This window comes from Curcuma longa, chromosome 21 (assembly GCF_044706935.1).
Source record: "Curcuma longa cultivar G26 ecotype Majalengka, Jawa Barat chromosome 21, ITB_CL_G26_1.1, whole genome shotgun sequence".
In the NCBI taxonomy this organism is placed as follows: Eukaryota; Viridiplantae; Streptophyta; class Magnoliopsida; order Zingiberales; family Zingiberaceae; genus Curcuma; species Curcuma longa.
The window spans coordinates 11,503,370-11,566,548 of NC_133881.1; the positions used below are offsets into that span (position 1 = coordinate 11,503,370).

The window sequence follows — 63,179 nt, forward strand, 5'->3', positions numbered from 1 at the left end:
TAGTTTTAATGTTTACCATTACCATTCATCTGCACCACCAACCTGCAAAGATGATCTAAATTTTATGTTCATTACTTAGCAGCTTCGTGTGCTATACTCAGTTTCTACATGGAAAGCAATAAGCATTTAGTTTTGCTTCTTTCTTTCAATCACAATCTGTTTATGGATTTGTTTTCCGCAAGTCTATACGGTCAGTTTCAAATTCAGTATCCTCTGTTGGTTTTATTTTGGATATCCAAATATTGCCAACTATGTTTTGACCTATGCTGTCTGGAAACTTGGAGACAAGAAACGGGAAATACGGAAACGGAAACGAGAAACGGCAATAGTTAAAGTTTTCAGATTTTGGAAACGTCGAAAACCTCATCAAATACTGTGAACGAGCCGTATTGGAAGGTATAAAAAGATTTTTTAATCCAAATAAATAATAAAATATGAAAAATTTTAAATTCGGATTTAAGGATAGATCTATAAAATTTTATTCATATCCATTATTAAATTATAATATATATATATATATATAATTATAATTAATAGAATATTTAGATATTATATGAATATTATTTGGTTATCGATCAAGGTCATCCTGTCCGTCCGATCCGTGAGCACTTATTTTAAAGGTTCCGTCGAGAAGCTTCAAGATTACGCAACGGTATTCGGCTTTTGCTTTACCCCGTTCTCCGGTGCGCTTTCGATCGGCCATGGCGAGCGTCTCCCTTGAAGCCTTGCTCCTTTGGATCGTTATTTTCGCCGGGTTCGCCCTCACCCGTCTACCATACGAGGAGCTTCCGGGAGGGGGAGGCGGCCAGGTCCCATCGGTGCTCTTCCGGGGCCAACCCGCTACCTTCTACACATTAGTGCTCGCGCTCGTCCTCTCCGCCTCCGGGCCGTCATGCACCGCCGCAACTTCACCGGTTACACTGGACCAGCCGTTTCTGATAAATTTCCACGGATGGAAATATTTCCCAGCATTTTGAAAATGAAGACGGACATGCACTAACCGTTTCCAGACAGCGTAGGTCTTGACTTACTTAAGCTGCTCTTATCTCTGTTCTCTGCCATTAAAATCCAAGACATTTTAATTCATCTGGAATTGAGAGAACCTTAAAGCTGCTAGAAAACTGCACTATCATTTCATTTTCTGTCTGTTTCCTACTGTTTCGAATTGATTGACAAAACATGAACTGCCTTTCTTTTCAGCTCCTCTATTCAAGAGCCTTATCCTGGATGGACTCCAGATCTAAAACTTCCCACGCACTAAATTCTAGTGCAGAAAACAACAAAGAAAACATGAGCTGCAGTGAGAGACAAGTCAAATGCCGTTGCAGTGGAAAGTCTCGAATTCAGATTGGTCATTAATTACATGCCTTTTTGGAAATCTCAACTTCATCAATTTAATATCCGCACATTGTTGATTCGATTTTGTAAAGCGAAAAAACTTTTAACCCAAATTTGAGATTGTAAAATGCTAAAGATTGATGGGTAGTGTTAACAATGTGAGACTTGATGCCTAAAAGGAAAAAGAAAAAAGAAAAAGAAAATAAATGGCACTTTAGAAGCTGTATATGTAGAATTTAGCCCCATACAATGTGAATTTAGTTGTAGTTGGGCGACTAAAAACATAGTATGTACACAGACGATTGGATGCTCCTTTCATTGTGATTAACTGCAGCAAAAAGTAAAATTCATCATCTCAACAGTTCTACATGATCGATCTCACGATCATATGTGAAGAGGTATATCCCATGCTTTATGCAATGGGTGAAAGAAAACAGTAATAGCTGTTTCCTCTCCCTCCCAAACACTAACCGTGAAACAGTGAAGACTCGAGTAGGTCCCTGCCACATAGAAATGGGAAATAGATTAAGCAAGGCTTCAATGGACCTTTACGTCTCTTGGATGATCAACCATCTAGAAATGATGAGTCCATGGAGTCCACTATTTCTTCCTCTTTTGAGTTTTATGGATTCAGAAGAGTCATAGCATTACACAATTCAATTATATGATTCAAGCAGAAGTCTGTAGTAGGGACAGGGACGACTCATAAAGCTTGAACAAAACTGTATGCATTCAACGGGATCAACAAAATCAGTAGTCAAAGCAATATATGATATGAACATTCAAGTCTAACACAGAAGCCACTTGACAATTGTCGAACCTTGCACAGGAATAAGACAAACCTGAAGAAGAATCAAAAAGTAACTAAGCGATTAAGTAATTGCCTTGAAAGAACGCTGAGATACAGGACGAGCACATGTTCCAGATCAAAGATAGATGCACCGATGGCAATTATTAGGTATCCTTGGGGACGTCGAGCAACCCGGTTTCTAGATTCTTGAATGAACTTAGACAGTTGAAGCCGTCGTTACAGGTTCTGTGTTCTGTGCATCATGCAAAGCATCCTGTAAACTCTTTGTGGCACTATCGTAGTGCATAAACCCCATGAACCAAAATTCATGGTTGTCGACCGACACGACCTGGATATACTTTTCTGCAGGTTTCTTTTTGCTTGTTGATGAATTAACAGATTTGAGCTGATGTAGAGGAATAGCAACCTGCTCAGGATCCGGGAAGCAAATTTGTAAATATCATGTTAGGACATTCAATTCAAAATAGCAAACTATAAAGAGCTACAAAAAGAAACTAAAATATAGTCGCTGTAGAAACAAATGTAGTTCAAAAAGAAAATAATTAAAGAAGTTCTATACGTTTTGCCTATTGATAAGTGTAATAACTGGATCTTATTGGAATTTTTTATTAATGAAAATCGCATGTGGAATTAGTAAACTGTGTTTATGAGTTGTCTATGAATACTTAAATTACACATTAAGGGGATAGAATTATTGATAAATTTTGTAAAGACTCACTGAATATGCATACAAAGTTTACTACATAACAATTGACAGATATGGAACTATATGATCTGACTGCATACTACCTATATACAATTTCTAAACCTTGCTGTGAAAGGTCATATCAGTAGTAATGTAAGCTAACATTTTTCATCTTGTCATCAAATTGATCCCTAGAGATTAAATTAGAATGAACAAATAAATTAGATTGGTATAAATGAGCTAGTTAAAAAATAACACCATATGAGACTGTAGAATGTATTGTAAATATGGATAGATTGGATTTGGATATTAGATTTGATTATTTATTTGATTTGATTGTATTTCATTCCATAAATAAGTAGGGAAGAAGTGTATAAACAAGCTATGATCCTCATGTATAGATTTAATATTAAGAATTGAAAATTCTTCATTCCAATTATTTCTTTTCTTCGTGGCAGAATTCTTCAAGTTCTTTCTCTTTCTCTCGACAGATTTCTTCATGGTATCAGAGCATTAATCTACCATTAAATCTATTCTGTCACAGAGGCTATTTCCGGCACAGTAAACCATTAGTCGTCTCTTTCTTCAAAGTGCAACAAACTCTCGACGATCACATCCTTGTTCTCATCCATTAGCTGCAACAAAAAACTAAAAGTCATGTCAACCCCTAATGCTCCTGGTGAAGTCAAAGGCTCATATATCACTGACCACAAACTCAACAGTCAGAATTATCTCCAATGGTCACAGTTCGTAAGGATGTATATCTGCGGCAAAGGAAAAGATGATTTCCTCACCAACGCCCATCTGGAGTCCACTGGTTACTCAACCCACAATGAAGGTATTTTCCCTAATACTTTAACTATAAACAAGCCTCTTGGATGATGGATTATTGACTTGAGTACATCGATCATATGACGGGCAATATATCCCTCATTCATAATTATATTCCATGCCAAGACAATTCCATTATACATGTTGCAAATGGGTCTGTCACAAAAATCGTTGGCATTGGTTCCGTAATGATAACGCTAAATATATACTTGAAAATAGTTCTTCATGTTACTACATTGGACTGGAGTTTATTATTTATAGGAAAGTTGACTCATAATTTAAAATGTCTTGCTAAATTTTCTTTTAAACTGTGAATTTTAGGATACAAAAATGAGGAAGACGATTGGCAATGTTGAATCGTGTTCCGAACTCTACATTATTCATGGAACTTCGCCTCATTGCGAAAACTTAACTAGCTACCACTCTACCTCTTCCAACAATAAGTATGCTGAAATCATGTTATGCACTATTTCCAAATTTTACATATCTTGCAAACTTATTTCTTAATGAAGCTTTCAGTGTGAGTTCTATCAACTTGCTAAACATATATGAGTCCTTCCCAAGCTTAAGTTAGAAATCATCAAAACCCTTTTCACTCATTCATAGTGACGTTTGGGGACCGTCCCGTATTAAAAATCTTACAAGAAATCATTGGTTCGTTTCATTTGTTGATGATCATACTCGCCGTCTCCATACTATGATTCTAATGAAAGATAAATTTGCAGTGAGTCATATATTTGAACAGTTCTATACTATCATTCAAATCCAGTTTTAAACATCTATTCAGACACTTAAAACCGACAATGCCCAGGAATACTTTGCCTCGAATGTTGACACTTTTCTATCCTCAAAAGGCATTATCCACCTCAATTCCTACTGTGACACTTCTCGATAAAATGGGATTGCCGAACGTAAAAACAGACATCTTCTCGAGCTAGCTCGCTCGCTCACTCATGTTTTCTTCTAATGTATCAAAAAAAATTTGGGATGATACCGTCTCCATAACCACCTTATCTTATCAATCGAATACCCTCTCAAGTTCTCAATTTCCATAGTCCAGTTCAACTTCTCCTCAAACCATACCTCCACACCAAGGTAATCTCTCAAAATATTCCTGTAAAAATATTTGGTTGTACATCATTTGTTCACATCCACCATCACAATTGTAGTAAACTTGATCCAAGATCCACCAGATGCATTTTCCTCAGCTACTCACCATTCTAAAAAGGTTACAAATGCTACTCTCCTATCACTAAGAAAACCTATAACACTATGGATGTCACATTCTTTGAACAACAACCATACTACTCCAGTTCTGATATTCGAGGGGGGGGGGGGGGGGGGGGGATCTGAGTGAATATCATCATCCATTACACTATTCCGGACCAAACCCCGACATCATTCATCCTCTATCCAATCCAATCCCCTTGTGCCACATCCCTTTCCTACATCTCCTCCTCTCGTAGTGAAGCAGTTTCATGTATACACAAGACAAAAGACACATTCAACACCAATTCAAGAGTCAGAACTAGATCCAACTTCCACAGACATTCACTTAGGTACGATTCTCAATCATGAATCTAGTTCAACTGTGGATGATAACCTTGACATTCCAATTGCTTTAAGGAAGGGAGTTAAATCATGCATGATGCATCCCATCTCCAACTTTATTTCTTATAAAGGGTTGTCATCAAATTATCGAGCGTGTGTTGATGAAGAAGTAAAAGTCCTACAAAAAGAATGGTACACGGTCTGTTTGTGAACTGCCAAAGGGAAAGAAAGCAATTGGGTGCAAATGATTTTTTAAAGCCAAACACAATGCTAATGGTACAGTTGAAAGACTAAAGGCACCTCTTGTAGCCAAGGGATTCTCACAATCCTATGACATCGATTACTAAGAAACATTTGCTCCAATGGGCAAGCTCAACACTATCAGAATCTTATTCTCTCTGGCTGCTAACAAGGACTGACATTTACACCAACTGGACATCAAAAATGTCTTTCTAAATGGCGACTTGGAAGAAGAAATCTATATGGAAATTCCTCCTGCCTTGGCACCCATAACAACAAGGTATGCAAGCTTCACAAGTCATTATATGGTTTTAAGCAATCTCCAAGGGCATGGTACGACAAGCTTGCTACTTCTGTGACAAAACATGGATACACTCAATGTCAAGCAGATCACACCTTATTTATGAAAATCTCTCCTCAAAGGCAGATCACCATTCTTATTGTCTATGTCGATGATATCATTATCACCGGTGAAAGCAATTGGGTGTAAATGGATTTTTAAAGACAAACACAAAGCTAATGGTACAATTGAAAGACTAAAGGCATGTCTTGTAGCCAAGGGATTCTCACAATCCTATGGCATCGATTACCATGAAACATTTGCTTCAGTGGCCAAGCTCAACACTAATCCTATTACTGGTGAAGAAAAGAAAGGAAAGGAAAGGCTGGTTTTTAATTATAAGACCTTAAATGACAACACTCATAAAGACCAATATTCACTGCCTGGGATTAATCTTATCCTAAAGAAGATCGGAAACAGTAAAGATATTCTCTGAAATTTGACCTGCGGTTTCTTATTTCACCAGGTCATGATGCATCCGGATTCTGTTCCCTGGACGGCTTTTCTTGTCCCACAAGGGTTATTTGAATGGCTAGTCATGCCATTTGGTTTGAAGAATGCTCCCGCGGTTTTCCAAAAAGAAGATTGGATAATTGTTTCCAAGGATGTCAGGACTTTCTAGTTGTATATATTGATGATATTCTGGTATTCTCACCTAATGAAGAATTGCATTGTCAGCATTTAGAAAGAATGTTGGATATCTGCCAAAGGGAAGGATTGGTTCTTTCACCCATAAAAATGAAGTTGGCTCAAATAGAAATGGAATTCTTGGGAGTAATCATTGGAAACAGAAGAATCAAGTTGCAGCCCCATATTATCAAAAAAATTATTGACTTTGATGAAGAAACCCTAACCACTTTAAAAGGATTAAGGTCCTTTTTGGGTATTCTAAACTATACTCGGTCTCATATTCCTAACTTGAGCAGATTATTGGGGCCCTTATATTCTAAGACTTCACCGCATGGAGATAGAAGGTTTAAACCTTCTGATTGGGAGATTATTAAAAAAGATCAAGGTTCTGGTTAAAGATTTACCAGACCTAGAGCTTCCCCCTGAAAACTCTTATATAATAATCGAGACGGATGGCTGTATGGAGGGATGGGGTGGAGTATGCAAATGGAAGAAGTCAAAATTTGACTCAAAAGGACGGGAGAAAATCTGTGCTTATGCAAGCGGTAAATTTCCTGTTCTTAAATCTACTATTGATGCGGAAATTTATGCCTGCATGGAAGCCTTAACATCCATGAAAATCCATTACTTAGACCAGAAAGAAATAACTCTAAGAACTGATTGTTATGCTATAATAAAGTTCTTTAACAAAACAGTCAGTAATAAACCATCTCGTGTGAGGTGGATTTCTTTTGTGGACTATATTACAGGAACAGGTGTGGAAATAAAATTTGAACACATCGAAGGCACCAATAATGCATTAGCTGATGCGCTGTCACGGCTAGTGCACCATGTGATAATTAAAGACGGTGTGATGGAGAAAAGCATGATGGACAAGGAATATCAGCTACTGCAGCAAGTGGAGGACTCAATGGTTGAAGTTCAAGATGCTCCCGTGATGGTAAAGAAAGCTTTGGGAAGGACGATTCTCGCACTATACGCATCCCTGACAACTCTGTAGATAATGCATGACAACTCTGTGAATAATGTACGAAAAAGAACTGAGCCCCGGGGAGCCGTTCTTTTTCATAAGTGGTATTGTAAAACTAGGTTCGGCTAATGGTTTTGGCCGGCCAGGCTTTAATAATTGAGGGTAGTGGACAAATGCATGATAGGAAAGGAAGATGCGATGGGGCCCTTTGTGTACCCCGGTCTTGCTTATCCTCATCACCATACTGTCCTATAAAAAGCCCTAGCGTGCTCTTAGCAGAACACACAGAAAAACTCTGGAGTTCTACTAAGAATTGTAAAAGAGCTTGAGTGTGACTAAGAGTGTATGTAAGAAAGTTTGTAAGTTGCTTTTCTTGAGTTCAAGTGCTTTGATCGCCTATACTCAAGCGATCCTTTCATCGTTTTATCTTGGTATCAGAGCGTGGTTCTTGCAACTATGATGTTTTTTGGCTAAGTTCTTATAAGGTATTCAGGTGAAGCAGTCCAAAAGGTATGAATGCATCTTAGATCATGATGTGAAGTTTATTAATAAATGAATTATTTTAGCGTCTGAACCCTATATGGAGCTGTGAAAGGCTTTAGTAAGGTCAAAAGGCAGGAGGCTGAAGAGGACCTGAAACTTGATTTCATGGTGAGCTTGAAGGGTAAGGAACTAAACTTAATTCATTTAGTAATAAATCATGTCGGAAAGATTTGAAAAATCTGTTAAAGATTGGTATCATAACTCGAGGACTGTGGATCTAGAATACCTTAATCTTGAAGCAAAAGTTTCCCTTGAAGGCATTTCCAACAATATTGGGGTCATTTATGATAGACTTTTATTACATTCTAAAGTATCAATCTCTGAGTACAAGAGTTTGCTTGAAGTTCTAAAGCAAAATCATTTAGAAACTGCTCAAGCTTTGCAGGAGTCTTTAAAGCAGCAGAGGGAATTGCAACAAGCTGTTCTACAGCTACAGAAGGAAATCCTATTTAGTAAACCTCTTACTGCAGGAGACGTAAGGAATCTGGTGTTAGAAATTTCCCAACAACCGAAGAGAATAGAAGAACAAGCTACCAAGTTGATTCTTGAAGTTAAAAATCAAATCAGGCGAATTGAGGAGGTAATGAATGAAGTAAAAAGAAGAGTTTCATGAATAACCCTCCCTCCTCTTGCACTGAAGATTACCTTAACGCCTTGGAGGTAACACAAGCAATTAGTTCACCAGCTGTTGGCTTTAGAACAGTTGAAAAGGCTACAAGTAGTGATATAAACAGGCAAAACAATACAATTATTGAGCTATTGTTAACTCTTAACAAAAAGCTAGATCTCTTGCTAGCAAAGCCTGTTGTTTCTGAATCTTCTAAACAGGTGGAAGTCTTAGCAAAACAGCTTGAAGGGCTTAATCTGTCATCTATCACAAAGAAGAAAGAACCGTTTTACGTCTACAAGGATCCTCTGAAAATTTATAAGGAGGAAAAAGAGAAATTAAATGGCAGCAAGGAGTAGACCAACCATCACTGAAGGTAGAAGCAGAACGGAAGTCACTGAACCAGTAACATCTTCTCAAGAAGACCAAATAAGGAGCTATCGAAGAATGGCAAGGTTACGTTACGAAGCTCAAAGAAGGCTACAAGGGGCTAGAAACGGAACAAGGACTCTGGAGAGTCAACTTAATCCTGAAGCAGAATTGTAAAAGAGCTTGAGTGTGACTAAGAGTGTCTGTAAGAAAGTTTGTAAGTTGCTTTTCTTGAGTTCAAGTGCTTTGATCGCCTATACTCAAGCGATCCTTTCATCGTTTTATCTTGTTGTTTTGCCGGTTTATATCACTACTTGTAGCCTTTTCAACTGTTATAAAGCCAACAGCTGGTGAACTAATTGCTTGTGTTACCTCCAAGGCGTTAAGGTAATCTTCAGTGCAAGAGGAGGGAGGGTTATTCATGAAACTTTTCTTTTTACTTCATTCATTACCTCCTCAATTCGCCTGATTTGATTTTTAACTTCAAGAATCAACTTGGTAGCTTGTTCTTCTATTCTCTTCGGTTGCTGGGAAATTTCTAACACCAGATTCCTTACGTCTCCTGCAGTAAGAGGTTTACTAAATAGGATTTCCTTCTGTAGCTGTAGAACAGCTTGTTGCAATTCCCTCTGCTGCTTTAAAGACTCCTGCAAAGCTTGAGCAGTTTCTAAATGATTTTGCTTTAGAACTTCAAGCAAACTCTTGTACTCAGAGATTGATACTTTAGAATGTAATAAAAGTCTATCATAAATGACCCCAATATTGTTGGAAATGCCTTCAAGGGAAACTTTTGCTTCAAGATTAAGGTATTCTAGATCCACAGTCCTCGAGTTATGATACCAATCTTTAACAGATTTTTCAAATCTTTCCGACATGATTTATTACTAAATGAATTAAGTTTAGTTCCTTACCCTTCAAGCTCACCATGAAATCAAGTTTCAGATCCTCTTCGGCCTCCTGCCTTTTGACCTTACTAAAGTCTTTCACAGCTCCATATAGGGTTCAGACGCTAAAATAATTCATTTATTAATAAACTTCATATCATGATCTAAGATGCATTCATACCTTTTGGACTGCTTCACCTGAATACCTTATAAGAACTTAGCCAAAAAACATCATAGTTGCAAGAATCACGCTCTGATACCAAGATAAAACGATGAAAGGATCGCTTGAGTATAGGCGATCAAAGCACTTGAACTCAAGAAAAGCAACTTACAAACTTTCTTACAGACACTCTTAGTCACACTCAAGCTCTTTTACAATTCTTAGTAGAACTCCAGAGTTTTTCTGTGTGTTCTGCTAAGAGCACGCTAGGGCTTTTTATAGGACAGTATGGTGATGAGGATAAGCAAGACCGGGTACACAAAGGGCCCCATCGCATCTTCCTTTCCTATCATGCATTTGTCCACTACCCTCAATTATTAAAGCCTGGCCGGCCAAAACCATTAGCCGAACCTAGTTTTACAATACCACTTATGAAAAAGAACGTCTCCCCGGGGCTCAGTTCTTTTTCGTACATTATTCACAGAGTTGTCATGCATTATCTACAGAGTTGTCAGGGATGCGTATAGTGCGAGAATCGTCCTTCCCAAAGCTTTCTTTACCATCACGGGAGCATCTTGAACTTCAACCATTGAGTCCTCCACTTGCTGCAGTAGCTGATATTCCTTATCCATCATGCTTTTCTCCATCACACCGTCTTTAATTATCACATGGTGCACTAGCCGTGACAGCGCATCAACTAATGCATTATTGGTGCCTTCGATGTGTTCAAATTTTATTTCCACACCTATTCCTGTAATATAGTCCACAAAAGAAATCCACCTCACACGAGATGGTTTATTACTGACTGTTTTGTTAAAGAACTTTATTATAGCATAACAATCAGTTCTTAGAGTTATTTCTTTCTGGTCTAAGTAATGGATTTTCATGGATGTTAAGGCTTCCATGCAGGCATAAATTTCCGCATCAATAGTAGATTTAAGAACAGGAAATTTACCGCTTGCATAAGCACAGATTTTCTCCGTGCCTTTTAAGTCAAATTTTGACTTCTTCCATTTGCATACTCCACCTCATCCCTCCATACAGCCATCCGTCTCGATTATTATATAAGAGTTTTCAGGGGGAAGCTCTAGGTCTGGTAAATCTTTAACCAGAACCTTGATCTTTTTAATAATCTCCCAATCAAAAGGTTTAAACCTTCTATCTCCATGCGGTGAAGTCTTAGAATATAAGGGCCCCAATAATCTGCTCAAGTTAGGAATATGAGACCGAGCATAGTTTAGAATACCCAAAAAGGACCTTAATCCTTTTAAAGTGGTTAGGGTTTCTTCATCAAAGTCAATAATTTTTTTGATAATATGGGGCTGCAACTTGATTCTTCTGTTTCCAATGATTACTCCCAAGAATTCCATTTCTATTTGAGCCAACTTCATTTTTGTGGGTGAAAGAACCAATCCTTCCCTTTGGCAGATATCCAACATTCTTTCTAAATGCTGACAATGCAATTCTTCATTAGGTGAGAATACCAGAATATCATCAATATATACAACTAGAAAGTCCTGACATCCTTGGAAACAATTATCCATCTTTCTTTGGAAAACCGCGGGAGCATTCTTCAAACCAAATGGCATGACTAGCCATTCAAATAACCCTTGTGGGACAAGAAAAGCTGTCCAGGGAACAGAATCCGGATGCATCATGACCTGGTGAAATCCAGACCGCAAGTCAAATTTAGAGAATATCTTACTGTTTCCGATCTTCTTTAGGATAAGATTAATCCCAGGCAGTGAATATTGGTCTTTATGAGTGTTGTCATTTAAGGTCTTATAATTAAAAACCAGCCTTTCCTTTCCTTTCTTTTCTTCACCAGTAATAGGATCCACTGTTGTTCCTGATTGAACTATGACTAATGAAACTCTCAAACACCCTAAATGGAGAAAAGTTGTCGGTGAGGAAGTAAAAACCCTACAAAAGAATGTTACACAGTCTGTTTGTGTACTGCCATAGGGAAAGAAAGCAATTGGGTACAAATGAATTTTTAAAGCCAAACACAAAGCTAATGGTACAGTTGAAGACTAGGCATGTCTTGTACCTAAGGGATTCTCACAATCATATGACATTGATTACCAAGAAACATTTGCTCTGGTGACCAAGCTCAACACTATCAGAATCTTATTCTCTCTGGCTACTAACAAGGCATGACATTTACACCAACTGGACATCAAAAATGCCTTTCTAAATGGCGACTTGGAAGAAGAAATCTACATGAAAATTCCTCCCACCTTGGCACCCATAACAACAAGGTATGCAAGCTTCACAAGTCATTATATGGTTTTAGCAATCTCCAAGGGCATGGTACGACAAGCTTGCTACTTCTGTGACAAAACATGGATACACTCAGTGTCAAGCAAATCACACCTTATTTGTGAAAATCTCTCCTCAAAGGCAGATCACCATTCTTATTGTCTATGTCGATGATATCATTATCACCGGTGAAAGCAATTGGGTGTAAATGGATTTTTAAAGCCAAACACAAAGCTAATGGTACAATTGAAAGACTAAAGGCATATCTTGTAGCCAAGGGATTCTCACAATCCTATGGCATCGATTACCATGAAACATTTGCTTCAATGGCCAAGCTCAACACTACAACGACTAACATTTACACAACAAAAAATGCCTTTCTAAATGACAAAAATCTACATGGAAATTCCCCCGACCTTGGTACCCATAACAACAAGGTATGCAAGCTTCACAAGTCATTATATGGTCTTAAGCAATCTCCAAGGACATAGTTTGACAAACATGCTACTTCTGTGACAAAGCATGGGTACACTCAATGTCAAGCAGATTACACCTTATTTGTGAAAATCTCTCTTGAAAGACAGATCACCATTCTTATTGTCTATGCCAATGATATCATTATCACTGGTGAAAGCAATTGGGTGCAAATGGATTTTTAAAATCAAACACAAAGCTAATAGTACAGTTGAAAGACTAAAGGCACATCTTGTAGCCAAGGGATTCTCACAATCCTATAACATTGATTACCAAGAAATATTTGCTCCAGTGGCCAAGCTCAACACTATTAGAATCTTATTCTCTTTGGCTGCTAACAAGGACTGACATTTAGACCACCTGGACGCCAAAAATATCTTTCTAAATGCGACTTGGAAGAAGAAATCTACATGGAAATTCCACCCACCTTGGCACCCATTACAACAAGGTATGTCAAGCTTCACAAGTCATTATATGGTCTTAAACAATCTCCAAGGGCATGGTTCGACAAGCTTGCTACTTCTGTGACAAAGCATAGATACACTCAGTATCAAGCAGATCACACCTTATTTGTGAAAATCTCTCATGAAAAGCATATCACCATTCTTATTGTGTATGTCGACGATATTATCATCACTGGTGATAATGAGAAAAAAATCACAAATCTAAAAGGGCTCCTTAGGAATTTGATATAAAAGATCTTGAGAATCCAAAATTCATCCTTGACATGGAATTGGCTTGATCTAAACGCGGAATATTCTTATCACAGCAGAAATACACGCTAAACCTACTAAAAGAAACAGGCATGGTTAGGTGCAAGCCTGTGGATACTCCGATGGATGCTTCCAATAAAATTGACTCTGAAAAGGACTATACACTAGTAGACAAGGGGAGATATCAATGACTTGTAAGACGCCTCATCTATCTATCCCACACACGACCCGATATCAAGTTTCTCATCAGTGTGGTAAGTCAATTTATGAATAATTTTATAGAAGAAGCACATGAACGTTATGTACAAAATCTTGAGATATCTCAAGAGTACCCAAGGCAAAGGGTTACTAATTTGAAAGAACAAAGATCGATGTATACATGCGTACTCAGATGCAGACTGGGTTGGGGATATTACAGATAGACAATCAACCTCGGGCTACTATATGTATGTCTAGGGTAATCTGGTAACATGGAGAAGCAAGAAGCAGTTTGTGATTGCAAGAAGCAATGCTGAAGCGGAATTTAGAGCTCTTGCATTTGGAAGTTGTGAAGATATATGAATTCATAGAATCCTAAAAGAACTCAGAATAATCACAAATAAAGCTATCAATCTACAATGTGACAATTTAGCAACCATCAGTATTACAAAGAATCCTATTCACCATAACAAAACGAAACACATAGAAATTGACAAACATTTCATATCAGAAAACGTGACGAAAGGATCTGTGGAACTCTCGTATATTCCTTCATGACATCAAATCACAGACATACTTACAAAAGCAGATATACTTACAAAGGCTCTCCTAAGAATCAACTTCGAAGAACTATGTGACAAGTTGGGTATGTACAATATGTACAACCCAACTTGAGAGGGAGTGTAGAATATATTGTAAATATCGATAGATTTGATTTGCTTTCATTTGGATTAGATTTGATTGTATTTCATTCTATAAATAAGTATGGAAGAAGTGTATAAATAAGCTATGATCCTCATGTACAGATTTAATATTAAGAATTGAAAAATTCTTCATTCTAGTTCTTTTTTTCCTTTCGGTAGAATTCTTCAAGTTCTTTCTCTTTCTCTCGGCAGATTTTTCAGAGATTACATAGGCATATTTGGGATACGTGATGTGAAATATTTTATATGCATGTAGACACATATGACCACTTGGAATTCATTCTACATTATTCTTTGAGAATTTATTGATCATTATGTTGACGATTTTCTTCAGATATATAGAGATGTACATGAGATGTCTAGTTTAGAAGAATTTAGGGACCCATTTTGTTATATGCAATATTGACAGCATTTATATTACTTGTCCTCAATTGGGTTGGCTAAATCAAGCTAATTTGTTAGTTCACAACAACTTGAAATATTTAGGCAAAAAAAGTGGACAAGAAGAAGATGAACATTCTTGGTTATGTTTACTTTAATCAAAATATATAGAAATAATGAAATGAATCAAATAAATATTAGAAACATAAATAGTAGTTGTATCTTCCTAATCATCATATGGTAATTGTACTTCTATAGTTCTATGAATTTATTAGTTTGATTAAGATCATAATTAGTATTTAATTAATAATTGTACAACTACAATCAACATAATAAATTATTTGGAGAAGCAACCATATAAGCTTATGGAATGAGAGAATGTTACATTCATTAATGGTCGCATAAGGATTATAGGAGTTAAACAAATCTCCAGATCATAAAGCAAAGTGATGTCATTTGATTAAACTTATTTTAGCCAAATAAAGCAACCGTATAAGCTTATGATATGAGAGAATGTTACACAGGATTATAGGAGTTAAACAAATATCTAGATCATAAAGCAAAGTGATGTCATTTGATTAAACTTATTTTAGCCAGATAAACAAACAAGAGCCATGCACCAGACTCTATTGATTGCTTAAGTCAGCATATAAATTTTCTTTAATGGGATTGTAGGTCAATTAATATGGGTTGTTTAATTCATGTGTTTTATGTTGTATGAATTTCTTAAGGTCATCCCTAAGCTAGTGTACATGCTATGCCAGCGATATGTTTGCCCCAATTTGTGTGAGTTCTTTTCTCTTTTCACCTAAGCTATACATAAAAACCAAGTACATATTAAGTAGAAGCAACTAATTTTCACTCTGGTGAAACAAAACATCTATTGCTTAATTAGCTGAGTCTATTTGTATTGTGAAAATTTATTACTTGGATCATAGTAAGAGTATCCAGTACGGGTGTCCATCTGTGTCCAACATGGTGTGTTTTTGCAAACTTTTACATGCTATCAAATTAAGAATTTCAAGTTTAGACTGGAAGTGCAGATGTTGACAGGTGTAGAGGATGCATATGAAAGCCAAAGAGTCAGAAAGGAGAATATGTAATGAAAAAAAACTGTATTGTCCACTTATCATTAAAACCCACATTTCATCAAGAGCACAAACAAATACTTATGAACTTTAGATGCAGGCATATAGTGAAATATACTGTCCTAATTCCATTTGCGGAAACAAAATTTTCAGTATAGATTTTGGCAGAAGTTAGAATGTAAAATTTGCTATTATTTATCTCCTCATAAAATTTTTGATAGGATATAAATAATTTAACCCTGAAAAACACAAAAAGTTAATCTAGGCTGTACAGATGAGTTACTTGACTTCATGTGCATGCATTATCCAGATAATATTGTGGCAATCAACTTCATGATATGTTTGGAAGAATAAAATATTCTAAATGCACATATATTAAAAAATGTTGCAAACACCATTACTAGTTTTCTACATATATAATGTGAAATTTTCTAGGACTCAGTTTTTACATCTAATTAGATGTAGTGACAGAGAAATAAACTCATACTTTCTCTTTAACTGTGTACCAGTGCCTGAGTGTAGCAACACACTCATGCTGGTAATAGCACACAAAGTTACCTATATAACATTTTGTCTGCAAATGGTTTAAGGCAATTTCAACATTTATTATAGAGACTAATCACCTACAATTATAAACAATGGTCTTGCCATCATGTAACCACAACCAAGCCAAGATATGATTTCCAACTATTTGGGGTTGGCTTCCTAGATCTTGTCTCGCAATTGTAACTCTATATTGAGTTGAACATCTTAGCAAACAAAAAGCACTTTTCAGTTGTTCTGTAAATGGTGATAAAAAACAGTCGTGCATTGTTTAGCAAAGGATAGTTGTTTATAATCATTGCATATGACAGTGTTTTGTGCCACTCCATATGTATGCTCCTCTAGTGGTGACCATGCCTGATACAATATGATGATGGGCTTCGCAAAACATAACTCCTCAAACTAAGAATTTACTTTTGAATGCTTAATCCTATCTGCTAAATTTAATGAATGAAGCATTTTGCTAATATACTTGAATATTTTGAGCCTCTAAACTGCTGCTTTCTAGACAGTTAAATATATTTGGGAGGAAATTTATGTATGAAGGTAGTATTTCATAATTCTATATAGCATGAATTACACTCGATAGACATATCCTTCTCCACAGAAGAAAGTTGAGTTAGCAGAAAAAAAACTTTTTTTGTTGTTGCTCGGGAAACATTAAATTGACATGCTAGAGAACTTCAACATAAGTACCTTATAATAACTCCATTCAGTTTTGTCTTCAACCTTATAGGAAAGAGGATTGTCACTACAAAATGCAAGTTTTGCAGTAGAGAGGTATAGAACTCCCATGACAGGACCAGCAGATGTTGATAAATAACAGGCATAGGATTTTTTTAGCTGTTCTTCAGGAAGGGTATCAAAAGTTTGTCGAAATATCTTATCGTAGCCACCTTCGGCAATCACTTTTGTTCCTTGAGCAATTCTTCCCATGGTAGCTTCAACAAAACTTGGTCCTGTGTTCACTGGAGTAGAGAGATTATTAGAAGTGAAATTCAGAATAAGAAAAATGCAAAATTGCAATATCAAGAATTCATAAGAGAAGGAAACGTTGAGGCAAAGAATAAAGAAAAATTGAGCAGAATATAGTAAGTAAAAATAAAGTAATTCAGTTATATTAACAACAGCAAAACCAATAATTTGCAGGATACAATTAAATTCATCATCAGATACAAAAGTTGAATAATTAGTCTGTATTCATTACCCACTTCATTAATTTCACTTACTAACTTCAACCCGTACCATGAGTTTAGTATCAACACAAGTAATAAACTTTCATAAACCAAAGATCGAATAAATCCCTAACTTGTACTAGACATAGGAGAAGCAATAGGAAGGTAAAAATCATTCTTGGTTTTGAAACTCCCTATTACTACAAAAAAAACGATATTGCCCAAAAAAAAAGGAAGAAGAAGAAACCATGTTTCTGCTCTGCTGTTGTTCTATGATCACAAAACCTAGTCTTAATCAAAATATAATGTGATTGGAAAAAAAATAGAGTCACTATAACAGAACTCCATTGGATATTTGCAGAGCTAATATGAACGAGGTATAAACTCAGGTAAAGCATTGCTCACGATGCTGCCATGTATTTTTAGACAAGTCCTCAGCTTTCTTCGCCGACTCCCCGAGTTTTTTCCCCCATCTCTTAAGCACGCTCTTCACAGTCTCCGCGGTACCTAACCATTCGAAAACCTCGCAATCAGAAGCTAACTTAAAAGAAGAAACCCTCGTTCCCAAAGAAATTTAAGATGGGGGAAAAGCTAATACTTTTCGTTGAGGAAGAGCTAGCCGCGGGTGAGCGAGCGATGTAAGGGTTCGACTCAGGCGGTGCTGCATCAGCGGAGGCGGGGGCATGCAGCGCCTCCTTTGGCAGATCAGTAGGATGAGAGTCAGGATTGGGCTGCTGCAGAGTACGAAGATCTTCGGAATTCGGAAGAGCCGCCTGTGGCGGCGGAGCGGCGTCCTCGGACTGGAGATTCGCCTGCGAGGCAGCTTCCGGAGCATGAGATCCGTCAGACACGGGCTTGGCGGCGTGTGTGACGGTCGAATCCATGTCGACGGAGCAGGGATGTAGCTTGGGCCTCGGCAGTTCGCTCCCTTCCTTGCGGCGGAGGTCTTCGAAACTCCGAGACCACCCCAGACTGCGTTCTCGAGCACATGGACCTGATTAATGATTCCGACATACCTAAATAACGGCACAATAATCCGGAAAAAAACAAAATGCTGCCTACGTCACTCTCAAATCACGTGAAAGGTGCTTTTCCACCGTTGGATTTGTTGAAATTAATCATAATCGCAAGATATTTCATGGCTGAGATTAAATTTCATCCATCCAAAGGAAACGAATCCCTTTTCGCGTAGCATTGCTCAAGCGCCGCTGCATGGAAGGCGCGCCTAAGCGTACGCGTAAAAAAAAACAAAAGATATTTTGAAATTTCGGCCGTTACGAATAAACATCGCTCGATATATTGACGATACGTTGGTAAATTTTGAAGTAACAGTCAACTCCGGTTTGACTCATCCGTCCAAAGTAGCAACAAATTATAGCCGCATGAGGCTCAATTTTTGCCTTTTTATCGATTGGTCCGATATTTAAAATTAAAAGTACGCTTGAATAATGCTTAAATCCTAATTGAGGTGTACAAAAATTTAATTAAATCAAATAAATCGATTAAAATAATCAAATTTAAAATTTTGATTCGATTATTTTAAAATTTTAATTATTTTTAAAAAAATTTTGATTAATTCGGTTCAGTTTCGATTTTAAAATTTCTTATTTGATTAAACTGAATAAATCAAATAAACTAAATTAATCAAAATAAAAAAAAATAATTTTTAAAATTTTAAATTAGTAAACTTATAAATATTTAACTAATTGATAAAATTTTTATAATATTTAAAAATTTTAATTATTTTAATTAATTTGATCAAAAATTGAATTAATCGGTTATTTTATCAGTTCCGTTTATTTGATTTTTATTTAAAAATTTGATCACGATTAATTTTAAAAAATTTAATTTAATTTAATTTTAATTAATTCAGTTTGATTCGTTTCAGAAAAATGGATCTTACCATAAAACACTCTTTATCGATATAATTACAAAGCATGCAGAAGCAGAAGCTACCAGACTAAGACTGTGTGTGAGAATATAGAGGACGGTGGTTGATGGCCGAGGAGAGCCCAACACGAGGATAACTTTGAAAATTATGTATGCAATATTGAAATTGAACAGGCTAAATTTGAATCCCAGTATTAGGCATCGAACTCATATCAAACTCAACTGGATAAATGTATGTCAATAATTTCTGAATAAAAAAACAAACAAATAAAGAATCGATGTGAATATAATAAAGGCTCAATAAATAATATTGATTCGGTCATATATTAAGGAATAAGCCGAACTCCCGTTTGATGGTCCTTGTTGACTTTTGTCGAATCAGTTGCTATGGATCCATCTCTTCAAATGAGTCGGCCTCTAATAGATCGGATCTACGTCTGGTAAGTTGGCGTTGAGCAGACGGAATCCCAATGAACCAACTGACTTATCTCTACCTTGCCAAAAGAGACCAACACAAGATCAGAAAGGAGCCAAAACGCACCTTGGTGTGGCCCCTCTGATGCTTAAATTAGACTTGAAGAGAAGAATGGAGAATAGCAGGAGAATTGTAGTGTCATAGTATATTGTATATACATTCTATATTGGAATCACTACCTTATATCGAGAAGGAGAAGAAGAAACGTTGAATCAATAAAGAGCCTTCTCTTTGGAATGGTTGCGTCCTTCCCCTTTATTTGTAGTCATCATTCTGGGCGGTTGCATAATTCTGAGAGGTTGCATAACTCCAGCGTTTGTAATCAATATAACTTTCCTGCGTTTGTAACTGATGCACCTTTCCCACCAATACTCATTACTGTTGTTAAGATAACTGACATGCCTATTCATCTCATGGCTTTTCCACAACTGATTCGTCCCTTGCTTTGTCATACTCGAACCCTATTGGGAATTAAGTTTTCTTAAACCACATTAATTATAGAACATGAATGAACTCGTATAAAGGAAAATGAAATAACAAGGATCTAGTTACGTCAATATCTATCACAGAAATTAAATGCAAAGGGAGACAATGAATCTGATTGCAACGGAAAGTCATCATCTCTATGTGTCGTCCATGAATTCAGAAATCCTACGGAAAAAGAGGTAGAGCAAGGGGGTTGATCTTCCGGAGGAGTTAGGCTGATAGCATCGTAATCTCTTCGTCGATAGGGAGCAAAGAGATTTATCAGAATGTCTAATCTAATGGGAATCATGCCTTATATATATGGAGCACATATGCTATCCGCCTATTAATGATAACGATATAGGTTAACAGGGCTCTACATATGAACCTTACATTTAATAACTCAAACCCTTAATAGACATAAGTTAGATCACTTAACGGGTTTGGTTCTCTTAATGATACATATTCGTATGTCACAAATAACATTTAAGCCCACCAAAAAAAGATAAAATCTAACAATCTCCCACTTAGGCTATATTTTATTTGTATACGACATACAATTAAACCTTAGTTGACATCAATACATAATGCCAAACTTTATAGATATAAAATATCTCTGAAAATAATTTGGTCCATTAACTCCATTGATATAGAACTAACAAGGTCATAGTTACTAGAATATGACTACAACAAGCCTACAATGATCACAATACCAATGTCATTATGACATATATCAAAATGTGGATGTGTAGCTTAGAAATTACATGAAATGTGATATGTACATGTCAATTTTCAATTGGTCCTCCTAATGATTCAAAAGAGTCCTAATCATATTTGAAAATATTTTATGCTAAATTGCAGCATCAAATCATGATCTAAACTCATAATTCTAAGAAGAATCTGTTAGTATTAGTCCTAAAGTCAATTATGAGATGATTGACAATAAAACTTTTGTATCATATTTCATGAATAAAAGAGAAAGTTTATAGTTATTATATTTACTTCAGATCTGTGTCAGATGAATAAGTATAATAATGTCATAAGATAGTAGGTTCTAGTCTACAACATATCAATTGGTTGAATTGATAGTAGGAGACTGTAGACATATATATAGAACACTACTCTTAACTATTCTTAGTAAATCTTTAATATACAAGAGCAATATTAATATATTAAAACTAGCATGTAGGTCAACTGATAACTTAATCTCACAATTCATGGATATGAGATATCAAGTTGACACATAAGTATATATTATAGATATGTACTGAATTGACCCACCATGAAAATATTTCATGGATCGTTATATGAGTGTCATAAATATTCTCATAGTAACTATTAGTATAACTAGTCCTTAGACCTGAAGTCGTTATGGTTCTCTATATTAAGGAGTTGTGTACTTTCGTCTACAAACATCACCTATAACAAGGTGAACTATAAAGTCGATCACTCGGTATGCAATAAATTATGTGAAGGGATGTGAGTGATGTAGATAGGATCTATCTCTTCCATATAACAGAAGTGATATCTGTGGATCCTTGATTAAGTAGGATTACTAAAATACATGGTCATACTCAAATAAATCAATATGAGATATTGAAATCATTTGGTTAAGTGAGTCTACTTTGTTGGGATCGTCCCGGTGCATTGCGCGTGTTTACATGTTTCGTAAATGTGCGTAGTGGAAATAAACTAATAATTACACCTAATTATTACGACACACACAAACAAATACATGATATAACAGATACATGGCATAGTTGAAAATTTAAAATTTTATAGAATAATAAATTATTCTACGCGTACCTAGTAGATAACATTTAGTGAGGTTGGCATCAATTGAGAAATCCTTATCGAAGTTCCGTCTCTACTGCTAATCCATGCCAAGCTCTCGTCTAGATGACTTCCGAAGCCACGAGTAGCATCACTGTCTTCAGTACTAGCCGACGATCAACAACGATCGATATAAGAGAAAACCCTAATTTTGAAAAACATGCAATAACATTTGTCATGATCATTTTTCGAGGCTTTCTAACTATCATCGATAATCGTATTTCTGATATAATTTTTGGTGGTCAATCTTTGATCACCGATTTAGAGCAAATGGTCAGAATATTCCAACATTGATGGAACATTATCCTAAAGCTTCGCAAGCTTCCGAGAAGATGGTGGGTGGTCATCGAACAATCGAGGATTGATTGACCACGACTGGACAACTCTTCACAAGAACTTTCATCTGTGTTTCCTTTCTGGCAACATTTGTCCTCGATGAATAATTCACCGGAGGCCGACGACAACCCTTCACGAGTGCTTCGGCGGTAGGACAGTGAGGTTCGATCGGGAGCTACAGTAGCTCCGATCGTGGAAGCAAGCTCCGAGAAGAAAAACAAAAGGAGCAGTCCTTTCCTCTCCGGCAACTGCTATTTACAAGGACAGACAATCTATCCAAACAACTTTCTCTAGTGGTAATTCCGACAGCAACTCCGACTATAGTAGGCAGCAACTCTGGCGACAAATCATCCGACAGACCAGAGGAGTCCAACGGTAAACCCACAATCCGGCGGCGATCTTCTCGGTCAGCCACCACCGCTCAAGAGAGGAGGTGTGTGAGTTCTGCCATCAACCACCGCTATCCGGCCACCGCCGCCCGCGATTGGGAGAAACAGAGCAATCGGGAGAGGTGGCAACCCTAGATTTGCTATGTAATGTGTCACGAGTAGGGTTGCGAATTAAAATTTATAAATTTATCGAAAACCCATAATAAATTCAAATAAATGAAGTATAGGGGTCTCGAGTCGTGTTTTTCCAAGGGCTAGTAGAAAATTGCTTAACTTGAGCTTAGGGTGTCATGTTTTTGGGGTTTTCTATGAAAATGGGATTTTTGGAATTTTAAAATGAAATGCAGATTAAAATTGGCAAGTAATGAAAGAGTGCACTTCACTACTCTAAAAATGAAACTATTGAACCAAGGTATCAAACAAACCCTAGGATGCAATTCAAATCAATTTCAAGAAGTTAAACCGATGATAGGGATTTAGGAATCGAAACCAATGATCACGAAACCCTAATGCAAAACTCTACTCGAAATTATTGAAATAAAAAGCTGAAACCTAAAATGCAATTAGAGAACAAAAACAAACAACAACTAGGCTAAAGTATCCGATTGCAATTCTAACTTGTAGAACAATTGTGCTATGTAACTATCCACTTAAACTTAGTTAGCAACAAAATCCACACTCAAACTAGCCTACCCTAGCAAACCGGCACGGAACAGTGCCAAAATGGCACGGAACAGTAAAAACTGAGTTATCAGAAACCATATCAAGCACAGAAATGCACTCTAATGGAACTAGCTTAAATCCAAAGGAAAAACAACAACAAACTTAGCATTAGAACTTAACAAACTCAAACAATTAGCAGTGATAGCCTAAAATACAGTAAAAAGGAACAGGTAATCGAATGTTCAGAAAAACAGAAAATGCATCTAGCCATTCTTCTTCTGATTGCTTCTCTTTATCTTGGTGTCAAACAAGCTATTGAATCCAATTGGAGTCTTCCACGCGGTCTTCGGGTGGTTTGCTAGCTGCTTGAATCCAGAAAAACCCCGAAGAAACCCTCTACGATGCAAAATGAGCTCGGCAGTAGCTCCGTGAAGCTGCAAAAACTGGATTTCCTATCTTGCACGTGCTCCGGTCGAATTGATGATGATATAGGGAGGCTCCACGATCCTAGGAGAATCCCTCGAAGGAATCACGGCGTCGGATGGTGCTGCGGATGGCTAAAACGTGCGAAAACAGGGATTTGGCCGCCGGTGAAACCCTCGCCGTCGCGCCAAATCCAGCTGCCTGAATACACCCAATCGACCGGCTTCAGACTCCTCGTGGATCAAGGATTGCAATGGAAGAGATTTGGGAAAAAGGGGACGCCTATGTTGTTACGTCGCTGAGCAGGGGACGCTGCGTCGGGGACGATGAACAGTGGCGGAGCCACTGTTCATCCCGAAAACTATAGCTTTTATACCTTTGATTAACCCATTAATCTGGACCGTCCGTTCTTGATCCAGCGGGGGAGGCTTGATCTGAGGTTTAAGGGAAGCCTAGGGTTTGGAAAATTTTGTGGATCTTGATCAGGCTTGAGTTAGGTCATGTCCTCCATGTGGCTTGATCAATTAGGATGAATTTGACTCGGTTTGATCGCGATTGAGCTCAATCTTGGTCCAATTCGAGCCCTACAATTAATTAACATCAATTAATCCAAAATTCACCATTAAATCATGAAAATTATAATTAAGCCTTAGATTATGCAATATATCACAAACATGATCAAATCGATTCATTTAATAATTTATTTTCATGCAAAAACCCAAAAATGAATCGATTAAAAATACATAAATCCTAGCTTATCAAATTCCTCCACACTTAACCTTGAGCGTCCCGCTCAAGTCAACAAAACAAAACTAGGGTTTTTATTTTAATTGATTCAATTTTGGGCTTCTACATGAAAATAAATTATAAATTAAATAAATTGATTTGATCGTATTTGTCCTATATTGCATGATTTGAGGCTTGATATAATTTTTATGATTTAATGGTGAATTTTTGTATTAATTGGGTTTGAATTGATTTTAGGGCTCAAATCGGACCCAACTCGAGCTCAACCACGGTCAAATCGAGCCAAATTTGCCAAATTGATCAAGCTCACATAGAGGACATGACCTAATTCAAGTCTGATCAAGATCCACAAATTTTTCCAAGCCCTAGGTTGCCCAAAAACCCTAGATCAAGTCTGCACCACAGGATTAAGATTGGACGGCTGAGATTCATTGATTAATCAACCTATTTAAAGTTGAAACTTAGCAAATGAACAGTGGCCGCCCGACACTGTTCATCGTCTTCCCGCGACGCATCCTCTGCTGCGCAACGTACCAAACGGCGAGCCCACTTCCACCCAAACCAAATCCATTGCATTGCTTGATCCTAGAGGAGTCTTTAGTCGATTGATTGAGTGAATTCCAGCAGCTGGACAAGGCGCAAAAGAGAGGGTTTCCCCGACAACGGCGCCAAAATTTGACAACCCTAGATTGCTATGTGTCACGAATAGGGTTGCAAATTGATTTAAATTTATCGAAAACCCACGATAAATACAAGCAAGCAAGTATAGGGGTCTCGAGTCGTATTTTTCCAAGGACTAGTAGAAAATCGTTTAATTCGAGCTTACGTGTGTCGCTCTTTTTGGGGTTTTCTAATGTAAATGGGTTTTAGGATTTTAAAGTGAAAAATGAAATGTAAATTCAAGGAAACTAATGCAGGAATGAATTAATGAAACATGCAATTGAACCCATCTTATCCCTAATCTAGCAATGCAACACAACTCAAAGTATCAACATATGCATCTAACCGTGAAATATACCATCCCTAATTATAAAATGCAAATTCAAATCAAGTTTAAAGAACAAATTAAAAACAGCTCCAATGGGCAGACAATTCAAATCAAAAGACTAAGTATTCAAACTAAGCAATAAATCAACCACATGAATTGCAATGTAAGGAATTTGAGTAAACTGATCTCAATCTCAAAACACAATTAACTAATCAAAGGCAATTGACTACAACTCCCATTGATGCAAGAACTAAGATAGGACTCAGCCGACTAACAATCTGAAACTCAAATAAGAAATGATACCGAACAGTAACTTGCAATGGCATGAAATAGTAAATTGGCACGAAACATGTGATTTCAGAAGGATCAAGCATTCAGAAGGCTAAAGGTTAACTACTCAAACTCTAAAACTGATCCAATCCCAACAAAAACTAAGCATTAATCACAAAACCAAATTTCTAAGGTTGCTAAGAAAAGAAATTAACAGAAACTTCAATTACAGATACTGTAAACCGAAATCAGAAACAAAACGCATCCACCCTTCCCTTTTCCCTTGAATTTGTCACAACTTGGTGTCAATCAAGCCGTTGAATCTCGAAATGTGGCTTCAATAATCCTTTCGAAGCTTCAACTGGGTCGTCGTGTGGTTTTCTCGTTGCCAACACCCGGAACAACCCAGAAAAACCCTTTCTGAGCCAGAACAGACGCTGCGCGAGCCACGTTGAGTTGCAAAAACTGGATTCCGTGCTTCAGCTTTGCTCCGATTAGTTTTGTAAGATACCAAAAAATTTTGCTATGAATACGAAAAGATGCGACTCGCGAAGACGAACCAAACAAAACTTGTTTGGACTAAAACGGAGATCGTTTGGTCACTGAACCAAGTGAACCAAAAATAAACCGGTTCACTAATGATTGGTTCAGTTTGGGTCCGGTTCGATGGGGGTTTGACCGGTTCAGTGGTGTGGTTTCCGGTTTAATTGGGTTCGGGGCTAGGTTATAAACAGTGAAACTCCTTCGCCAACTCCTCCTTCGTGCGATCCGTCTCTGCCGCCCACCTTCGCCCCTCCTCTTAGCGCGAGCGTGCGCAGCCGCCACCGACCGTTCGCCCTCATCCCGATTTCGTGCCTTCCTCAGCCACCGCCGACCTGCCAAACCTTCAGCCAGATCGCCGCCGCTCTGACCCCTCCGCTGCCTTCGCCGTCGGAGAAGACATCCTGCTCAGCGCCGCCGCCCTCTGCCCGACGCCGACGCTGTCTCCTCCTCTCCCCCTGTTCTCGCGCCGCCTTCCTCACCAGCCGAAGCCACCGCAGTCGACGCCGATCTCCGCCTTCCGCGTGAAGACCAACTCGTCGCCGACCTCCCTTGTCCTTTTTCTTTCCGAGAAGGCTGGAATCCTAGCTGCCGCCATTGCCTTCTTCGTCGGTAAGCGAAAGGTTAATTTGATTAAGATGGGTTTTGATTTCTATTGGGGTTCACGGTTGGGCTGAGTTGAGGGGAGTTTTTGATTTGGATTTGAGTCCTTGAGTTGTATGCTTTGGATTGGGTGTTTAGGATCTTAATAATCCAAAATCAGTTCTGATTTGGATTCCGTTGTAATTTGTTTGTGAGCAGGAAGGAGAAGAAGGGCTTGGATTGGCGATTTGGGGGCTTAATTGGGATTGATCTTGGAGGTAAATTTCTTGTTGATTTTAGATTAAATATTGAGTAATGTGGTGGATGGTATTTGGTGGAGGGATCTAAATGGATAACTTGGTTGTGTTTAATTGATTAATCATGTTGGATTTGAGGTTAATCGTGGTTACTGTTGGAAGTTAGTTAGGGTACATGAGGTTGAAATTAGTAGTGTTATTGGTCCTTGATAGAGATAGATTTAAGTTGATACCTGTCTATTTGGTTAGATTAAATGTTGAGTTGATTATTAACCTATGGTTGGGATTAGTTGGATGGTTTGGATTAAACCATGAATTTAATTACTGTCATTTGATACGTTATGGCTGTAGTAAGTGTTGTATTATCGTGTTGCAGGACCTTGATCTTTATTAGTCCTATTATACGGAGCGAGCTTGTTTTCTAGGGATTATGTTGATCCATTAATGAGTTGATTTGTTGAATTCCGTATAAACCAGGGGATGGTAAGGTTGGGTAGTTAATCGAGACAATTAACTTACGATAGGTTGGTTGGTTAATTTAGTATGAATCTATTAGTGTATTGAGTATTGTATTTGTTTGATCGTTGTATTTAGGAATAATGTTAGTTATCCTTATTGCAAGACTTTGATTTGAGTTGATTGGTTGCGGACATTATCAGACTCGGATTCTTTGCGATTACGCGCAACCAATCTGAAGGCGGGTATCTTGTCTCTGACTTATCTATTAGTAGATATGCCTTGTTTAGACATGTATATATATAGTTTTGGCTACCAGTGATATTATGTTTTTAGTTTATATAAATTTTATTTGATACCTATGATCTGGTTATTTATCGGTTAGGCATTTGACTGTATATTATTTGACACCATCAACATGCTACTGGTTGAGTACTATACATCATTTTTCTGATGCACATGTTAGACCTAAGACCTCTGTACCATTCTAGTACTAGTGTAGCGTGCATTATGGTTCGGATGTGTTATCTGTACTAGGGTTAGATACCATGTTTATATAGTGACATGCTGGCCAGCATACTGTCCATTCGGTCACGCATTAGCGATGACGTCAGAGTGCACAGCGGTTATACCCTACCCATACGACCTCACATACCAGTGTTGGATCTGACGGGTATATTTAGTTCCCACGCGACCACACCTAGCGGTGATGGATCTGACGGGCACATTCAGTTCCCACGCGACCTCACCTATCGGTGATGGATCTGACGGGCATATCCAGTTCCCACGCGACCTCACCTAGCGGTGATGGATCTGACGGGCATATTCAGTTCCCACGCGACCTCACCCTATCGGACATATTTAGTTGACCTCGCCTGTCGGTGATGGATCTGACGGGCATATTCAGTTCCCACGCGACCTCACCATTCGAGTGTGATGGATCTGACGGGCATAGTTCCCACGCGACCTCACATCTCGGTGATGGATCTGACGGGCATTTAGCATTGAGGACCCACGCGACCTCACTTGGGTATGTAAGGATCAGATGGGTAGCAGGGGTGACCAGGATATATTCTTGTACTTGTGCATGATATAGGGATTCTTTGGTGATATTGTTGCATTCAGGTTATCTGCATATGTTGGATAGGTATATACAGGGATCGTATGGAATTGTTAGGGATCATGTTACCTATGATTATATCGTTAGCATGTTCTGGTGAGTATATACACACATTGAGTTTAGGTTTCATTCCTGTCATTTATCTACTCATATTTCCATTACTATCTGCTAGCTATTTGATACATGTCTACTTGATATCCGCTGAGTTCGTTTGAACTCACTCCGTTTACTTGTATGTTTATTTCAGGTTAAGGCCGTCTGGAGAGCTGCCCTGCTAGTCCTAAGAGATCGGTCGAGTCTGTTTGTTTTCATGCCATCTGTATATCGGACTTAGTCGGATTTCCTTTATTGTTTTTTTATTCGAGTACCTGCAGTTTGACGATTCGACATTCTGGTTTTATTGAGACTTAGATATTCTTATGGATGTGAACCTTGTTTTTCATGCACTGTTATACTTGGTTAGTTTATGTGATGATGACCATGACCGTGTGGGTCAATTTGGGTGCATGTGGATGTATAGAACCATGGGGGGGGGGGGTCATTTTGTTTATTTTATCTGTCATTACATATCCATAGCCTGTTATGGAGTTATTATATCACGTATGTATTCCAGGGAAGTCAATTGTTACAGGGGAGATGCTGTCGAAATTTCTCGGAAAGCTGTCTCCCGGGGCGTAACAAGTTTGATGATGATATACGAGTGCTCACGAACCTCAGAGAACCCCTCCAATGGATCGCGGCGTCGGATTTCGTTGTGGATTGCCGGAACAAGCAAAAACAGGGTCGCTGCCCGCCGGAGAAACCCTCTCCTTTGCGCCTCGTCCAGCTGCTGGAATTCACCCAATCAACCAGCTAAAGACTCCTCTAGGATCAAGCAATGCAATGGATTTGGTTTGGGTGGAAGTGGGCTCGTCGTTTGGTACGTCACGAGTAGAGGATGCGTCGCGGGAAGACGATGAACAGTGTCGGGCGGCCACTGTTCATTTGCTAAGTTTTGGCTTTAAATAGGTTGATTAATCAATGAATCTCAGCCGTCCAATCTTGATCCTGTGGTGCAGACTTGGTCTAGGGTTTTTGGGCAACCTAGGGCTTGGAAAAATTTGTGGATCTTGATCAGACTTGAGTTAGGTCATGTCCTCCATGTGAGCTTGATCAATTTGGCAAATTTAGCTCGATTTAACCGCGATTGAGTTCGAGTTGGGTCCGATTTGAGCCCTAAAATCAATTAAAACTCAATTAATACAAAAATTCACTATTAAATCATAAAAATTATATCAAGCCTCAAATCATGCAATATAGGACAAATACGATCAAATCGATTTATTTTATAATTTATTTTCATGTAGAAGCCCAAAATTGAATCAATTAAAATTATAAAAACCCTAAGTCATCAAGAGGCTCTGATCGGTGGCGTTCGCACGGAGGAGAGGCTCAGGCTGGCGGCTATCGCATGGAGGAGAAGCTCGGCTGGCGATGCCCGTGCTCGGGAGAAGAAGTGGCGGCATCGCGGCCGCCGTGCAATCGGGAAGAAGGAGGAGGGTCGGCGGCGCTAGAGCTAGGGTTCCACCTCAACCTGCCACCTCAGTCGGAGAACCTTAAATCCCGATTGCCGTGATTTTTCCGCAGGTGGACGTGGGATCGCACGATGAAAATTGTGAGTCTCTCCGACAGACGTGGGCTCACATGGCGTGCGTGAGAAGTGGGTGTCGCGGGTGTGCGACATCGGGCGGAGAAGGAAGAAAACTAGAAGAAAAACCTAAATCGGGTTTAAGTTTTAGGGTTTACTACAACGAACCGATTCGATTACTGTAGCAAATTGGATTGGACACCATAGTAAATCGAATTCAAAACTAAATCACTTGGTTCAATAATCAAACGATCTCTGATTTGATCCAAATCAGTTTTGTTCATTTCATCTTCATAAGACAAAGTCCATTATTGCTTCCATTTTTTCAAAATATCTTCTATCATGAACCAAACCAAGTTGGTTCAATTTGGTTTAAAAACGAATTATTTGGTTCAATAACCAAACCACCTCTGATTTGAACCAAACCAATTTTGTTTATTTCATCTTCATAAGATGAAGCCCATCATTTTACTTTTGTCTGGTCCAACCAAACTTTATTTCTCTCAATCTGAGAATCTAATTTTTAAACTCATTTTAAGTGCTGTGAAAAATTTGTAGTGCGTGTGACCCAATAGATTCTCGGTTATGTTGGTCGTCCGTGATTAACCATTAATTGCAGAACGATTATGAGTGGCATCTAGTGGTACATGATCTCCAATTAATCAAAAAAATCAACTTTTGATTCTAGAATAATTTCTAAACCTTTCAGCAGCTATAATAAAACGTGTCTCGTTCCTTTCACCGTCTTATACCCACTTAGTTCAGGATATGGTCTATATGTGTTAAGTCCCACTAGGCTGACTACGTCACACCTAGACAAAGTTTAATTTCTTATCATGTGAATTCAAGTTATTTGTACATGTGTCCAAGAGTACCATACTCTTGACATGTGATATTTTTGCGAAAGACTTTTAGTAACAATCCTAATAAACGGCCGCAAGGTATACGTTTCCTTTTTTAAGGAGTGATAAATCCTCTGTGGGTTATTCAAATACCTTCGGGCATTTTGACATATACCTAGTCATCCCGGATCCACACCTCCTTGGAGATATTTACTTAAGATGTCAAAGTATAAGCCTCCATGACCAAGGCAACTTGAATACCGTAAGTCAAAGGAAACTCGCACTTAAGCTGCACTGAGATCTTCATTAACATATGTATTGAACCATATGAAGTCTCATGGCAGGTCACTCCAATAAACTGGCTACCTTTAACCAGCATCTACGTTTAACTCTCAACATCCAATGTTTCCAGCCAGTGAGAATAGCTGCTTGGCAAACCAAGGAGTTTAAACGTGTTAGTCTCAACAGAATCGATGACGTCCACATTTATCAATTCATCGACTAGAAATACTTTCAATACATTCATAATTACACATATAGAGATACTCACTAGTTGTGATCTAATCATAAATTCTTTCATGTTATGAATCATATTACAAACATTCAATAAATAAATTTAAGATTCAATCAAACATATAAAAAATGTGTATTCAAATAGTAAATTTTTATTTATCAATAAATAGTATACCCGTAAGACGATTGTCTTAGAATACTTCTCAAAAATCAATGCCCGAAGAGGAAACCCGTGGAGAAGAAATCGAAATTAGGGAATGTGATTCTACTAAGTATGTTTAATTATGAAAATACCTCTAGGGTATTATATATTAGAGTTAATTTTGCTAAAAATTTAGGTAATTTATTTAATTTAACAAATTCAATTAATTTGAATAATTCAAATAACTTAGAAAATTTATAATTATCTAATTTAAATAAATTAAATAATTTGATCAATTTAAATAATTTAAAAAATATAAAAAATTCAAAATTAATAAATTTGAAAAGTCAAATAAATCTAAAATTTTATTAAATAAAAATTAATTAATTAATTTAAAAAATTTAAACTAAGATTTTATCAAAAATGAAAACCCATCTAATTTAACTAATTCAAAATTACTCAATTTAAAAAATTTAAATTTAATTGAATTAAATAATAATATGACTAACTCAATTAATTTATCAAATTTCAACATTAATAATTTAACTAATTTTACAAATAAAATTAATTAGGATATTATTTTAATAAATAAAAAATTAAATCTATTTTTTAACCTATTCAAACAAGATAATTCACAATTAAATTATACACCTTTAATTAATTTAATAAATTTAAAAATTAAAAATAATTTAATAAAATAAGATAAAATTAATAATCATCAAAATAAATTGAATAAATTAAATTTAATTAATAACTTAGAATTAAATAATTAAGACAATCATAATAATAACATAAATTTAAACCCCACCAAGATAAATACTAAAATTAATAATTTAACTAATAAAAATTTAAAATTAAATCTTAAAAATTTTCATAATAAATTTTTTAATTTTAAAAATAATTTAAATTTAAATTTAAATTAAATAATAAAATTAATTACAACCTTGTATCATTTAATTATAAAATAATTAATAATTTAAAATTTTTAAAATTAAATCTCAAATATATAAAATTAAATCTCAAAATTCATGAAAATAATTCTATAAGTTTTAACCATTCAAATTTAAATTTTAAAAACTTAAATTTAAATAATAAAATAATTATCATCAAGTTCCATTTAATTATGGAACATAACACAATTCAAATCTAAAATTAATTCACCATCCCAACAAATTAATAATTTAAAAATAAATTAATAATTTAACAATTAGTCAATAATTTAAATATAAATTAATTATTCAATAATAAATTAATAATTTAAAAATAAATTAATAATAATTCAAACAAACATAAGTAAAATTCATAAACTTAATTATAATAAAATACTTATAATTATAAAACTAATTTAAAATATTACCAAAGGAAATAAAACTTAATAAAATTTAAAATTGGTCAAAGTGGGTTGACACATTTGTAGGTCCATACGAAATATATCAAATCGAGAATTTGATACATTATTAGAAATTAAAAATTACTTAACTTGTTTAACTCATGCATACTTGCCATGTACATATATATACTTTACTTTATATACACATAAATGTCATGTCATTATATTTACTTATTGCTTAAGCTAGAAAGATTAGTTAAGAAGAAATGGTAGTTGACACTTGCTAACACAGTACTAAAGTAGGGCGAGATGATAATACGCCAGGAAAACTTGGTCTAAGTAGTCAAATGGGATAAGGAGTACCTTGCTTGGTCTACTTATTTAAGTCAACCTAACTGAAACTACCTCACCACATCCTAGACTAGTTAGATTAAAGATTTTCAAGAAGTTAATTAAGACTATAATTTCTTTAAAAGGTTTTATCTAAGGAAGTGGTCGTTGTTTCGATAATTAAGAAGGCCCCTGCCTCACCACGACCTAGAAGCCGATTTTGAAAATATGAACTTAACTAACTAACGGTTAAACCTAAATCTAACACAAGGTCAAACACTCAGTAGAATTAACTTAAATAAATAAAGATAAAATTGACACAACATCTCACAAAACTCATAAGATAACCTCTGTATGTCATGTCACTACAAAAAAACAGTTAATTTGCGACGAATATTTGGGACGAAAAATATTCGTCGCCAATTGGCAACGAAATTTGGGACGAAATTCATTTTCGTCGCAAATCTGCAACGAAATTTGGGACGAAAAATGTATTAGTTGCAGATTTAGCAACTAAAATGTTTCGTCGCTAAATTCGTCGCTAAAACTAATTCGTCGCCGAATTCGTCGCAAAATTTGCAACGAATAAATAATTCGTTGCAATTTGGCGATGAAAAATGAAATCGTTGCAAAAAAAGACTGTATCCTCAAATGTCGCTGAAATATGGCGACGAAAAGGTAATTCGTCGCCAATTTGGCGACGAAAAAGCTAGTTCGTCGCCAAATTTGGCGACGAAGTTGTAGTTCGTCGCCAATTTGGCGACGAATTACCTTTTCGTCGCCATATTAGCGACGAAAAATAGGTTCGTCGCCAATTTGGCGACGAAAAACCGATTCGTCGCCAAAAATTAGGGGAAAATTATTGTTCGGAGCCAAAATTCGCCGACGAACACCTAGTTCGTCGCCAAATCGGCGACGAATAAGTTTTTCGTCGCTAAATCGGCGACGAACACCGAGTTCGTCGCCAAATTGGCGACGAAAAACTTATTCGTCGCCGATTTGGCAACGAATTCTGCGACGAATTCGTGTTCGTCGCAAAAAACTTAACTAAAACCCTAAGTCCGAACACTTCTCTTCTCCCACGCGCACAGCCGCAGCTCTCTCCTCTCTCTTTCGCCGATTTCGTCGTTCTCTCCCGATTTCTCGCCGGATCTGTCTCCCTCGTCGCCGGATCTCTCCCTCGCCGCCGGATCTCTCTCCCTCGCCGCCGGATCTCTCTTCCTCGCCGCCGGATCTCTTTCCCTCGCCGCCGGATCTCTCTGTCTTCTCTGCCGGATCTTTCTCGCCGATTTCTCGCCGGATCTCTCTCCCTCGTCGCCGGATCTCTCCCTCACCGCCGGATTTCCTCACGTGGTAAGCTTTCCCTCTTTTCTGGTGTGTTTTTCGCCGTCGAGCGTCGCTGGCCGCCCCTAGCCGTCGCTGGCTGTCCGTTGGCGGCGCTGGTCTGGCCGGCCTGGCCGGCGCTGGTCGGCCTGGCCGGCGCTGGCCGGCGCTGGCCGGCGCTGGCCAGCCAATATTAAATGATAAATTGTATTTGCAAAATAGGAATTCTTTAGCATTTGATTTTTAGTAAGCTGCAACAATATGTTTGTAAAAATTCTTTGGTTTAGATTGTATCACAATAAGCTAATATGACAGAATCACCTTAAGTTGATAAGATAAAATTCAAAATAATTCAAATTCAGGGGGATCCATCACGAATCTAGTAGAACTTGTAGATCACAAATAGGATCTACCAATTTTCTTAAAGGAGTAGGCTGATTAGAATGATCCAACACCTCTCCATGTGCACTTAACACTAATTTAGACGATTCTGATATTTAATTGTATAGATTTTGAATTATTTCCAATAACTTTTGGATAATTAGATCCAATAACTTTTTATACATTGAATGTTTAATTGTATAGATTTTGAATTATTTTCTCAACCAATTGTGACCGACATCATTGTAGCTCTTAGCAAATAATTTAAATTTATTTCTGTTTTGTGATTTATAATTTAGATCTGTTAATTAGTTCTCCTGTTCAAAGAAAAAACACAAAACCTAAATTAGTTCTCCTAAATCGTAATCTTAAACCCTAAATTAGTTACCCTATAAAACCTAAACCCTAAACCCTAAACCCTAAAACCTAAACCATAAACCATAAACCATAAACCATAAACCATAAACCATAAACCACTAAATCCTAAACCCTAAACCTTAAACCCTAAAACCCTAAAACCCTAAACCCTAAACCCTAAACCCTAAACCACTAAACCGTAAACCCTAAACTACTAAACCCTAAACCCTAAACTCTAAATTTGTAAATTTGATTGTGCAGGTCCTACTTAGAGGTGTCCATGATTACACCACCTTTTCTATTTAAATATAGTGATCGGAATTGCAAGGCATTTTTTATTTTGGAATAAAAAATGTCATGTAACTTCCGATCACTGTAGTTAAATAGATCAAGTAATGGCCTGCCAGATAAATCCTAAATCCTAAACTCTAAACCACTAAACTCTAAACACTAAACCCTAAACCCTAAACCCAAAAATCTTAAACTGTAAACCCTAAAACCCTAAACCCTTGCTTATCCGATCTCAAGTCGCCTGGAATCCATATTTCGGTCAACTCCACCGTCCAGTCGACTCGAACCTCAGCTTAAGTCGCCCGGAGTCAAAGACTTCACCTCTCCAATCTGTAAGACAAGTTAGTTCCAAATATATAAAAAATATATTGGAGAGTCGGTTCTATGAACTGATTCTTGGTCTTAACTTCAGGTTTTCAGTAAAACATAGGGTTAGATCGACTCCTAAAGTTCCACTTCGGGAACGCGTCCTGACCCACTCCTCTTGAGAGAATTTATTTGACTGCCAACCAAGTCCTCCAGACTTGTTGGACTTTCTGCTCAACTTTGTCCTTGGCCTTCAGGAATTTACTGTTGTGACTCGATCCTCCAGACCGCCCAGACTTCACCAACCCTCTGACCCTCCTGACCGTACCCGATTGGACTTTGGTCATGCTTCCCGATCATCCGACACTGCATGGGCTTGCACCTGGTGCACTCGACCTGCCAAGTCTTCTATCTGGTCCTCCAGACCATGACTTCTCCTTGCCTAGCCTACAACTAAGACTTTGCCTTTTACCTAGCCTCAACTAGGACTTTACTTGTGCTCCCTACACACTAGATCAACATATCAATCTAATAGCACACTTAACTTGAACCTCGTGTCATTATCAAAATTAAGGTTTGATCATCTGGTGCATTCTGTACCAACAACTTTTAGGTCAATACTATATATAAAAACCCTAAGACAGATAGGCAAAAATTCTTTATGGTCAACAAGGATGTCCTAAGAGAGTGTCTAGTTGAGAGGAAGGTTATTTTTAAAAGATATTTTAAAAATTACTTAAAAATCTATTTGAAAATATATTTTTAAAAACTCATGTTTACAAAATATTTTATAAATTATTCTTTGACTTGGAACAACTCCTAAGATACATAGGAAGATTGTCTTGTGGCCAACAAAGAATCCTAAGGGAGTATCAGATTTAGGAGAAAGCCTAAATTGAAAGTTCAATCAAAATTCATAATTTGAAAAAAAAATTATTAAAAATCATAAGTTACTTGCTCTATTCAATTGAATTAACCCCTAAGACACATAGAGAGTTTGCCTTGTGATTAATAAAGAGCCCTAAGAAAGTGTAAGATTTAAGGGGAGGTCCAAAATCAAAAAAGCAAATATATTTTAAAATGAGTTTTTATAAATATTTACAAATATTTAAAAAAATCCTTGAAAAAAGCATTTCAAAATATGGTTCAAAATTATTTTAAAAATTACCCTTTTGATTTGAATCAAATCCTAAGACACATAGGGAGATTACTTTGTCGTTAACAAAGAGCCCTAAAGACGTGTCAGATAAAGGGAGAGATTCTGATTTAAAAGGATAATAACTAATTTTTAAAATTATCTATTTTAAAAATATATTTAAAAATTCTCTTGAACAATTATTTTTAAAAAATTTTTCAAAAAATATTCTGAAAACACTTTTAAAAATTCTTTTAAAAATTATGTTAAAATTATTTTTAAAATCTATTATGATCTTTCAAGAACTATCAAGCCTAAGTTGTGACTATAAGACATACTATAATTGTTAGTGCAATATAACAAGTTTTTTTTATGTATGAAAAGGGGGAGAAGATACTTAAGTTAAATAAATCTAGAATTCTCCTAGACTAAACCTTGACCTAATTTTAAACTTAAAAAATTATCATACATCAAAAAGGGGAAGATTGTTGTGGAAGGAGCACTAGTACTCTGCCCCCAGAGTTTTGATGTTTGACAATACACCTAGGTTTGATCAGTTTGACCAAGGGTTGATCCAAATATGATCTAATATTTGAATGTAAGTGAAGTCTAGTCAAGTCAGTTTAACCAAAGACTAGCGAGAAGTCCTAGTCAATTGGATTAGACAAGGAAGTCCTAGTCAAGTTGGCCTGGCAAGGAGAAGTCCTAGCTAGAGGCTAGGTAGGGAAAGTCTTTACTGGAGGCTAGGCAGAGGAAATCCTAATTGAAGGCTAGGCAGTCCTAGTTGGAGGCTAGGAGAAGTCCTAGTGAGTGAAGCTGGGAAGGAAGTCCTAACAAAAGGTTAAGTAGAGGAAGTCCTAATTGGAGATTAGGCAATCCTAATTGAAGGTTAGGAGAAGTCTTGGTGAGTGAAGCTGGATAGAAGTTAAGAGAGAGTCCAAGCAAATCAAGAATGATAGAATGTTTAGCAGGTGGGAAATCTACCTATGGAAGTGATTAGTCCTAACTGGAAGTTAGGTACGAGTGAGCCTAGTAGGTTAGATCTATAGGGTAAAGCTTAGGTAAGCCTAGTAGATCAGACGGACTAAAGATAGCTTAGATTGCTTTGTTTGTGTGTATGTTTATCTTATAGGAACTAGGAGCTGGAAGCAAGATTGAAGAAGCATAGGAGGAGCAAACAAAAACAACTGAACCAAGTCCAAGGTCAACTTAAGTCAAATCTGAGTTGACTAGATCCGAGCGCCCAGATGTTACTCCAGGCGCCTGAACAGTCCAAGCACCCTTGGATGGTCAAGGCGCCCGGATCAAGAAGAATCGACTCCGATAGACCGACAGAACTGGATCAGAATAAGATCTGTTCCAGGCGCCTAGATACGAATCCAGGCATCCAGAAGAGTCTATATAAAGGCCTCAACATGCACCACAAGGAGTAACCTTGATTTTCCAAATCTTTCATCTTGCGATGCTGCTAAATGCGAATGTCTTCCAACTCGTGCGACTGGAGAAGCTCCAGGAAGGGTGCGCTATACTCAAAGACTTCCGGATCAGCTACATGAGCGGTTTTATTTTAAGTCCTACTTTCTGTACTTCTGCTTATTATATTTTGGACTATAAAATGGATTTCTCTACCTCTGAAAACATTTTAAAAATGAGACCATTAGTAGATGGGCGTCTTCCCGTACATTGACTTTGGTACGTACTAACCCTGGAGGATTAGGAACTAAGTAAATTCGCGAGTCCCTTGCTTATTTTTCTAATATCCACTCTCAGTCTTTATGTTAGTAATGAACGAATGAACGACGAAAGCGCTATTCACCCCATTTTAGCACGCCCACCAGTCTTACATGAATCAATTATAATAAACATGCTATTAACATACAATATCCAACTAACTAACATTGTTCAATCATTTTACATACAACTAGTTATAATAAACATATTATTAACACACAATATCCAATCAAATCATACATTCAAAATGATAAAGGATGAAGTTCAAATTCAATACATATAAACATAATAACAGTAACATAAATTCATAACAACTCTAAAAATATAGATAGGACATCACTACTCCCATTAGAATTGATACTAGTGTAGTAGTAACTAACACAATTCCTATCTTTCTAGCTAGGCTTAGCAAGGGCAATGGTTTTAGATAGGTTGGCATCGGAACTCTCTATAGGATCTCCCTCATGGGCATCCACATCCTCCTCAAGAGTAATAGGATATTGAGGTTCATTACAACCCTCATTCAGATCTCCTTGGGATCCTTACAAGGAGGTGGTATATTGTCATCTCCTTGGGATCCTTACAAAGAGGTGGTATATTGTCATCTATAGGGGTTTACATAATGAAGTAGCTTTCTGATCAATTTTCACATATGTGACCCCTCATTCAAATTCTCCTCGGGATCCTTGCAAGGAGGTGATACATAGTTATCTGCATGGTTTACATGATGAAGTAGCTCTCTGATCAATTCCATATATGTGATGCGCCCTTCATAGTGCCTTCATATGTGGTGTGCTAGTTCAAGATGTCTCAGTAGTGATCGAACTAAGGCTAAATCCAATAATTATCTAGGATAGGAATTGCTTGAGTCTCTTGAATAACCTATCGAGTCTCCTAATATGACTTTTGACTTCATAAGTAGGGTTGTATACTATCCCCTGGATACTATCAAGTCATAGTATGTATAATTCACACCATCTGAAATTAAAATTAATAAAATCAGTATAAAATCGATAAACCAATAATAAAATAGCCTCAATTCAATTTAGGATAAGTATAGAACCAACACATTAAGAACACATAAGCAATCAATAGGTATAGAAATTTTTTCACAAAATTTCTAAATTTGAAAAATAATTTTCTCTTATTTAAATTTAATTTTGTAAAGAAAATTTAATTTAAAATACCTAAATAATTCAAAAAAAATCTGAAAATAGTTTTAAAAACTAGAAAAATTAATCCCAGGACCTTGACACACTTACACACATCGTTGATTGACCTCATGCGCCATCCAGGCGATGTCATGCGCTCACACACATGATGCATTCATCGATTGAACTTCGTCAACAGTCATATCACCCATGACATATTACATCCACATCATGCGCACTCATCGCATACGTGGATGATACTTTTACCTATCCATACCCAACTGTCTCACATAACAGCAGTGTCGCAACTGGCCACTCATCCCGCAAAATGTGCTTCAGTTTACATTGCACAGCGGTTTATTTAGATGGCAATTGCGCCGTCAAGTAGACCATGTGGATAGCCAAGTAAGACCTAAACTAGGAGAAGGATATCTTTCTGACATGACATCTGAACATTCAAATTTATATAGATAATTCTATGATTTTGTACAATTATCATTCAATTAGCAATCTGTTATAACACAATTCTAAAAAATGATAAATTTCAGTCAATACTTTTTTTATTAGAATCACTATCTTATATAGAGAAGGCGAAGTAAAAAATGCTGAATTATTAAAGAGCTTTCTCTTCAGAATGGCTGGATATTTCTCGGAGATTTTCAATGTTTACAATCGATACATCTTTTCTGTCAATGTTCATTATTGTTGTCAAGATAATTGACGAGTCTATTCATCTGATATCTTGTCAGCAATTAACACATCTCTTTCGTTATCATATTCGAATCCAACTTCATTAATCTACTAGACCAAATCTTCCACTGACTTGATCTAAATTTTATTAGACTCGGAAAAATTATTTTGATTAATTTTGAGTTCTCTCAAATTTAACTGACTTATTCCGAGATCATTCAATTCCAATGCAGTTAAGATCTTAAGGGACTCAAATCTATGTAATTGACTGAATCAAGGATTTTCTACCGGACTCTATAGATTGACTGAGTCCAAACCCGTGAATTCTATATTGACAGAGTCAAGGACAAGGTCTTGGTGGACCCTTATCATCAAATATAATATAATAAAATAAGATAAATTTACTCATTCAAGGCATCGAAGGGCAGTGATGAATTTGTCTTCCACACCCAATTTGGCAGCTTGACCATCACGCGCGGGTCCCGCGAGTCGGTCGGACGAGAAGGTGGGTGGGAGAGGTGTTAATTAAGTTAATCAGATAGTTGGTGGCACATCGATTAGTGGGGAACACAAAAGTTAATTAACAGACATCCCTCCGCCTACGCCGGCGCATCTCCTTGTTATATTTCTTACTCTCTTCCGATCCATCTGACTGCACAGTGTCTGTGTCTCGATTCTTGTCTATCTATTCAATTCGCCATTAATCACCTTCGGGAAGCAATGAGGCTTTCCGTGATCGACTGCTGCATCGCGCGGCGTCGAGAGGAGGGAGAGGAGGAGGAAGAAGCGTGGGGAGAGAAGAAACACAGGGTGTTCACCTACGAGGAGATTGAAGCCGCCACTTCGGGCTTCTCTGCTTCCGCCCTCCTCGGCCGCGGCAGCCACGGGTCCGTCTTCCTTGCCTCCCTCGACGGCGGCCGCCTTCTTTCCGCTGCCAAGGTCCCCTCCCAGTCCTCTCTCCAGTTTGAATCCCCCTCCGCCACCGACGCGGAGATTGACCTCCTCTCCTCCCTCCCTCGCACTCCTCTGTTCGTCAACCTCGTTGGCGCCACCTCCTCCGCCCCCCGCATCGCAGTCGTCGACTTCATGCCGCTTGGCTCTCTCCACGATCTTCTCCATCACCCTCAGCGTCCGCCTCCACCCTTCCCCATCCGCATCCGCCTCGCCAGCCTCTCAGCCGCCGCTCTCTCCCGGCTCCACTCCCTCCGCGTCGCCCACCGCGACGTCAAGCCCGCCAACCTCCTGCTCGACGCCGACGGCCTGCCTCGCCTGGCTGACTTCGGCCTCGCTGTCCGCATACCCACCCCCGTCGGTGCCATTGCCTCTTCTCTGCCTCCTCCGGCTGGCACCATGGGCTACCTCGACCCCGCCTACGTCCGCCCGGAGGACGTCGGCGACAAGACTGATGTGTACAGCTTCGGGGTCGTCCTCCTCGAGGTGCTCAGCGGGCGGGAAGCAATGGACGTGGAGTACAGCCCGCCTTCGCTGGTGGACTGGGCGGCGCCGCTGGTGGCGGAGGGAAGGTTCGGGGAGCTGTGGGATCCGCGAGCGGCGCCGGCAGGGAAGAGGGAGGAGGAAGCAGCGAAGGCAGTAGCTGAGGTGGCGAGCAAGTGCGTGGCGGCGGAAGCGGGGCGTAGGCCGTCGATGGCGGAGGTGGCGGCGGCGCTCCAGGCGGTGGAGTCGCGCGTGGGGCTGCAGCGCCGGGCAAGGTGGGTCCCGAGGAGGAGGGCAAAGAGGTCCCACGGCAAAGGGAGAGTGTCCAACGTGGCTAGGTCGTAGCGACTTGCTCATCGTTCCTTTCCCTCCTCATCGATGGGAGTACGTGGCGTTCACGTGAGACGCGTGGCGACAAGTTTAGAGACAGACACAGGGCCAATCGGTTCGTACCATAACAACGGTCCAGTCGTCGATGTCGAGGGCCCCGCAAGGCGACAATCTAACTGGTGAGGCATTAAGAGACACTGTTGTTTGATAGGAAGAAGAAGAAGAAGCTCTGATTCCGATTCCTCCAGAAAGATGCAGAGAGCTGCCTGTATAGATTCGAATCTTTATGCGTATTTTTGGACTGCATTGTCATTGGCTCCTGCCTCAAAAAAGAAACAAATATTTGCTTTATTAAGATAATTTTTAAATAGAATGGCCTTAATATGAATTAAGAAGGAATCAAATAAAATATCTTTGGAATCAAATATCTTTATTGTATAAAAAAACAAATTTATTTGAGATAAAATCACATTGTGCCAACTATCACTGAACAGGTGTCAAATATATCTTGATTATATTAAAGAATACAAGGGGATGTCAACGGTGACATTGGGATTATGTTCTTTGAGTTTTGAAAACTTAGAATGTAAGGAGATTTTTTTTTGTTTGTATCTATTTATCTAGCCCTTTATATAAGTTTCTTTAAAAATGGGGAAGTGAACAAGAACCTTAACAAAGGGTGATAAGGGGCCAAATTCAAGTTAGGCGGACCATGCGAGGCTGCGAGCTAGGCTAAGTCGAACATTCTAAGTGAATCTGAAAATAAATTCCTTATGACAAAATTTTAGTACTGTTCCTATTGAGATAGCCTCTCAGACACATTACCCGCCACTCAGCATCGAAGTTGACCGTGTGAAGAGGAAGAAGAAGACCGTGATTTTCAAAACCCTGCACATACCGCAGTGGTTAGAAGGAAGGTCAGGGTTGCCTAACTTGACCCCTCTGACGCTTAAGTCAGTTACTGGAAAAAGAATAATTTTGGAGGAAGAAGCATGTTGAAGATGTGCCTACTTATATGTGCAGAGAAAGAAGATTATATAGGTGAAAGAATAAGAGAATCATACAGGCCTGTCTTGTCATTAATTAAGGAGAATATCCGCGCGCTGAGATTTTGTCAGAAGATACGTTTAATCAGGGTGTGAAAAATGTCTCATCATTGTCATACTAGTATGAAGTCGCATTATTAAGCATCATACTGTGATAACAGGGGCAAGTTATCATATCACATAATTACTCATAATTTCTTGACGATGATTTGATTGATTGATAAAGACAGGAAGGGGAATCGGTCTGATATTGGACAGGGGCGGGACTAGCCGGTGGAGAAGTGGGCCTGGAGTAGGGCTGAGCAGGGATCGAGCACGACTGAGTCAAGTTCGAGCACGACCGAGTGGAGTCCAAGCTCGACCTTAATATAAATACAACGTTCTCGACGAGTTGAGAGCTAGGGCTCTTGCTCTTGGTACTGTGCTCGGGGGCCATGGTTGTGTGATTGACCGAGCTGGACTTTGGGCAGAGCGTGACCGAGCAGAGAGTCGGGCTCCCGAGTGAACTGGGTGAGTGGCCGAATAGGGCTCTCGAGTGGACTGAGTGAGTGGCCGAGTCAGAGTGGGCTGGATATAAAGTCAAGTCAACCTTCCGTCCAATGTGTCGACCTTAGATTGGTCTTTGCGAGCCGGGTCATAACACCCATAACAAGTACCATGGTGAAATTGTTGTTCATGTATGACTTACAATATTCCTTATGATTTCATGAAGCGTACTATAAAAGTTATACGATTCTATTTTACTCCTAGACTACTTTATTCTCTAGAAATGGTCCCTCAACTTTCATTTAGAGAACCCTTCATTGAATCCTCCATACCCTAAGAACTGTGCAGCACGCAGTGTCTTTGATTCATTGGGTATAGCCAGCTCGATTCCACTCCATTCGAGTGTAAAATATAGTACCACAGGTTAAAAATTGATGCTTCCCACTACCTCTGTCGAACACTATCACTGCACTCGACCTAATCCAGATAAAGCCAAAACAATGGCGAGCACAGTGATTCCATGTGACAAGCTTTAAATGAAGTCCATCTCAGTGGCTGCCAACCAGCCTCTCATGGACATTGCCAAGTCCAAATGCCAGAAGAAACTTCAAAGGGCATGGCCATTGATAGATTGGACCTCTGTCACCATGAGTAATTAACCAATCTGAAGATGCTTAGCAATGGCTAAACAAAGCTGCATGGAATAAAATTCCTCTCGTCTCTTACATTACTGCTGTTGTATATCCTAATGCAGAAACTGAAACTTCGAAGAGCAGTCCCACACCACCTAATCGGTTGGTATGATCATTAAACCATTTTATATGCTGTGGCCACATGGTAAGTAAATTCTAGATTCTAAGCAGGCAAGCAGTCAAATGGTAGTATGATTATGATAGGCACTACAAAAGCCAAAAATTGAATTCTTAGCAGCAATAAATGAGTAAAGAAATATTTAATGTTTTATAGTGCTTCATGATTTCCTCTTTTTTTTTTTCTGCATGCACTATTCACTTTTGATCCTCACAATGATTTTGTTTCTTGGTTTCATCTTGATAAGAACAAGTAATACATTATTGCTCTCTAGCAACTTTCTTTGGAAGCATTTCTGATCTTTTACAACATCTCTGATTCTTGTATTTGTTCATGGTTTTAAAAGCCTGATTGCCCAAACTGCTTCTTACCCTTTCATTTATTTATTTTTCTCTCTTTGAAGATCTTTGTTTTTTGTTTTCTTGGGTAGACCCTGAAAAACATCAAAATCCTCCCTAACCAAACCAAAAAACAGTTGTTGAAAGAACCAAGCAACACCTCTCAAGAGTTCTTAGAGGGGTTAATGCAAAAGCTTTATCTTTGTGTTCATTATCTGCTTATTTTCCTCCTTTTGCTGGCTGGAGATGCACCTTGAATCTTCCATTGGGAGACGGCAGTTGTATCGTCACTCTTGTAGCTCCGGCAAGCAGCATCCAGCACCCCAAATGGACTTCGAGGCACATAGGATATTGAGGAGCTAACATTATCTTTACCTGATTGCCTACTCATCAGCACTTTGTCTTTGATCACTTCGAAACATTTCAGCACCTCTTCCTGCGATATTCGCAACAAACTAATATTGCAGTCTTCGTATCAAAATGTGCATTAGTTCAAGGAAAAAGAATTCACCTTCGCGACATGGGAACAAGAAGTCAAGGTGCTCTCAACATTTACAATCTCAGTTTCTTCCAAAACAATCAGTGCAATGGCAGCAGCGATTACTGAAGGTCTGAATGCTAAGAAATCAATACCTGCATCAAGTGGCTTGACTCTTAAATCACTGAACACAAATTCTTCTGATGAATCAGATTGTAAAATTTACTTCTTCAAGGAAGAAATGTACCTCGAATAGTGCTCAACATGAGTTCAACAGAACGCGAGAGCAACAGCTGGGAAGGCACATTGCCACCATTGAGTTTGTGAAGGAAGAAATCTATGAATGAGAAAGGAGTCACAGTTTGCATCCTCCATTTTAGGGTACTCAGCACCAGAAGCTCCATTCTCTCGATGGTTTTAGCTTCAAATAAAAACTTTGCCTCGCCGACCTGTTCCACGCAATTCAAAGACAGCTAAAACAAAGAGTTCTTTGTTTCAAAGAAGAATACATGGTAGATTTCTACTACTTTTCATTTGTTGCTCCACCTGTAGATCCAAGATCAATGGGACTTCAGTTTCCTCCATCTTGGCAGCTAAAGATAGGCAGGCCACAGACAGTAGTTGCATCATCCAAGATTTGCCTTGCTAAAGATGACAATTGACATTTACCTTAAGATTAGAATCAATAAAAGAATCGAATGACGCATCGACATGGGCATTAGTTTGAAAGCAATGCTAATGATTCTTACTGGAAGCTCATAGGCACTGAGGAACCGATCCAAGTAGTTGACACATAAACAGGCACTCAGTGATCCAAATTTATAGTAAGCATGAACCTGTTCATCATTCACAAAATCTGTCGATTCATAACTGAGAACCAAAGCACAGAAAAAAAAAGAGATCAAAGAGGAAAGAGGTCGTAAACGATGAAAACGATAGCTTAAGCATGAATATGTCAAAATACTTAGAATGAAAATGCATCCTCTAAATTTACAGTCATAAGAGAATATATTTGGGTCAAAGAACCGAAATGCATAGTCATTAAGAAATAATAAGATATACAAGTAGGGTTGGGAATCTCGAAGTAACAGATCGTTTAAAAAAATTGTGGTGTAGATAGAATAATGCAAGGGGAGGAGGAAGTAGACAGAACAAAAATGGGGATTTCTTAGTTCTTCACTTTCTGATTTAAGAAAAAGAATGAAGAAAAATATAGAGAAAATCCACCTTCCACATCCAATCAATAGTCCCTTCCCTTACGGCGAGGTCTAATGCTCCGGAGCGCAGCCGGTCGCCGTAGTCCTCCCTGGGAAGGTGCTCCATCTCCCTCTCGATTAACAAGCTCAAGCACTCATCTGACTGCAGCGGGAAATCCATGAAGCAATCCCTCCCAAAATCGAACCTTTTAAATTCAGGAGTCCAACCAGGGCTACGCCCGCCCTCCTCCTCCTCCTCCTCGTCAAATCCCAGGATGCTGTCGTTGCCCTCGGCGCAGAAGAGAATGGACGGGGCGTAGTCAAAGCTTGGACCCATGGCGCAGTGAGATGGAAAAAGACGAACTTGCGCACCAAGAGAGCAGTGAAAACTCCACCCGACTGTCAAAAATGCCTCTCCTCTCCCTCCTCTCCTTCAAAGGTGGCTCCTTTCCGAATACAAAACCAGTTGTACCTTAATAGGGCTCCAATGGTGAGGCAGAGGGGAAGAGGAGAGGAGAGAGGGCCTCACTGTTGCATAGAGAGGAAAGTAAAGGTTTTGTAGTGCGTGTGTGCATGAGAGAGACAAATGGTCATAAAAATAAGGCTCCAAATCCAACTGTGCTCTGTGGGGGCTTCATCTTGCATGCCATGGCGCTTAAGAGCGTAATGATGATGAATGACAAGGAAGATGATGATATGATAATTGATCGGCGGCCAAATTCCTGGGTGATTAGATTTTGTATGATCTTATTGCCAAAAGAATACAGAAACAATTCAAAGGAGCCACCTTTGTCCTTTGGTTGAGCGTTCCTGTTACTCACATCAGGGACCAACACAAAAGCAAGATGTTGGCTTTTGTGGCCTGAAGGGTCTGAAAATAATTTTAAGAAATAGAATAAACATGTTTCTCAAAAAAAAAAAAGAAGGAATTTCACATAATTAGAAAGAAAATTAGTAATAGAGTGATAGTGTTTCTGATTTAATTGGCTAAAATTGTATTTTAAGGAAAGGGAAAATGTGGAATAAATTTTATATTTATTAAAACTATTGAACAGGGAAACAGCTCAGCACCACCACAGCCTCCGCCTTGGGCAGTCAAACAGGTTTAAATAGAGGGAAAGGGACGTTTCTTTCGATGGACCTTTCGAGGAAAGAGGAGGGTATTTATGGAAAGAAACATGTCAGGGGCTGTCCATGTAAATTTTAACATCAGACCATTCGCCTTGAACTGCTGTTATTTTGTTTCTTTTATATTTTTTTATTTAGGGAATTATGCTTCAAATTACTAATTTATCCTATCCAAGCCTGCTAATTATTCAAATATATATATATATAAGGTTATTAATTATCTATATAATATAATTATTTAAATTAACTAAATTAGAAAATGGAAAATTGATTGTATTGCCTTCCATGCTAAATTTTATTCCATTTTAATTGTACAAATTAATTTGCACCATATAATTTATAACTTTCTTTTTTGTTCTTTAGGTTATGATAATTTTATTCCATATACATCACAAATTGACCTTTTGAATATAAATGTCCCAAATAAAATGTGTCCTGAACCTGATTTATAAATTAGCTTAAGATATTTTTTTAAAGAAAACTAAAAGTATTAAGGTAAAAATTAGATAAATTGTTTTTTTAGTGTTTTATTATATTAGCTGTTTGTGTCGATGGCTTTGAGGGTTAAGCCGATGAGCCAAGCTAACAACTTACGTTTAATATTTTTAAAATAAATTTCAATATATATATATATATATATATATATATATATATATATATATATATATTAATTTTCTTTCAAATTTTTTTTTTCTAATTGTTAATTTATTTTTATTTTTTAGGTCAGATCGGAGCCTAAGTTTACGTAGTACAATGATCCGATTTACTTTTTTTTTTTTTCATTTTGCAATCAACAAAATAAAATATCTGAAACGACACGAGTATATGGCTATTTTCTTTAATTATTAATTTTGTCGTAAACAAATGAACTAAATTCATTAATATGACATGACTAACAACTAATTTCCCTGTTTGTTCTTGATTAATTCGATTAACTTCGTGTCGGATCTTGCAGTATAATATGCACGAAACTAGTCGGTGCAAATCGATGTTAAATAAATAAATACTTTTATATCTACAGAAATATATATAAATAAATACTTTTATATCTAATTAAGTTTAATGAATATAGAATTTGAGGGATTATTCATGTATATATATATATATATATGCAAATGTAACACTGCGATAAATTTCAGAGAGAAACAAGGAGGAAATTACCGGAGGCTTTTGCTAGGGTTCCCTCTTCAGGAATGAGGTTCTCCTCCCTCTGCAATGCTTCTGAAATGCTCCTTTGTTCCCACACTGCATTCACTTTAATCCATCACTTTTAGTGACTCGATTTCCAACACATTCACTTTCCATCATCACTGCATTTCATTCTTAGTTTGTAATAAAATTCCAGAAATCGATCTAGCTACAGAAACAAGCTTAATTAATTTTGTGTGTTAATAATTCTGATCAAATTATATTGTATATATATATATATATATATAGTTTTGCATGAGAGTTAAAAAGCTTAGGAGACGCTATGAAATGTGTTTACAAGATGTAGGAAACAAAAGGGTCCCTTGTTCTCTCCTCTACTTCTCTTCTTCCTATAATCCTACATCCATCTCGAGAGTTATTGAAAAGTTCGTGTGAGGATTTAATATCAGCAACATCCAACTGTTATATATATATGAAAATGATTTGCTTTGCATGCAGAAACTCAAACAAGAGGATTGAACATTAAGGTTGAGCTCACGTTAGTAGTTCTACGCATGCATGGAATAAGGTCGTCCACATGAATCTAATTAGTGGCCATGGGGTGGTCAAACTGGAGTGCTGACAGGAAGATTAATTAGGAAATGGGGAGTCAGTCGTGCAGAGGCATCCACGCACGGTGGTCTCATGTGCTAGCTCTGTAAACAGGGAAATGGGGGTTGTTATAGTCTAGTGGGGGCATGCACTGCAATGCAATGCAATGGAGGGATGATCATATTGCTAGCACACTGTTAAAATGGCGCAGGGAGCAAAGTTGGGAATGGTTTAGGAGCACACTGTAATTATTAAAAAGAAATTAAAGTTTCACCTTTAGCTAAAGTTTCTCTTCTTTTTCAGAAAAGCCTCTTGTTAAATGAAAAAACCATCCGAGCATTTTAAAGGCTATTTTTCACCAATTAATCCACCAGTATTATTTTTTAATACAAGGCCCATAAATTGGACCCTTCCAAAGTTTTATCTATATAGACTCCATTTGACGATTACAATCTGGAAACATTGGAAATTGCAAATCAAACTATTGTGTATTTGATTACAATCTTTTTGTTCATGTATTAGAAGAGGTTGTTTTAAGATGAAAATGACCTTAATCTTAATTTACGCTGGTATGGGAGCTAAATTTGTGCCCTAAATTCAACTTGTGATAGATGTGAGAAAACATGTCGGAACTAAAATGCTTCACGCTCTTAATCCACCTGATAAGTACCAAGGCCAAATGCCCCCTTTTATATGGATAATCATGTAAAAAAATGAACTCCATCTAGTATTACAGCGACAAATTAATGGTAGCTTTACGAGAGAGGGTAAGGGAGCTCCGACAAACATAATTGGGTTGGTATTTAGATGATGATAGATTACCACAAGAGTTAAGAATTTTGAAGAGAATAATCCCTTAGGAAATAAATATCTCTCCTACCTTTGCCACAAGAGAGGGGTAAGAGAATAGGATACCTTGATTAAATAAACAAAAATGGGTAAGGAGCATTGTTAAAAAAACTATGTTTTATGTTTGTTAGTTTGACATGAACAAGGTCATTTTATCAATATATTAAAAATGCCCTTTTAAAATGACTAATAGTCCATTGTGTATATATATTCCCAAATGACATTAATTTAAGACACAATTAATCTCATCCTAGCTATATATATATATATATATAATATGCAGTTTGAGTAAACTTGATCAAGTCATTGTCCTATCAAAATCTTATACGTTCGGCCGATGCTCTTCACTATTGGTATAAGGAGCACTAGTATGTTCTCAGAGTTTCGATGTTTAATAATACATCTAGGTTTAGTCAGTTTGACTAAGGATTGATCCAAACATGACCTAATATTTGAATGTGAGTGAAGTCTAATTAGGTCAGTTTGACCAGAAGACTAGCGAGAAGTCCTAGTCAATTGGACTGGGTAAGAAGTCCTAGTCGATTAGACCCAGCAAGAAGAAGTCCTAGTTGAGACTAGGCAGGAAAAGTCCTAGTTGTGACTAGGCAAAAAAGTTCTGATCTAGAGGATTGAGCAAGGAAGACTTGATTTGGAGGACTGGACAAGGAAGATCTGATGAGTGAAGCTGGACAGAAAGTTCTGGTTGGAGGCTGGGCAGGAAGTGAAGCTAAGTAAAGAAGTCCTAACTAGAGGTTAGGCAAGGGAAAAGTCCAAATAGGTCAAGGGTGACCGGATGTTTGACAAGTGGGAAGTCTACCTATGAAAGTGACTAGTTCTAATTGGATGTTAGGCAAAGGAAAGTCCAAACAAGTTAAGGCTGATCGAATATTTGACAAGTGAGAAGTCTATCTATGAAAGTGACTAGTCCTAACTGAAGTTAGACACAAGTAAACCAGTAGGTTAGACCTACAGGGTAAAGCTTAGGTAAGCCTAGTAGGTCAGACGGACTACAGATAGACTTGAGTTGTTTGTTTGTTTGTATGCTGATCTTGCAGGGACCAGAAGCTGGAAGCAAAGATAGGGGAAGCATAAGAGGAGCAAATAGAAGTAGTCGAACTAAGTCCGGAGGTCAACTCAAGTCAAACCAAGTTAACTGGATCCGAACGCTTGGATGTTCTCCAGATGACCGGATGGTCCAAGCGCCCCTGGATGATCCAGGCGCCCAAATAAAAAAGAATCAGCCCTAATAAAGATCGAAGAAATTGGATCAGATCGAATTGGATCTAGGTGCCCGGATAAGAATCCAAATGCCCGAAAGAATCTATATAAGGGTCTCAACGTGCACCACAAGGAACAACTTCATTACCCCTTATTCTTCATTTTGTGGTGCTGCTGAACGTGAACAGAGCCAGGCTCGTGTGACCGGGGAAGTTCCAGGAGGAATGCGCTGCGCTAAGGACTTCCAGATCGGTCCAACGGATGTTGTTCTTATTTTTATTTAAGTCTTACATTCTTGTATTTCATATTTCTATTATTGAACTGTAAAATGGATTTCTCCTCCTTCGGACAAAGGTCTGAAAAGGAGACCATTAATGGACGATTGTCTTCCCGTGCATAGGCCTTAAACGTACTAACTCTGGGGGGTTAGGAACCAAGTAAATTCGAAGTCCCCTATGCTTGTTATTACTAATTCCGTTGCTAATTTTTGTAAAGTCGAACGAACGAAAGAACGCGTTATTCATCCCCCTTTAGTGCGCCCATCGGTCCTACATTCACCACCACAGAGGCCCATTAAGCCTTGACCTTCTCTACCCGAGTGACTATATCGGTTCCGAACGATGAGAAAGATGGGTTGAACGGGCTCTTTCAGATACCAACCTCTGACAGTCCCTAACGCAAAATCGACCCCAACGAGACTGCCCACCTGAAAAGTGACGTCAGGCTAAGGACCAAACAACACTAGTGGTACGGACAGACAGTTGTCTCCCTTGATGCAACGGCTTGCTTGTGTGGTTGGTTGGTGGACGAGATCTCACTCATGCGGTGGTCCACGTAACTCACTCAGTCTTGGCATGGCGGTCTATGTGGACCTCCCACTTTTGTGATTATATAAGGTGTCGTGAAGGTAAGTAAAGGTATGATTTTCTTCTCACTTGCCGAGGCTAATCTTCTCCGTTTTCCTCTTTCGAGCTCTTAAATGTTCTCTCGCGCACTCGAGCCTCCCTTCTTTTAGCCTAGTGCTAAGTTGACCGTCGAAGGGACCACGCCGGCAATGTCGATCCCCGACTGACGTGATTTGATACATAGAACTCCGAGAGCGGACTCGTCGAAGGAACAACCGTCGTCGCCGCCTCTGAGGAAAGAGAGGAGGAACCCAAGCGGGTGAAAAAGGACTCCATCAAATTGGCACAATCTATAGGATGATATATGAAAAGATACGATGGTGAATACCAGGAGAACCATGGTGGAGCCCCAACTAGAGAAATCAACTGAACCATATTGGTCCCTTACACCGGTAGTCATTGAGACAACAAGTGAGCAACTCTCACGAATGGTGGCCACAGTAGTCGAAGTCACCCTACGACAAGGTCATGCCCCTCGAGTTGAAGAGGAAGGGGAGATGACACCCGTCGACGAAGTGCCTGAAGTTGAACCTACGGCACAAAGCTCTACAGGAGCCACTTCGTTTACCACCTAGATAAATGACCCGTTGAAGATGAGTCAGCTGGGTTGTTACCAGCTAGGAGGTGGCCATTCACTGAGAGCATTCTGAAGGAAGAGCTACCTAGGCACTTCCAACCGCTCCACATCTATGAGTATTCTAAGGGAGTCAAGTGTCGAGTCTTCCTCACCACCCTTGCTGGACCTGCGCAACAATGGATTAACACTCTGAGGCTTGGGTCTATATAATGTTTTGACGATTTTATGGCATTGTTTTTACGTCATTTCTCTAGCTCAAAGAGATATACTCCTATCTCTCTCAGCCTCTTTAATTTTAAACAAAAATCGTAGGAGTCCTTGCGTGCCTATATACAACATTTCACTTGAGTCGTACTAGAGACACCCTTAGTTGTGTCCGAGATTTTGACAGACGCTTTCGCCCAAGGACTAAGGGAGGGGGATTTTTTTTTGCTCTTTGTTGAAGAAGCCTCCGAGCGACTACGATGAGCTTTTCACCTGAGCTGAGAAGTATATTAACATGGAAGTGGCTCAGAGAGCTCGTCAAGAGTCAAAAGGGGCTCGTCCGACTGAGGTCCCCGAGCGTCGTCCAGAACCTCGACCCCTTCCGTGGCCATTCAACCATGCTACCAATCTTATCCCACTCCCTTGAGGGTTTCCAAAGAAAGAGCGATGCAGATTTGGGAAGAGCATCAACTTTTAAAGAAGTCAGTCAGCTCTAAACAAGGTCCTCGATGGCCCTAGGCTCCTACTTACCGTGCCTTCTACCAAGAGTATGACACACCACCAATATTTGTCATGACCTAGATAACGAGCGAAAGCGAGTCATGGGCTTTAAACCCCAAGTAAGGTTGGCACATCCTATACACATTTAGTGTGAAGAGATCACACTCTTATGAACCCAATACTTATTGGAGCTTCTTGAATGTACTAGGTACTCATTAGAGATAACCTCCATAGATACATTCTTAATGACTCTCCTAGGCTTCTTAAAAGCCTTAGTTATGCTAGTCTCTTCAAGGCCAAACTAGAGATAACCTCCCTTATAACCTTGACTTAACTCCTAGACCTGGGGTTAGTTTCATAACTATATGGAACTCTATGGTATGAAGTTGTACTTTTCTTGGACTTAGGTTTGTATCACAAACATTTCTTTCCCTTAGATGACTCTTGTCTACCTAAACTTAGGTTTTATTTCTTAGACCCTTTAACCTCATTCTTTATTTTCTTAAGGGTCTTTTCTAATTGATCAAGTTTAAGCTCAAAACTTGATTTTCAACCTCTAAAGTATTTATCCTTGATTTTTCATGATTGCCTTGGATTTCTTTTCTAGGCATATCTCTAAATTGCTTAGCGTTCTTGCTTAAATTATTGTCAACTTTTCTATCCTTAGGTAGGGTTGTTGTAGCATGATATGATATAAATTTATTCTTAGAATTATTGTATTTTTTATTATCATGATAATAATCACTAAAATTATGAAGTTTATTTCTAGCATGCTTGTTTTCATGATATAGGAAAATTACATCATGAAATAATACCTTGAAATTCTCCCTAAGTTTGAGTTTCCACCCTTTTCTTTACTTTAATGTCTCCCTCTTAGACATTGATTCTGGTAATATCTTTTTTGATTGCATGTGAAGCACACAATGTGCTCTTGCCTTTGCGTATCAAGGGGTCGACTTCTTTTGGCTTCTCCTTCACCTTGAGTGCAATTTGAGCCTTCTTCTTGATTAATTGTTGATACTTGCTCTTATAGTGCTCTTTGTTCCTACACTCAAAACATATGATATATTGTTTATCTTATGAATTGAAATTGATATACCTTCATAATTTAAGCTCTATTGACTTGTTGATGTGGTATGATCTTCCTTATTAACTTCGAATGTGGATGGTTCATCTTGTTCTGAAGTCAATTTTCTATCCTCCCTCTTAATCTTTAATGTAGGAGTTTCTTCCATATTATCCTCCTCGGATGTTAAGCACCTCTCAACTTCTGAATCCTCAATTTCTTATTCTAATGAGTCTCCCTCTTTGGATTCATCTTCACTTTGTAATGAGGTTGGAGCTTCATAGAGCTTGCCTAATTTACTCCATAGCTCCTTTACATCCCGATATTGACCTATCTTGCACAATATATCGTTAGAAACCAAATTAACTAACATTTTGGTTATCTTATCACTTGTCTTTGATTTTTGAAATTGTTCCTCAGTTCATTTCTTCTTCTTGAGGAGTTTTCCTTTACTATTCATTGGGGCTTCAAATCCTTCTATTAGAAGAAATCATTGTTCTATGTCTAGCATCAAGAAATATTTCATTCTTGATTTCCAATGATCGAAACCTTCTAATCCAAAAGGAGGTGGAACTCAAATGTCATATCCAAGTCTGTCTTTGAACTCCATTCGACCTTTTCAAAATCTGGGACTTTATCTTTTACCTTTAACTTTTGTGCTCCGATGGTGGTTAATTTGATAAAGAGCAGTCTTATTATGATACCACTTGTTAGAATCTATGCGAGTTAGAGAAGGTGAATAGCTCTGATCGCTTCTCGTCTTGATCTCATGCTTGTTGTTTGAATGCGCAACAGAAACTTAAATTAATACGGATGCCACAAGCATAACTCCGAGATTTACTTGGTATCCCCTTCTTAGGCAACTAATCTAAAGTCTACTCCTAGTAATCTCCCTCCATTATGAACTTCTCCTTTTCGAAAATCTTCCAGAGGTGGAAAAGTCTCTTACAACAAGTTCTTACAAGAACACAACAAGAAAACGAATACAAAGACAAATGAAATCGAAAATGACATTACAATGAGAAACTTACTTTCGATGCTTTTTGTTACTTAGAAATGTCTCTTGTTAATCTAAAAATGCACCAATACTTTGCCTCAGATCTCCAAGAATGACTGTGAAAAACTCCTTGAAACTCTTCTTTTAAAGCCTTTAGGTCGGGATTGATTTTCCCCCAACAATCGATTGATTTTACCCATTAGTTGATTGATATAATCTCCAACCCATTGAACGACCTCTAAACCATCTGAAATTTATCTAATTTTGTCGATTATTTAAACATCAGTTGATTGATGCAACTCATCAGTCAATTGATTCCATCAGTCGAATCAAGCAACTGAGTCAATATGTTTCTGTTCGACTTTCGATCGACATCAGTCAATTGATGCAATTCATCAATTAACTGATGTCATCAGTTGAATCAAACAATCGAATTCGACTTACTTCTATTCGTTGTAAACTGTCATCAGATGCCATCAGTTGAATCAAGCAATTAAATTCAACTTCAGAAATTCGAGTCTAGTACTTACATTAGCTTCAATCCACACTCAAAAATCAGATTCATGCTCAAACCCCAAGATAAAAGTTGCCAAAGGTACAAAACTGCAATAGGGTTTGGCACAAATCAGTTTGCATTTGATTCCAAATTCTTGATATCACTGTTTTTCTGTTAACCAGGACAACTTAATATTTCCTTCAGCATTTCAGGAATGCTACTAACCTTAGCTATGAAGTTTCTAAGATGAAACTAATCTCTACAATTCATCATTCAAAACCAAATTCGGAGTCATGAATTCTCGTTGCCATCCTTCTGTTTCAGAATTCAATTTCAGGGATTCAAGTTCAAAAATTGAATTTCAAGAGAGTCTTCCCTTGAACCATGAAAAGTTCAGTTGGTAAGAGGATACACTCAATACTGGTTTAGAAGGAGCTTAATTCCAAGTTATTTCTGATAAGAACTTCAAAAAGAATTGGCACTTGGATTTGGAAACTTGAGTTCCGAATTCTGTGTATCAGGAATTCAGTTTTCAACAGTAGGTTTTCCTTTTCTTGTTTTGTACTGATTCAGGATCAAAATTTATCCACAAGTAACTTCCTTGCTGTTCCTTTGAATTGTATGCATGAGAGACCAACTAAACTCACAGCAACACTTCCTTAAATCACACTCATGCAACCCCTGAAATTCTGATTTCAGAACACAGTTTCAGGATTTCAAAACTTGGAAGAGAATTAGTTCCAACAATGCAAGTTCTAATAGGTTCAAGAGTTGAATCATGCACGTCTTGGAAGATAATGAAACAACACATGATACATCTCAGCATTCCAAAGACAAGTACAGAATCCAGAACACAACTAACTTTTCGGATTGCCAACAGACAGTTTCATAAATCCTCTCATTTATGGAATTTCAGCTTTTCCCAGACTTCAGTTTCAAGACTTGGAGTCTAAACAAATCTCAGCTTGTCTCATAAAGAACTCAGCAAGGCAAGGGATCTCATTAAATACTTGAAACATCAAGAGGTTTAACCATAGTGGTAACTGTTCAAAAATAGATTCAGAATTGGCACTAAACAGAAATATTTTCCCTGTTGTAGAGTTCAGAATTCTGAGATCTCACTCGATTCTGGAAATCATAACATCCCCCACTTGACTCCAACTTGTTTCACACTTCTACTTATGACTGATTCTAAGACACTTCAATTTCGACTTCAGAAGTTAAACTTCAATTCTTACATCAACTTCACACCATAATCAGAAAAATTGAATTTCTGCATTGAATAGTTTCAGCACCAGAATTCTGAAAGTTTGAGACTTCAGATTCCTGAGTTAGACAGCTGTTTAATCACAGGGAAATTTAGTAGGATAGAACACCAAATGGCATTTGAAGAAGAAGACATTCTTTTGAGGTGATCATCAATCAGAATTGCAATTTTTTTCCCTGTAATCTGTACTGCATTTCCCTGCTTGTCCACTTCCAGATATCGCATTGTCTCCATTGTTAATCAAGTTTACTTCATTGGTAGGAAGGTTTTAAATCATCACAAATGTTTAGGCGCTCAATTAACAAATTCCAACACTTAACTTCCAGAGTTACAACTCAACCCAACTCCTTGATTCAGATGTCAGCTCCCTAATCTACAAACTGCTCAGAACCTCACTTCCTGGATTTTTTTTTTCAAGAATTAAACCTTCAAGAGCTTTGAGGAAGGTCAATTGCCATACATCACTGAGCAATCACATGTTTTCACTTAGATTTTTAATGATCAATAACTTGTGACAAACACTTGGCACACGACCTAAGAAAGTTGATACATCAAGTGCTGATTCCTGTTCTGGTTTTTTCCTTAGGTAACACCTCCCTTTTGACATCTTGAATCACACTCACAATACATCAGTAGAGAACCAATTAAAGTTAATGTAACTCAGTATTGACACTTCAGAATTAAATCCCTGCATTTCCAGCTTTTGCAATCTTTTCTTTGAGTTCCAGAACTCGATTCCCAACTTCTGCCTTCTTGCCAGATTCAAACATCTTGTTTCATATTCAGAACCTTCCACTAAATCATGAACAATCTCCAGATTAGCACACATGCTTCTGAAACTATGAAACCAGGAATTCAGTTCAGAATTCAATAACACAGATAAAGTAACCAGATTCAAGGAATTCAGAAGGTTCCTAATCTAAGAAATTGAAGGTCTGTTGTGAGAAGAGTTTTTCACAGGATAGTGCTGATCAATACTGAATTGGACATGGAGAGCACTCAAATTTGGCACTGAACAGGTCAAATCTTCTCTTTTCTGTTGACTTAATTTTAGGATTCTGAACCTTATTCAATAAGTATCAAGTTGCCATTTCTCCCCACTTCAGTATCAGAGAATTCATTTCATTCCTTGTATTAAAATTCTAAAAACCAACTAAGTTAATTGACTAAAATTTCAGACTGTGAGGTTCTGATTAAATTCTGACATCTTACTCAACTTCTCCTTCTCTCATCCTCTTATTCAACATTCAAACTGATGGGAAATATGGTAAACTTCTCCCTTGTTCCTCAGCAATCATAGAAATCAGGTTTACCAAAGCTTGGCATAGATATATTGAGATATTTCAACTCCTTTCTGCCAAGTCTTCAAAGATGCAGTTTTTTTTCTTTATTCTGTATTTTTTTCTGTTCTGTTTGTTTTCTTTCTTTTCTTTTTTTTTTTTTGACACTTGTTTCCTAACCTTCTTAAGGGTTACATTTACTTCACATAGATATAGAGTCAAAACATGATTTATGAACACAAACAGCAGCCCTTTTCATCCATAGTTCAGCAACAAAATATGATTGCAGAAACCAGATTCTATTACCTTTTTTTAATCATCTTCTTATACCTCAGAATTCTTTCAGGGGTAAAGCTTCCTATATGTATGACCTCCTAGTAGCTAGGACAATCTCAATATGATAATCCATCACATTCAGTAACCAACAAGTCTTGTCTACTTCCAAAGATTCAAGAAACCACATTCTGCTAGAACAACAAGAACTTGACGTATCATCAACCAGCTCTTCAACACTCTGGCCAACAACTTCAAATGGATTATGTTCACCATAAAATGATTAGAGGTTGGAATTTCAGCAACCTACCACTCCCTAGGTCCACCTTCCATAATCTGAAAAAAAAATTTCTTTAATCATTTCGACTTGTTGACAACAAAAACAACACTTGAATTGACTTCCATTTGATGTATCATACATATAAACCAACCAAGTTGGAAATAATTGCCTCTTCAAGTTCTTGAATTGTACTTAGTACTTTCACCAAAATTCCACAATTTCAGAATTTCCAACCAACTTGGATTAGAGAGCCTCTGTGATCCACACACACACACACACTTGAATTTTTGTCCATCTAACTCATCAAGAATTCATCCAAAACTCTCAATGGAATTAAGACAAAGCAAGTGACAAAAAATAAATTTTTATTAAATAAGTTATTCAACTAAAATTTAGAAGGAAAAGAAATCAAAGAATAGAGAAAGAAATATCCTTCATCATGTTCACGCATGCCAATGATATTGTGATTTCAAAACAGAGCAAAGCAAGTTCGAGAGTTCAATTGTCATGAGTGCATATCACACAAGAAAAAGTAAAGATTAGGCGTGTGATAGTCATCTCTAAGAAATTTTGACAATCAAACTCAATTAATCAAAATATTATCCATCACCATACTAATTGATACTGTGCAAGTATAGAATCCAATCATGTTCAATAACCTAAAATGTGATGGTAAAACTTTAAAAAAAATTATGATTCTCAAGGATATTACTAGGGAAAATACATGGAGAATTTTATTCAAAATCAAATGAAATATTACTAGAAAATAAAGTGCAAAGTATGGAAGTAAAATTTGAAAGCAAAGTATAAAAGTAACGAAAATATAAAAAATAAAAAAATAAAAAAAGAATGGACTCCCCTTTATTCCTGACAGTTGTAAGTGATTCAGAAATAGAATCCATGCTGGTAGTGAGATAATCCGAGTAGACAAGAGAGCTCTCCTCATGTGATCTGAGTCGTAATGTACTACTCTCCTTCGTTGTCTTCTCATTGGTCCCTTCAGGTGGTGGAAGATGGTTAAGGTACAAAATCCACTTTGGAAGTGGAATCTTATGCATTGAGGCAAATGCCTCTCCTCCCACCATTTGCTCTTCAAAAATTCTTCCTGGAGATTGGAGGCAGTTCAACTGGATTAAACACTTTGTTAACCTGTAAGAATGGGAAGTATACATCTCCCGCACGCATGTGGGGTAAGAAAAAAAATGAAATAATCAGTATCTACTGTGTATCAAGAAATGAATCACAACTAATAAATTCAATTACTAGTACCTCTATGAAATTTGTTGGCGTTCTGGATCTTCGTCCCATGTTCCGGATTCTATCCGCTCCGAGAAGCATAGAACCCCACAGGACAAAAATTTTATCCCGCCCGGATCAATCGACAAAGTCTTCAAAGAAGACTAAGTCGATCGATCCACAGGATCGCCGATTCTAAATTACTACGATTTTAATTATTTAGTTCTAAGTATAAATAAAACTGCGGAAAATAAATTTATACCAGAACCCGGTTTGAACCTCGGAATCTTCTGCTGTATTCCTTATCTCTTTCTCGGACGTTGTGTGGGCAACGATCTTCCGAGAACTAAGGACTGCAACCTCTGCTGGATGAAGTCTTGGATCGCCTTTCTTCTTTCTTGAAGCAGCTTTGTTCTTCCTTGCCTTCCACCTTGGATCCGGCCACCACCTCAAAGAGGATGTTTCGGCCACCAAGAGAGAGAAGAGAAGAACACAAAAGAAAGAGGAAGAAGAAGACTAGAAGTGGCCGGCCAAGAGGGAGAGAGAAAACTAGAGCAATTGCGAAATCGGAGAGATTTCGTATGCTATTCTTGTTGTTGTGTCTCTTGGCCGCCCCCTCCCCCTCTCTTTTATAGCCTCCCAATGCCCCCAATCAAGCCAATCCCGCCCCCTCCTTTCAAGGGATTGATTTGGACTAATTTCCATAAATAACTTCCAAATCTAGAAAAGAATAGGCGCCGATTATTTCTTCCTTTGATTGCTTGGCGGCCCCCTCAGTTTTTATTTTAAAAAAAAACATTTCCATATCTTAGGGAGAGGTGGCCGGCCACATCAAGGAGGATTTGGTTCAATTGGTGAACCAACTTTGTATTAAAGAGAAATAAAACCAAACCAAAGAGATCTCATCCATTGGATGCAACTTAACCTCATCTAATGGTTCTAATATAATCTACTTTAATACAACTTAATTGCTCCGATCCAACGGACACAATTAATCATGGCTTGGGCGTGGGCTATAGAGAGGGATGGGTTCGGTTCACCTTGTGAACCGGTTCTTGCTTCTAAAGAGAATTAAAACCGAACCGAAGAGATCTCGTCCATCGGACGCAACTAGATCTCATCCAACGGTTCTAATTTAATCTCTTTTGATCCTCTTTATTTATTTCGATCCATTGGATGCAACTTGATCTAATCCCAAGGATACAAGTTGATCTCATCCACTAACTCATCCTACGGTTGAGAACCAATCTCATCCATCGGTTAAATCTTATCCGACGGCTGAGAACTAATCTCATCCGTTTGATTGCATCTTTTAGAGATTTCTTTAGGCTACAGCAGGGACCTCGAGGAGGTATTGGATCTGGCCTTCTGATGGGTTTCGGATCCCGTATTCTACTCCGAATACACACCTACATCCATCAACAACGATCCATTCCACTAGAGGATCATTATTGCACTACCAATCCAATCCCCAAATTACGTTATGGGTTCCTTCTTATTATTTTATGCATTGCTCCCCGTGTTTAAGATATCGTATGTCCATCAATTATCTGAGTTCACTGACAACTCAATAATCGACATCTATGTCCTTGAATAGTACCACTCATCCTTATTGTCAGTCGGACTAAGTCCACTTGCAAGATTTGACATGACAATCCTTATGAGCTCTTCAAGGGGACATCATCAGCCCTACTGGGACACGGATTCCTTCTATAATTAACGACACACCATATAAATAGTAACATCACCCAACTTACCGAGAATATTTGATCTGACGGAAAGATCTCACCCTTTGGTAAATCAAAGTGATGTTTACTAATTCTACAGTCAAGATAGACAGTTACTGAATTACACTACAATCGTTCCCGATGGTTTGTCCAAAGCCATCTTGGTTGTGAGCCTTAATTTATAATTTACAAGGAGCTGATAATCATGATCTTCTGTGTCTCACAGACACCATGTTA

The 63,179-nt window shown here is 37.9% G+C and overlaps 3 protein-coding genes across 3 annotated transcripts; 1 reads left to right on the forward strand and 2 right to left on the reverse strand.

The window, feature by feature from the left end:
* Window positions 1–2,092: 2,092 nt before the first annotated feature.
* Window positions 2,093–18,474, reverse strand: LOC141814613 (GEM-like protein 1). The gene is made up of 4 exons (XM_074702552.1): window positions 18,096–18,474; window positions 17,903–18,004; window positions 17,019–17,290; window positions 2,093–2,555 (listed from the first exon to the last, which is right to left on the reverse strand). The coding sequence occupies exons 1-4, from the start codon at window positions 18,379–18,381 to the stop codon at window positions 2,346–2,348; spliced, it is 870 nt and encodes a 289-aa protein (XP_074558653.1). The 5' UTR covers window positions 18,382–18,474; the 3' UTR covers window positions 2,093–2,345.
* A 23,326-nt stretch (window positions 18,475–41,800) lies between these two features.
* LOC141814690 (serine/threonine-protein kinase-like protein At1g28390) lies at window positions 41,801–42,939 on the forward strand. The gene has a single exon (XM_074702630.1). The coding sequence runs from the start codon at window positions 41,801–41,803 to the stop codon at window positions 42,857–42,859; it is 1,059 nt and encodes a 352-aa protein (XP_074558731.1). The 3' UTR covers window positions 42,860–42,939.
* A 2,634-nt stretch (window positions 42,940–45,573) lies between these two features.
* LOC141814691 (cyclin-D3-1-like) lies at window positions 45,574–47,573 on the reverse strand. The gene is made up of 6 exons (XM_074702631.1): window positions 47,230–47,573; window positions 46,752–46,838; window positions 46,549–46,647; window positions 46,250–46,475; window positions 46,036–46,157; window positions 45,574–45,960 (listed from the first exon to the last, which is right to left on the reverse strand). The coding sequence occupies exons 1-6, from the start codon at window positions 47,533–47,535 to the stop codon at window positions 45,736–45,738; spliced, it is 1,065 nt and encodes a 354-aa protein (XP_074558732.1). The 5' UTR covers window positions 47,536–47,573; the 3' UTR covers window positions 45,574–45,735.
* Between the last annotated feature and the right edge of the window lie 15,606 nt (window positions 47,574–63,179).

Coding starts and splice junctions, on each gene's coding strand:
- LOC141814691 (XM_074702631.1), bottom strand. CDS start 47,535: ATGGGTCCAAGCTTTGACTACGCCCCGTCCATTCTCTTCTGCGCCGAG. Junction 46,839..47,229: donor CTATTGATTGGATGTGGAAG/GTGGATTTTCTC, acceptor AATGATGAACAG/GTTCATGCTTACTATAAATT. Junction 46,158..46,249: donor CATGTTGAGCACTATTCGAG/GTACATTTCTTC, acceptor CACTTGATGCAG/GTATTGATTTCTTAGCATTC.
- LOC141814690 (XM_074702630.1), top strand. CDS start 41,801: ATGAGGCTTTCCGTGATCGACTGCTGCATCGCGCGGCGTCGAGAGGAG.
- LOC141814613 (XM_074702552.1), bottom strand. CDS start 18,381: ATGGATTCGACCGTCACACACGCCGCCAAGCCCGTGTCTGACGGATCT. Junction 18,005..18,095: donor TAGCTCTTCCTCAACGAAAA/GTATTAGCTTTT, acceptor TCGAATGGTTAG/GTACCGCGGAGACTGTGAAG. Junction 2,556..17,018: donor CTGAATGGAGTTATTATAAG/GTACTTATGTTG, acceptor GATCCTGAGCAG/GTTGCTATTCCTCTACATCA.